The 71,665-nt window shown below is 37.3% G+C and overlaps 15 protein-coding genes across 15 annotated transcripts; 8 read left to right on the top strand and 7 right to left on the bottom strand.

The window, feature by feature from the left end:
• Positions 1–32,528: 32,528 nt before the first annotated feature.
• Positions 32,529–33,650, top strand: N7468_004925 (SWIRM domain-containing protein; the record flags this gene model as incomplete). The annotated part of the gene is made up of 1 exon (XM_058474222.1): positions 32,529–33,650. The coding sequence occupies one exon, from the start codon at positions 32,529–32,531 to the stop codon at positions 33,648–33,650; it is 1,122 nt and encodes a 373-aa protein (XP_058329962.1).
• Positions 33,651–34,949: 1,299 nt separating this feature from the next.
• On the top strand, positions 34,950–36,482 carry N7468_004924 (CDC50/LEM3 family protein; the record flags this gene model as incomplete). The annotated part of the gene is made up of 6 exons (XM_058474221.1): positions 34,950–35,046; positions 35,120–35,156; positions 35,221–35,317; positions 35,378–36,101; positions 36,169–36,331; positions 36,395–36,482. The coding sequence occupies 6 exons, from the start codon at positions 34,950–34,952 to the stop codon at positions 36,480–36,482; spliced, it is 1,206 nt and encodes a 401-aa protein (XP_058329961.1).
• A 586-nt stretch (positions 36,483–37,068) lies between these two features.
• N7468_004923 (zinc metalloprotease) lies at positions 37,069–38,109 on the top strand (the record flags this gene model as incomplete). The annotated part of the gene is made up of 3 exons (XM_058474220.1): positions 37,069–37,353; positions 37,451–37,756; positions 37,843–38,109. The coding sequence occupies 3 exons, from the start codon at positions 37,069–37,071 to the stop codon at positions 38,107–38,109; spliced, it is 858 nt and encodes a 285-aa protein (XP_058329960.1).
• A 783-nt stretch (positions 38,110–38,892) lies between these two features.
• Positions 38,893–42,364, bottom strand: spt16 (chromatin-remodeling protein SPT16; the record flags this gene model as incomplete). The annotated part of the gene is made up of 7 exons (XM_058474219.1): positions 38,893–39,390; positions 39,449–40,047; positions 40,118–41,543; positions 41,617–41,769; positions 41,837–41,958; positions 42,020–42,104; positions 42,182–42,364. The coding sequence occupies 7 exons, from the start codon at positions 42,362–42,364 to the stop codon at positions 38,893–38,895; spliced, it is 3,066 nt and encodes a 1,021-aa protein (XP_058329959.1).
• A 513-nt stretch (positions 42,365–42,877) lies between these two features.
• Positions 42,878–47,623, top strand: N7468_004921 (Mitochondrial substrate/solute carrier; the record flags this gene model as incomplete). The annotated part of the gene is made up of 11 exons (XM_058474218.1): positions 42,878–43,047; positions 43,111–43,117; positions 43,184–43,332; positions 43,403–44,254; positions 45,165–45,641; positions 45,705–45,782; positions 45,854–46,142; positions 46,200–46,228; positions 46,457–46,807; positions 47,043–47,170; positions 47,232–47,623. 11 exons carry the CDS (start codon positions 42,878–42,880, stop codon positions 47,621–47,623), a joined length of 2,922 nt encoding a protein of 973 aa, XP_058329958.1.
• A 1,049-nt stretch (positions 47,624–48,672) lies between these two features.
• Positions 48,673–51,135, top strand: pmt2 (uncharacterized protein; the record flags this gene model as incomplete). Its single annotated transcript, XM_058474217.1, has 6 exons — positions 48,673–48,804; positions 48,864–48,994; positions 49,052–49,604; positions 49,660–50,419; positions 50,491–50,700; positions 50,741–51,135. 6 exons carry the CDS (start codon positions 48,673–48,675, stop codon positions 51,133–51,135), a joined length of 2,181 nt encoding a protein of 726 aa, XP_058329957.1.
• A 352-nt stretch (positions 51,136–51,487) lies between these two features.
• Positions 51,488–52,386, bottom strand: N7468_004919 (Rab family GTPase; the record flags this gene model as incomplete). The annotated part of the gene is made up of 2 exons (XM_058474216.1): positions 51,488–52,228; positions 52,318–52,386. 2 exons carry the CDS (start codon positions 52,384–52,386, stop codon positions 51,488–51,490), a joined length of 810 nt encoding a protein of 269 aa, XP_058329956.1.
• Positions 52,387–52,728: 342 nt separating this feature from the next.
• Positions 52,729–55,072, top strand: N7468_004918 (uncharacterized protein; the record flags this gene model as incomplete). Its single annotated transcript, XM_058474215.1, has 4 exons — positions 52,729–52,741; positions 52,810–53,805; positions 53,888–54,436; positions 54,513–55,072. 4 exons carry the CDS (start codon positions 52,729–52,731, stop codon positions 55,070–55,072), a joined length of 2,118 nt encoding a protein of 705 aa, XP_058329955.1.
• A 593-nt stretch (positions 55,073–55,665) lies between these two features.
• Positions 55,666–58,375, bottom strand: N7468_004917 (uncharacterized protein; the record flags this gene model as incomplete). The annotated part of the gene is made up of 3 exons (XM_058474214.1): positions 55,666–56,421; positions 56,475–58,160; positions 58,304–58,375. The coding sequence occupies 3 exons, from the start codon at positions 58,373–58,375 to the stop codon at positions 55,666–55,668; spliced, it is 2,514 nt and encodes an 837-aa protein (XP_058329954.1).
• Positions 58,376–58,627: 252 nt separating this feature from the next.
• Positions 58,628–59,146, bottom strand: N7468_004916 (uncharacterized protein; the record flags this gene model as incomplete). The annotated part of the gene is made up of 1 exon (XM_058474213.1): positions 58,628–59,146. One exon carries the CDS (start codon positions 59,144–59,146, stop codon positions 58,628–58,630), a length of 519 nt encoding a protein of 172 aa, XP_058329953.1.
• Positions 59,147–60,072: 926 nt separating this feature from the next.
• On the top strand, positions 60,073–62,232 carry N7468_004915 (uncharacterized protein; the record flags this gene model as incomplete). The annotated part of the gene is made up of 5 exons (XM_058474212.1): positions 60,073–60,427; positions 60,499–60,508; positions 60,615–60,796; positions 60,856–61,961; positions 62,032–62,232. The coding sequence occupies 5 exons, from the start codon at positions 60,073–60,075 to the stop codon at positions 62,230–62,232; spliced, it is 1,854 nt and encodes a 617-aa protein (XP_058329952.1).
• Positions 62,233–62,615: 383 nt separating this feature from the next.
• On the bottom strand, positions 62,616–63,672 carry N7468_004914 (uncharacterized protein; the record flags this gene model as incomplete). Its single annotated transcript, XM_058474211.1, has 5 exons — positions 62,616–62,728; positions 62,804–63,100; positions 63,158–63,186; positions 63,247–63,281; positions 63,598–63,672. The coding sequence occupies 5 exons, from the start codon at positions 63,670–63,672 to the stop codon at positions 62,616–62,618; spliced, it is 549 nt and encodes a 182-aa protein (XP_058329951.1).
• A 1,491-nt stretch (positions 63,673–65,163) lies between these two features.
• Positions 65,164–66,450, bottom strand: N7468_004913 (WD domain protein; the record flags this gene model as incomplete). Its single annotated transcript, XM_058474210.1, has 2 exons — positions 65,164–66,223; positions 66,281–66,450. The coding sequence occupies 2 exons, from the start codon at positions 66,448–66,450 to the stop codon at positions 65,164–65,166; spliced, it is 1,230 nt and encodes a 409-aa protein (XP_058329950.1).
• A 260-nt stretch (positions 66,451–66,710) lies between these two features.
• Positions 66,711–70,055, top strand: N7468_004912 (uncharacterized protein; the record flags this gene model as incomplete). Its single annotated transcript, XM_058474209.1, has 4 exons — positions 66,711–68,650; positions 68,794–69,080; positions 69,160–69,195; positions 69,253–70,055. 4 exons carry the CDS (start codon positions 66,711–66,713, stop codon positions 70,053–70,055), a joined length of 3,066 nt encoding a protein of 1,021 aa, XP_058329949.1.
• Positions 70,056–70,501: 446 nt separating this feature from the next.
• On the bottom strand, positions 70,502–71,527 carry N7468_004911 (ribonuclease H2 catalytic subunit RNH201; the record flags this gene model as incomplete). Its single annotated transcript, XM_058474208.1, has 2 exons — positions 70,502–71,063; positions 71,232–71,527. 2 exons carry the CDS (start codon positions 71,525–71,527, stop codon positions 70,502–70,504), a joined length of 858 nt encoding a protein of 285 aa, XP_058329948.1.
• Positions 71,528–71,665: the final 138 nt, after the last annotated feature.

The following is a 71,665-nucleotide window of genomic DNA, read 5'->3' as shown; positions in this document are numbered from 1 at the left end:
TATCTAATTTAAATTTCTGTATAATAATAATATACTACTATTTAATAAAATAGATATTTTCTACTAAATAATATCTATATTAAATATATTTAAAGATTTAGATAAATCTCTAATCGATATTATACTCGGTCTTTTTCTAAATAATATTAGTTGCATCTTAAAAAAGTTTTAATAACATATAAATCTTATAATTATATTTATTATTCTTATGATAAATATTCAAATTCTTTATTAATTTAAATAGTATTATCACCACTTACTCAATTCTATCATCTATTACCGCTATAATGCTAAAAAAAGACCATCTAAACTAGACCTTATTATAGAAGTTCCACAAATAGGAAATTTAGTTCTAGTTCTATAAGACAGATAGACAAGTCCTATCTATTACCCATCTCTATCTACCCAGAATAGACTATAAGGTATTCGTATATTACCCACAAATTACCTAAAAATATATAATTATCTTTTTTTGTATATATCAAGCTATATAAAATCACTTATTCACTCAAGTAAATTATAGTTCCTAATGACTGTTCTAGTTAGTCTCCAATTTATAAAATAATACAACCATATTAACTATATAAATTAAGTATTAAAGTTGAAAAGTATTATTAGTAGCTCTAGTAATAATACTTTATATCTGTATTTAATAGATTAAATTTTATAATAGATAATTATAGATAATATTATAGATTATATATTATTAATTACTAAAAATATATATTTATACTAGAAAGAAATAAATACATCTTTTTAATAATATAATTATATCTTTTTTATATATTCTTATATTAGTAAATCTGATTAATTATTTAATAAATTAAAATATATATATTATTTTTATTTAAATATAAGTTTTGTTTTATAAAAATATATATATTAAATATAAAATAGCTCTAAATAATAATATCTATCTTAAGAATAATAATACTTAAATAAAAAAAAAAGATTAAAATAAGATGAATAACTTATAGATAATCTATAGATTACTTACAGATTATCTATAGGCTATCTATCTATTTATAAATAATCTATAAGTTTAATTAATTAGAATATATCTTATAGATATAATAGGTTGCTTATTTATAAATTATTAGAAAAAGAGGACTAGAGTCTTTATTTAACTAACAAATATTATAATTAATTACTAATTTAGAATTTATTTATCTATCCTTTATAGCTTTTATATCTCTCTTTCTTAGATATATCTATCTTAACTAAGTTTTAATATATCTTATTTATTTTAATATAATAAAAGATAACTTTACAAATTAGTAACTTTAGATAGATTTTAGATAAAAGAAATAGATATATTAAAATATTTAATAATAATCTAATATATAAAAGTATTTTAATTAAATAGTAAAAATAAATAGTAAAATATCTAAGATTATATTATATATATAAATAATATAAAAATAAGATTACTACAAGAATTCAATATTTAAAAGAATTAGATATTATAATATAAATAGATATAATATTAAATAATTTTTCTAGAAAATAATTTTATTTTATATTATAATATCTTTTTATTAATATCTTTTTAATATAGATTATACTAACTTATAATAATTAATATAGAACTATAATCTACTATTAAACTTTTTTTATAAATAAATAGATCATATTAAAAATAAGAAATTTAATTAAATAAAACTTTTTCATAAATTCTTTTTAATCTATTAATAAAATATTTCTAGTTTATCCTAGAATATCAGATATAATAATCTAAGTAAAGAAAGTTTCTCTTTTAATAACTAGAACTAGATATTATCATTACATAAATAGTATAAAGATAGATACTTAGTCTTTTTATATAAGAATATATTAACAAAATCCTTAAACTTATTAAAAAGATCTTCAATAAGATATTATTTTCTAAATTAGATTAAGAAATTTTTGTATATTCTATATATAATAAAACTAGCAGAAGAATTATAAATCTTAAATTATAGAAAATTAGAGATAATTAGATAATAGATAAGTTATATTATAAAAAAAGAAAATCTCATTATTTAATAATCACTAATTCTTAGGGTTATATATAAGTAGTAATTGGTCTATTTTTAGATTCTTATTTATTAAGAATTTCTAGTTAAATTAAATATGATGAAATATTGAGATTAAGTCTTTATTCTTAGTCTAGTTTTTATTTGATAAATCTCTTTTTTTCTACTTTTATATCTAATTATAGTTAAACAGATCTCTCTTTTTTTCAGATTAGACTAGTAAATAAGATTATTAGATCTAAATAATAAATTTTTTTTTAATTGATATTTTATAAATTGTGAAGGGCTAAAGCAAGACTTGATTCAATCTATACTAGGCCACGAACTGTGTTCGATAAACTTGAGGAAAGGAGTTTAATACGCCAGTCCTCCGCTATTAGTACGCCAAGGTCACGTGTCCTACGTGATCAACACCGGGCCCTGGCCCGTGACAATACCCCCCTTCTAGCTTTATTCGTGCGATGGGGATAGCAATGTGTGTTTCCGCCTCTAATTGCCGTCGAATTACCTGTTAAACGGGGCCGTATTGGGCCTCGAATTTGTCTAGTGCTGTACAGTCTTCTAAGTCACTCAATTTCTGCCAAGTTTACTCCGTCCAGCTGATCTATTTCACAAGAGCTTCGTCGTAATATCCCCTCCCAATTTTCTTACCTCGAACAGCCATAATCTATTCGACTTCATACTTCAATTTGTTATCCACCAATAACAGTAATAGCTACATATTATCTACAATCTAGAAAGAAAGTAGATCTATAGCTATAAATCATACTAATTCGATATAGAATATAGGATAGATATTAGTAAGAATATCTAATTAGATAGTATATAATAATAAGATATTAATTACTCGATATTATATATATAACTAGTCTAACTTCTTCGAAGGATATTAGATATATATATTCTATAGATTTAACTATATATAATCTTTTTTCTGATATACTAATATAGCTTATTATTATCAATTTATCTATTCTTTCTATATTACTTATATAATAGTTATTATTATTTAAACCTAATTAGTAACTTCTTATAGATAATTTATAAAAATTTTGTTTATTAATTTAGACTATATTAAGATATCTTTTAATTAGTTAATAGTATTAATTCTAATTAAATCGATATAATATCTATAAATAAAGAAGAATAGTAATATTCTAATAATAATAATATTATAATTATTAATTATAATAATAATAATCGATAATAGTTTCTCTTAATTATCTTATATATAGATAATAAATATATATAGAATATATTCAATCTCTTAATTAGTATACTCTATTATATTATTAATTTATAGATAAAATATTATTAATAAATACTATTATATTAATAATTTCTTATATATTCTCTTCTAGAACTTATTTATAAATTAAAAGTTATAATTATTTATTATTATTAATAAGACTCTATAATATATATAAAAATATATTAGAAATATATTTATTATATTTTTAGTTATTATATCTTTTATCTTTATTAAGATAATATTTTTTATTAACTAATCTATTATTATTATATAATTTATTATTTCTATTTTATTTAATAAAGATAGACTAGTAATAAAATCTATAGATATTTCTATCTATATTTACTATAAAATTAATAAAGATCTTAATAACCTATATTTTATATTATACTAGACTAAATTTTTCTTATAAACTATATAATTTTATAAGAAATAATATATATCTTTTACTACTCTTAGTTAGAAGAATTATTAAAATAATATTATATATATAATATCTTAATCTAGATATATTATTATATATTTTTTATATATTTTTTATATAATTTTTATATATAATATTTTATTATCTAAGATCTAGACTTATTAATAGAAATATAATAATCTTTAATAATCTAAATAATATTCTATTAAACTTGTTTTTATATTTAATTTAGTAATTAATTATTAGTCTTTATTATATAAAATATATAATATCTATTAATATATCTTATCTGATTTTCAGGCTTTTCTCTATTTAGATTATAATTCTAGTTTCTCGAATAAAAAGATATTATTCTCAAAATTTAGTTTTATTATTAATTAGTTATTTATTTATCTATTATCTATTAGTTATATATTAGTCTTTTCTATATAAATCCTAGTTATCTTAATTAAGATTCAAAACTAGTTTAATAGTTATTTATTAATAATATCTATAAAGATATCTTAATTTTATTATAAGAATATATCTAGTCTTATAACAAATTTCTCTAGTCGATATATAAGATCAAAGTCGAATTTTATTAGTACATCTATTTATTATATTTATTATTTATTTAAATATTTATCTTATTAAATTACTAGAGATTTTTATAATCTATTATAATTATAAACTATAATATTATCTTTAACTTTAATTTTTATTTTTATAATACTCGAATAATTGTTAATAACTCTTTATTATAGATTTTATAATTCGATTTTATAAAAGATAGTTTTTATAAGAGATAGATATAAGGTTATAGTTCTTTATCTATTCTGTATTAAGATAAGACTATTCTTATTATCTAATCTAATATATTAGTTTTAATTACTATTTTTTATTTTTTCTTGAAATATACTAGTATTAGTATATTAATAAATAGATCTTTTAGTTTTATAAAGATTTATTAATATTTATTATCTTACTTAAATATAATATCTTTTTTTATAAGTTTTATAGGAGATATTAATAAGTCTATAAATTAGGAGATAAATAGTTAGTAGAAATTTATAAATCTAATAAAGTTTTTGTTACGGACCCACTCCGACTGAAGGAAATAAGTCAACCACGACCAACCGATCTGTCAAGGTTGACACACACGTGACAAAAGGGCCAGATACGGCAGCTGACCAACCGGCATAAAGGATACCGCACTACTCAACGTAACGGCTAACGGAAGCTAGGGAAGCTACTAAGGCAACAAGGCAGCAACGGCTTATCAGCGATGAGCGCTGCACATCAGTGATACGCGGAACGCATCAGCAATGTGTCCCGGACACATCAGCGATGAGCGAGGACTGGATATATAAGGATATTTATTTGGCACTATATATTTAGTTCTCTATAATCAATCTTCTTGATTCTATATCATTGTTACTTAAGAACCTCAGATTGGAATACAACAAACAGTTCATTGCTTACTTGTTCGAAAACAAACCTTAACAACGCAGGGGAGATCCATAAGAACCTGACCTCGTCGGCGCCCTCAGCAGCTCCATGTTTACTAAGCAAGACCTCTAAGGACTTGAGCATCTAAGGCCTGTTGCCGTGTTCGATCGGTAGGCATTGCAATAAGAGTGACGAGACACCCTTGGCGTGCCGAGTGACCAAGAGAAGTATAACCTTTGAGGATCCACTCACCGAGACTCGCTAGGTAGTGCGTAACAAACTGGTTACCAACTGGAAATAAGAATTTTAGCTTAACTTATATAGGATTGTTATATTATCTTAGATTTATATTTCTTTATAATAAACTTTAAGAAACTTATAAAATTATATTTAAATATCTAGTTAAGATCTATAAAAGTCTAAATCTTGAATTTTTATAGATTTTCTTGATTGATAAAGAGAAAATACTTATAAATATTATTAAAGTAGTATTTCTTAAGACTTATAATATGATTTATATCTAGTATATTAATATAAATCTTATAAAATAAGTTTTATTAATCTTTTATATTTATATTAGAGAATATTATAAAAAAGACAAGATTCTAGATCTTGATAGATTATCTCTAAGTAAAGTTAAAAATCAGCTTATTAAACTTGTTAATAAAACATAGAATAAGATATTAAAATATTAGAACTGACTTTTTTATATTTAAATATAAGATAAATTTGATTAATATTAGAAGGAGTTTTAAGATAAATATAATAATCTTTTTTTTATTCTACTTTTTGAGTATTTAAAAGATAAATAGCTTAATAATTATAAGCTATATTTTCTTAAGTTCTATATCTCTAAATATCTCTATCTTAATAAAGTTATGATATTATATATAGAAGACTTTTATTAGTGATTAAAGTAAGATCTATATATCTTAATAAAGTCACTTCTTATTATCTTAGAGAACTGTTAGCTAGTTATTAATAGATAATATACAAAATACTAGTCTAATATTTCGGTTAAATAAGTTTGAACTTATATTAAATCTTAATTTCTTTATTAGTAGTTATATTATTATATCTTTTTAAAGACTATCTAGTTTATATAAAAGATATATAATAAATATCTATTATTAGAGATAAATAAGCTAGTTATACTAGATAGATTAAACCTAGAAAGATAATATAGTTATAACTTAATTTAAATAATAGACTATCTATATATATATATTATTATATCCTGTCTTAATAATAATCTCTAATTATTATTAACCTAGTTTTATTAATATTAATATTTATATCTTATTAGATATATATCTTTAATTGATCCTATCTTACTTGTTTAAGATCTCTTTTAAGTATAATATTATAGATATTTATCTAGACATCGAAATAATATTAAATTGTTAATATAATTAATAACTACTTTCGAAAGATGTATATAATGCAAATTATTAATGTTTAAATATATTTAAAGCTAAAATAACTAGAACATTAATATAATTAATAGCGAGATTAAGATAGTCGAGGTGGTTAGGGCGGTCGGAATAGTTAGGGCTGGATGGTGAAGGTGGTGCAGGCGGTAAAAAGAGTGGTATTGATAGCGGGAGAAATAAAGTATGGAAAAATATTATTCTGCTAGAAATATGTGACTTTTACTAGATTTATTGTTTATTATATGATATTTCAGGTATTATCAGACATCAATTCCACTAAATTAGCTTCATCCGAACTTAGGGGGTGTCGGATTAGGTAGAGGGGTGTCGGATTAGGTAGAGGGGTGTCGGATTAGGTAGAGGGGTGTCGGATTAGGCAGGGGGGGTATCAGATTAGATTGGGGGGGATGTCGGATTAGGTAGGAAGGTGTCGGATTAGGCAGGGGGATGTCGGATTAGGAGGGGGGTATTGTTTTAATATCACCCTATATTTAATTAATATTAATAAACTAGAATAATATTATTAATATTAAGAATATAAAAATTCTTAAGAATTATTTTAATAAAAACTTATAAAATCAAGAAATAATATATAAAAAATAGTATAAGTAATAATCTAGAGATAAAAAAGATCTAAAAATAAATATTAGATAATAATAGAATTTTTTTATTAGTTTCAGATCTAATAGAAGAGAGAAATAAATATATTATAATAAAATAGAAATTATAGTTAAATATAAATTATTTTCTAACAATTATTATTTAACATATAATATAAACTTTTATAATAAAAATATATTTTCTTAGATTAGGTCTTAAATAATATTAAGAATATATAATAAATATACTAACTTTAATAGTATATTTAACTATTTATAACTAATCTATTATAATTCTTATATATGAAAGACTTATTCATGTTATCTTCAAAAAATTAAAATAAAATTAAGAAATACCTTTTTAGACTTTAATAAAAATTTAATTAGACTAGTATAATTAAATAAAATATTCTAGAAGAATAATAATATTAAAAAAAATTTATGATTATTATCAAGGAATAATGGGAATTCGATAGTAAAATGTTATCGAATTAATAATAGAGGCACCTTTAAAGATATATCGAGAATTTTTAAGCCAAAATTATACCATTCGAGATCAGGAAAGCGGGAGTGTAGGATTTTCTTACATCTTATTGGTTAGATTGGGGTTAAAACCCGAGTTGGGGTCTAATCCTTGACAAAAGTCCTTATAAAAAGACATTTTTTAAGATAGAAAGAGTAAACTTTAGTCTTGGTTCAACCGGAACCTTATCGTAGGATCTATTATCTTGCCTGGTTAACTAGTACCACCCAAATCTGGTAGTTCTTTTTCAATTATCTTCTAATCTTAATATAGACTTATTTTCTTATAAGTTATAATAATCTATTAATATTTTATAAACAATTTCTAAAAGAAATACCATACATCCAAAAAAAATTATTTATTAATAATTAAATAATAGATCTAGATATTAATATCTTCTAAAAAATAATCAAAAGACTAAATTAAAGATAATCTAGTTTTTTTGTAACCTATATTCAATTTTCTTTGAATAAAATATTATAAATAAAATATTAAATAAATAATACTCTTTATAAATTCTTTTTTTTTCTTAAAAAAGAAAATCGATATTTAGAGAAGGATCTTTATTTATTCTATACTAAACTAGGATATATTTTATATAACTACTAAATTTATCTATGATAATGTATTATTATTATACCTATTAATACTTTTACTATTAAGGATAATAAAGATTAGTTTATAAAAGATTTATTTAAATTTAAAGATTTAATCTATTTAAGATAATTTTTTAATCTAAATAAAAATATATATATTTTTTTATTTGGTATAAGTTATTTTTTTTGTTTTTTTATTTGTTTTCTTTCTTCTAGATTAGCGCAGTTTTTTATAATACTATTCAATAGGCCTTTAAAACTTGATTAATTATAGTATTAAGTAGATTTAGTAGACTTTTTGAATGTTATTTTAATAGTCTTTTTAGTTAAAAAGATTTAATCTTGTAATTAGAAAAAATTCGATAGAGTTTTTAGTATTTATTCAATTTTTTTTATTTAAAAGAGATAATAGAGTTCGAAGTTGAATATTTAGTTTTAAAACTTGCTTAAGACTAAAGAATATTATACTATAAGATAAATTATTTTTAATAAAGGTTTCTTAGCTTTAAAGATATTATAATTAATAAAAAGGCTAGAACCAACTAATTTAGTTCTAATCCTATCTAAAACAGAGCTAGATCTGGAACCTTTTAGTTGTATACAAAAGTGTTATCAATATATAGTATATATAGAGTTAAAATATATAAATTGACTATATATCTTCATAAAACTCGAATTTAGTTTATTAAATTCAATAATATTATAATTAAGAATAAATATATTTTAATTATAAATTATAATCGAATATAATAAGTTTTTTATTTTGGAATACTAGATCTTTTTAATTTTTTACTTAACTAGACTATTTTATAATTATTTATTTAATCTAACTATAATCTAGAAATTAGTATATATTACGATTAAAGAATTAAATATAAAAATATCTTTATAATAAATTTTCTTTCTCTTTAAGATAATATATATATAATCTTAATTTATAATTTTAATAAATAAAATATAATAACTAACTTTATATTTTTATTATTAAATATATAATATCTATATAAAATAATTAGAAGAAAAACTAGAATATTTTCTAAATAGCTAGTTTAATTATCTTATTAGTACTAATTTTTTTTTTTTTAAATTTATAATAATACTAGTCTTTTTTAATTATATTTTATTTTCTATTTAAGTTTATTATATAATAGATATTTTTAGTAAAATAAGAATTTATATAATAAATAATAGAGATCTAATAAATTAAAAAAATTTATTTAAGTAATTCTTCTAGATCTATTTAATAAATAATATAAAAGTATTAGATAGAATATTTAATATATCTTATATAAGATCCTATAAAGATATTTGTATTAATATAATTAATTAATATTATAAATTCGAATAAAATTATTAATATTAAAGAATATAAAAATTATAAGTTATATTATTACTATTTCTATTTACTAATTATTATTTATCTATCTTTCTTGAGATTTATATTTTTAAGCTATTACTAGATATCCTAGATTCTATTATATCGAAGGATAATAATAAAATAATTAATTTTATATTAAAAGATAATAATAAGAGAATATATCTTTTAAAAAGATTATATTATATCTTTATAAGTTGTATTTTATAATCTTCTAGAATTTAGTTTAGATCTATAAGAAATATTAGAAAATAATCTAGATATAGAATAGATATATTAAATCTTCTAAAATCTTATATATGATTATATTTTTTGAGAGTCTTTTTTATAAAGTATAAATAATTATATATTATAATAAAATATAAACTATTATTTAGTTATAGATTATTATTGAATATTTATTTGTAATATAATATATATTATTTACTAATATAATAAAAATATATTCTTATATTAAATTTAAGATAATATTACGATTTTAGTAATATATTTGATTATTTAAAATTAATCTATTATAATTTTTATAAATAAATAATTATCTATATTATGTTTGAAAAATTTAAGATAAATATAAGAGATAATTTTAAATTTTTGATAGTTTGACTTGTTATAACTAGAATAAAGATTTTTAGAGCTAATAAAGTCTAATTTTATTAGTAGTCTAACTATTAGTACTTATTTTAAGGAGCTAGTTAGGTTTAAGATAATTAAACTAATCTTAAATAAAAACTTTCTTTTTTATAATAATATAAAATAGAAATGCCTATCTAGTAGTAGATATTATCTTAATTATAGTAATCTATTTATAATTTCTAGATTTTAAAACTTTCTTTTTTCTATAATATCTAACTCGAGTAATAACCTTACTAGTTATTATAATCCTAATTATAAAATCTATTTTATTAAAGTTATAGATATCTTAGTTAGTAATACTATAATTATAAATTATATAATTAACTAAGTTAAACTATTTTTTAATAATCTTAGGATCTTTGTTTTAAGTCTTTTGATAATTATATCGTCGAGATATAGTAACTCGGAGTTTAGGGTATTATTTAATAAATTTTGAAATCTAATTTATTCTAATTATTGGAATAGTAGTGGTTCTATAGTTTATGAGTAATAAATTTACTATCTTGTAAATTTGAGATTGTCGAGGAGAGATTTTATAGAGATCTAGATCGAAAATCTATTGTTTTAATAACTCTTCTTTTAGAGAAGTTAATTTAGAGTAATTTAGATATATTTTATTGTAAGGTTTGATTTTATAGAGTCGACTATAGATTGTAGTTTTTGAGATTTTATAAATATAAGCAGCTTTGTATTTAGAGATAATATTTTTGTTCTGAATAGTTTTAACGGCGAGAGCGAGTTTATCCTCTAAACTTGGTTGAATTTGAGTGTATTTTAGAGATATGATAGATGGTTGAACGTAGAAACAATGCGATACATCAGAGGTTCGGGTAGGGGGTGTGTAGCTTGGCGGTGTGTGTAGCTCGGTGGTGGATTATGTTATATAGTCTTATTATATAATGTACCAGTCTACTAATCCTATTCTATAAGCTTGTTTTATCTTTATTATTATATCTAGTCTATCCTGTTTTTGTTATACTTTTTTTGTTTTATATTTTTTATAAATAACATATAATATTATTTACAGTAAATTAAATCAAGTTTTAGTTTTTATATTATTCTAAAATTCGAAAAAAATTTTAATATCTATTTATCTTTTTTACCAAATAGTTAATAAGATCCTATTCTCTCATTTTATATATTATTGAAAAGATTTAGTATAAATTAGTAATTTAATAGATAATAAGTAAAGAAAAATATATTTTTAATAAATTACCTACTCGGTAGTAAATTATAATAGATTTTTTTAAAAAAAAATAATAAAAGATATAATAATCTATTTTCTTCCTAAATTAGTAATCGATATTTTTTGAATAGGACATTATAAATAATGTATTAAAGAAATAAGATTCTTTTTATATGATTTTGTTAAAAAATTGAATGTAACATTTTTAAAAATTAAATCTGATATATTATTTTACTAAATTATATTAAAAAATATAGATATCTAGTTATTCATTCTTAAATATTATCTATATTATGATATATTTTCTAAAAATTTGAAATTATCCTAGTTTATATTTAAAATAATATATAATAAGATTTATATTCTTAGATTAAGTCTTTTATATATATTTATATTAATAATCTAAAAATAAAATAATAATCTCTAATTTTATATATACTATTAAAAGCTAAAAGATTATTGGATAAAATCTATAGATAATTATCTATATATTATCTAGACTTAGACTTAAATCTTATAGCTATTATAAGATCTATTTTAATAAAATTAAATATATTAATATATATAATTATATTAAATAATTATTAAATTTATAAATAAATACAAATCTAGAAAGATAAAATCTCTAGTTTATTATAATTACTAGAAATTTTAAATAGATTTTGATTATAATAATATATTAGACTTGGTTTTTAACAAAATACTGATATAGTTATACTATTTTCTTTTTCTAGATCATATCTAATATATCTTTATTTATTTTATAATTAATTAATAAATAAAATTTTCGATCTTAAATTCAATTATAAAATAAAAATATTTTTAGTAATTAATAAATAAATTAGACAGACTTTATTTCTAAATCTTATTACTACTTATTCGACTCTATTGTTATTTACTGCCTTAAGATGGAAAAAGACTATTAGAATTATAATATAAGATTGGTAAAGATAGGACAGAGGTTTGTGAAGAAATAGATAGATCGTGATTATAGCTCCTTTCTCTTTTTCTCTTTTTTTCTTCTTCTTTAATCTTAATATTTCAAAACAGAGTATTTTTACTAGTTCTTCTACAGTACTTCTAATATAGACTATTTTTAATAATATAAAGGTTTCATTATCTTACTTTTTTAGTTATAATATATATTATTAATATATAATTTTATTATATTAGATATATATTATAGTTTAAACTATTAAATTTTTATTAAGATTTTTTATAATATAAGTTGTTTAAATAATTCTAGTTATATTATAACCAGCGAAGATATAAATATATTTTAATCTTTTATTCTAGAAGCTTATCTAGATTTATTTAACAAAAGAAATATAAGAAAAGTAAATAAAATCTATAATATATATTTATATATCTTATATAGGATTATAGTAAAAATACCTACTAGTATATAATTAATTAACATTATAAACTAGAATAATATTATTAAGATTAGATATATATAGATTTTTTAAATCCTCTTAGTAAAAAATTACAAAATTAATAGATAATAATAATAATTATTATTTATTTATTAAATAACTATCAATCTATTTTTCAGATCGAAATTTATAATATCTAGAAATAATATTAGAAGATAATAAATTAAATCTCATATATAAAAGGAATCTAAAGATATATATTAGATAATAATAAAATGTTTTATTAATCTTAAATCTAATATAAAAGAAAGATAAATATCTTTTTCTTTAATAATAAATATATTGAATCTCTAAAAGTACTTGATATATATCTATATTTTCTAAAAAAGATTCTAGAAAACTTGAATAATAATATATTATAATAAAACAGAAATTATAATTAAATATAGATTATTAGCCATTATAATAAGAATATATTTAAATTAGATCTTAAATAATATTACAATTATCTAATAAAAACATTATAATAATATATTTAATAATCTATAATCAATCTACTATAATCTCTATAAATAGAAGACTATTTATATTATTTTTAGAAAAACTAAGATAAAACTAAAAGATAGTTTCTTAGATTTTATTAAAGAATTTATTAGATTAGTATTATTAAATAAGATATTCTAGAATAATAATAATATAAAAAAAATATATAATTTGTAATCTAGATATGAAATTATTTTTTATAGATTATAGTAAGCTATTAATATTCTATAAATAATTTCTAAAAAATAATATTATATATTTAACTACGATATTTATTAATAGTTAGATAATAAATCTAGATATTAAGTTCTTTTAGAAAATAGTATAAAAATTAAGTCGAAGATAATTTAGTTTGTTTTCTAGTCTATATCTTATATCTTTAGAATAAAATATTGTAAATAAACTGTTGAATAAATAATAATCTTTATAATTCTTTTTTTTAAAAAACAAAAAGTTAATATCTAGAAAAAGATTTTATTTATTTTGTATTAAATTAGAATATATATTTTATATAATTATTAAACATATCGAATATAATATATAACTATTATATTAATTAATCATATAATTATTAAAAGAAGATAAAGATTTATTTAAACTCGAAGATTTAGAAAAAAAAGATTTGTCTAAAATTAAAGTCTCTAGTCTAGATAAATATATATTATTTTTATCCTATAAAACTAATTTTTAGATATCTTATGAATAATAATACTCTTATAATCTATATAGAAATAGTTTATAATAGATTTATTATTATTACCTAAATATTACTTGATATACAAACTAATACTTATCTTAAAATAATAATGCTAGTTTTAGATTAAATAATTTTTATATCTATTTTTTTTTTCTAGATATTTAATAACCAAGATATTTTATCTATTATATATATAATAAGATTGATAATTATTTCCAAAATATATTATCTTACTTCATTTCCTATAATAAGTATATTTTTAAATTTAAAATTTTTTTTTTAAATAAGAATTTTTAGATATTAAAGTATTAGAATATATTGAAATTAAAAAAAGTTAAGTAATTATAAGATTAGTCTAATAAGATAAAGATCTAATCTAATATTCTACTAGTTATTCTTAATTTTTTTTATAAGATATTCTCTATAGATCTAATATCTATAATAATTTAGATATTAAAAAGATCTAAATAAGTATAATTAAGAATAAAAGACTAAGATTTAAAAGAAATAGATAAGATAAAGAATTCTATATTAAAATTCTCTTATCTCACTGGACATAAAAAAAATTAAAATGTATATTAAAAAAGATTATACTTTTAATATATTAATCAAAATATTTTTATTAGAAAAATCGAATAAAGTTTATTTTAATTTATATCATAACTAAGAGAGATATTATAAAACTTAATATCTAATAAAGTTTTATTAAATATAGATATATCCCGCTTTTAATGATAAGATTATTTTCTGAAGTTATTATAAGTTATTTAGATATTAGATTTTTTTTGAGTCTTATAAGTGATCTAGTTATTTTATTAGATTATTTAAACAATTTTATGAACTATAATAATAGAATAAGATTATAGATATATTATTATAAAAACAATATAAAAAGTCTATTATAAAAATTGTTATCTAAAAATAGTTATAAAAATTTTTTAAATATAGTCTTCTAGTTATAATATATACCAATTTTTTAAAATCATAATTAAATAAGATAATCTAACTAAATATTAAGATAAAAAAGGTTTAATATCTAAAAATAGATAACTAACTATATTAATTATTAAATTATAAACTAAATTATTATATAAGATCTATATTATAATAGACTTTTCTAGTTTGCTATAAGATAAATATAGATATAATATTATAGTAATAATTATTAACTACTATCTATATATTATTAATAAACTAATAATTAGACTAAAATTGTAAGTTAATGTTTATAATAATATTTTCGATTATATATTAATTATTGTTAAGATAATTAGTTAGACTAGATAGAATTTATTAACTTTATTATAGTAATACTATCTTAGAATTTGATAGAAATATTTATTATTCTATTTTAAATATAAATATAAATTATATCTCTTATTTAACTAATAAATTTTTATATTAACTAATAACTAATTATTTATATAAAAAATAGAAGATATATAGATATATATCTAAACTGAGGTAAAATAAAATTAGAAAGTATAAAAATATTAAACTTATTATTATTAATAAGAATCTGATTTTATAGTTCAAAATAAGATCTATATTATAATTTAATATAAACTAATTAGATAACTAAGTTAAAAACTTGTTGATCTTATAATAAGACTTTATAAATTAATTAAATAGACAGATATTTTTTTAAACTAAAATTTTTAAGAATTCTTAATATCTGTAATATATTTCTACTAGATTAGTGATAAAAGATAGTCTAATTAAAGTTTTTATTAAACTAAACTAGAAATCTAATATTATTATTAATCATTAATAAAAAAAATAATAAAAAATCGAGTACATATTTAATTCTTAATATTATTACCGAAAACTCTAGTATCTAGCTATAAAATTTATAAAACGACTACTAATATTATAAAAATTCTATAAATAATATCTAGATAAACTAAGATTACTACCAAAATTAAATAAATAATTAAAAAATATTAATTAATATATTAGTTAACTCAAGAACAAGTCGAGACTTTAACAGAGAGATATTACTACTTATTCTATACTACCGCTGTTTATTATTTTAAGATAGAAGAGAATTATCCGAAATACAAGATTAGTAAAGATAAGATAGAGGTTTGCGAAATAGTAGATAGATTGTTGTTGTAGCTCCTCTCTCTCTTTCTTTCCCTCTCTAGACTTGAATTTCAATATATGGTGCTACTACCAGTCATTCTACTTCCAATATAGGCTATCTTTGCTAAACACCTTAATTTAGATAAATAGTTTAGTTTTATTTTTAATCTTAAGATTATAAACTTTTTAGTATATATTCTATTTTTTGATATTAAGTTATATTAAAGAAATTTAATACAAGATAAAAAATCTTATCTATTTTTTCTTAAATCTTTATATCTTATTTTTAGTTATAGTTTATCATAATCTTTTATTATATTATTTTTATTATTAACAATATTCTATTTTTAGATAATATTTTTCTAGATAAAATATTAGAAATTTAGTAGAATATTATATCAGATTTTTATTATAATTAAACTAGTCTTTTAATTATTCAAGAATCTTTAATTTATAAAATATTCTAATAGTATAATAATTGAAGAATTATTATTTAAATCTTAGAAATAATCCAAGATTTAATAATATAATTATTATAGAAAATTAGGATAATTATTATTTATTAAAGATTAATATCAATATTATTTTATACATAATAAATAAGATATTCTATCTACTAAACATATAGATATAAAATAATTAGATAAAAGAATTATTTAGTCTAGAACTAGAACTAGTATTCTAGTATAAGTATTAGTTCTTAATATATAAAGAGTTAAGATATGAATTTTTATATTAGCTAATATAATAATAAAAAATATAAATCTATTATATACTAATTTTATATAGACTATATTTACTAGATTTTATAATAATATAGTATATAATCTAGTTTAGTATAAAAAAAGTAAAGATTATTATTAAATTGATATTTCCTTTTCTCTAATAATAATATAATATAGTTTATAAGAAAAATATTAGTTATTATTATGTATAATAATCTTTATCATTCTAAAATAAAGGATTATTAAATTATCATCCTAAATATATTTTATCTTATCTAAATATTTAGTATTTTTATAAATATTTTATATTAAATCTTATTATTATTAGTTAATAATCCCTTTTAAAAAATAATATAACTTACTACCAAATAGCTATCCTACCTAAATATAATTAATTAAAACAAATTTATCTTAATCACAATATAATTAAATTTAACGAACTAAATTCAAGTTCTATTAAGATACACAGTCAATTTAAATCCTTTAACTTTATATATACTATATATCAACAGCGCTCTTATATACAGCTGAAAAGGTCCCAGATCTATTCCTAGTTTAGTTAGTATTAAAGCTAAATTAGCTAGTTCTAGCTTTTTTATTAAGATATCTTTAAAACTAAAAGACTTTTATTAGAGGTAATTTATTTCATAGAATAAGCTATTTTTTATTTCTTTTTCTTATTTTTATTATATAATTTATTTATTTATTTTTTGAAATGGAATAGACTCTTATATTATTATTTAATAGAACTTTAAAACTTAATTAATTATAGTATAAATTGATTTAGTAGAACTTTTAAATATTATATTAATAGTATTTTAATTGAAGAGACTTGATCTTATGATTAAATAAAATTCAGAAAAGTTTTTTATATTTATTCAATTTTTTTTTATTTAAAAAATATAATAAAATTTAAAATCGAATATTTATTTTGAAAAGAATTTAATTAGATTAAAAGATATTATATTAGTAGTAAAAAAGCTGTTTCAATAATATCTACTTTAAAAGCTTTATAAAAGTCTAACTTATTAATAAAGTTAGTTCTAATATATATTTTCTATTTAATTAGTTAACTATATATATATTTTAATATTATTTAATATTAAGAGATTAGATATATAAGTTATAATAATGATTTCTTTTTATAAATATGAAGAAATAGATAGAATAAAGAATTTTTTAAAATTAATAAACGTTCATTTATTAGTAATTTATCTATTTAGACTAATTCTAAGTTGTTAATTAGTTAAAAGATTATCGAATTATGATTTAATAAAAACTTTATATTTAAAAATAATTTATAAAAGAAATATCTAGTCTGTTATACTAATATACTTAATTACAATTATTTTTATATAATTACTAGATTATAAATATAATCTTTGACTATAATTTTCTTTTCTTATAATAATTTTAGTTATTATAATTAAACTTATTATAAAACTAGTTCTATTAAAATTATAAATATTATTAGAATCGACATTACATTAAAACATAATCTATTTAATAAAAGAAAACTAATTAGAAATAACTTTTAGATCTTTATAAGTTTTGTAACCCAATTTTTATTAAAAAGAAGATATAGATCTATATACTATAAATAATAAATATATTATTTCTCGAACATTAAAAGGTCTGGAGACTACTTTATATATATCTATAGAAAAAAACTATTTCTCGAGGGTATATTTTTCGATTTAAGTCAATTTATAATAATTAGTATATATTTTATGTACGATTTATCAGACTGGTAAGATAATAATAGAGTATTATACAAAGATATATTGAATCAGGCTATAATCTCGAAAATTAATCGAATTTCTTATTTTTTTTAATAACTTGAATAGCTAATAAGATCCTAGCCTCCTACTCTATATGTTATTAAAAAGATTTAGTACAAATTAATAGTATAGTAGATAGTTAGTAAAGGAAGATATGATTAAATAACACATTTTTTGATAAGATAGCTACTCGATAACAAATTACGTTAATATTTTTTATAAATATCTAATAATCAATCTTATTATTCTTATAATTCGAGAATACTAGAATTTATATATATAACAAAACTAGCTATAAATTCTTTTTCTTTTTATTATTCTTATTTATATAGATTTTATTTTAAAGTATTAGATATATAAATATTTTGTAAAATTTAGAAGTTATTTTTAAATTTCATTTTTAAGAATGTTTAAATATACTTCTTATAATCCTATATTTATAGAAATTATAATAAATTATTTTAAGATAGTTAAAATTATCTTAGAAATTAAAATATTTATCTTTTAAGCTAGAAATAAATTATAGACCAATCTCTTTAAGAATATTACTTTAATATTAATTAATTATATATATATTAATATTATAAATCTAATAAATAATAATCTATTATAACAGATTCTAATATGGTCCACAAGTAAGTTCCGCATACAAGTAAGTTCTGTATACAAGTGAGTTCTGCAGGCTCCTATCCGAATTAAGAGAAAAATTCAAATTTCATATTATTAATCACGCAAAATTTAATTCTACTGCCTATTAGGGCATCTATTATATGTATATCTAACTACTCTACATATTGAACAAGTCAGAGGTCTTTATTTAGTAGGCTGTAAAGGCAAATTTTGCTCCGGATTTGAGGCCTCTCCTTCCTCTTGTGATATCTTTAAATACGCTTCTAGCAACGCTAAGGCCTCTACACCAGTTATCTCTTTATTCTATAGTATTTGGATCTTTGATTTACCATATTTCATAGTTTGACGCTGGTTTTCAGAGATATAAATCTTGTAATTATATTGAATAATGGTAACTTGATTTATGTAAATCTCTCCGCTTTTAGCTATTTAATCAATTTAATATAATAATTCCTCTAGGGATCATAATCGGAAATATTGTCTTATTAACTGTTTAATAGATATAATTTAATATTATAATTACTATTTATTTATAGATATTTTAGGCGAAAATTTACTTGATAAACTTAAGCTTAAAAGAGATAGTATACAAAGTTAGATATCAAGTTTCGAGATAACTCAATCTAGATCAAAAGAAACTAAACTAGTAATAATAAACAAATTTATAATATTATCGAATTTAAAGATTATTATTTATACTTCTAGATAGATTTAGAGAAAATTAAGTTTATCGATATAACTAATTTAATATCAGATAAGATCTCAGATAAATACTCTATATATCTTTTTTAATATACTAAAACAACCTATATTAAGAGATTATAATAGATATAATAAATATAGAGATATACAAAATAGAATAATATTATTCTTTTTATAGATCTTGTTAAATTAAGGAATTAAATAACTATTATAACTATCAAGTATTAAAAGTCGATATTTCCTAATAATTCGACTTATTATAACTAGAATAAAGATTTTTTAAAGCTAACAAACTTTAATTTTATCGGTCGTCTAATTATTAGTACTTATTTCAAGAAGCTAGTCAATTTTAAGATAATTAAACTAATCTTAGATAAAAACTTTTCTCTTTATAATAATATAAGATAGAAGTATCTATCTAATAATAGATATTATCTTAATTATAGTAATCTATTCATAATTTCTATGTTATAAAATTTTCTTTTTTCTATAATATCTAGCTTGAGTAATAACTTTACTAGTTATTATAATTCCAATCGTAAAACCTGTTTTATTAAAGTTATAGATATCCTAATTAGTAATATTATACTCATAAATTATATAATTAACTAAATTAAATTATTCTTTAATAACTCTAGAATCCTTATTTTAAACCTTTTAATAATTATATTATCGAGTTTCTAACTATTAAATATATAATTTATATTTAATATATTAATATAAATCTTATCAAAGTTATATTATCTCTTATTCTTAAATTTATTAAATAAACTTATAGAAATAATATATTATTATAAATTAATCTTATATTATTAATAAAAAAGATTTAAGAGTAGTTTTTAAAATTATATAATAAGATATAGAATAAAATATTATAATATTAGAATTATTTTATCTATATTTTTATATAAATAAAATTTAATATTACTTGATAAGACTTCTAAACTTAATATAATAATCCGATTTTTATAATTATTACTTAAATATCTCAAATCTAAATAGTTAGAAGATAATCTAGAATATTTTCTAAGATTTTATATCTATAAATATCTTTATTTTAATAAGATAATAATATCTAGGATTAAAAAATTATATAAGTTTTTTAAGTAAGATCTTTATATTTTAATATAATATCTTCTTATTATTTTAAAAAACTTTAAATTCATTATTAAGTAGTAATGTAAAAAGTTTAAATTGAATATTATAACTAAAAAACTTAAATAACTGATAAAATCTTATTTCTTATATTAATATTTTTATAATTATATCTTTTTAAAAGTAATTAAGCTTATATAAGAGATCCATAATTAATATCTATTATTAAATATAAATAAATTATTAGTCTTAAATTAATATAATTATTAATCTTTAATAATATCTAGATATCTATATATATATATTATTACTTATTATCTAGATAAAAATTAATAATTTTTATTATTCTAGTTTTATCGATATTAACATCTATATATATACATAAAAAATATTAATTATCAATCTATTATTATTAATATAAGATCTATTTTATGTATACTATTATAGATATTCTTCTAGCTATTATAATAATATCATATAAGAGATAATCTAAGTATTAACTATATAGGAAAGTCTTATATTATTTAAGAGATTTATATAAAAAGAGTTATTATTTTTTTAAATATATATAAGAGAATATAGAAGAAGATTATAGAGGTTGTAGAGAATATTATTAATATATCTATTAATCTAAAAAGAATTATATTCTATTTATAAAATTCGAATAAGACTTAATTAAATATCTAGGATTTGTTATCTAAGCAGAGAAGAAGATCTATATAGATCTCAAGAAAACAAAAATAATTTAGGCCTAGAAATATCTTAAATCGATATATAATATATAGAACTTTATTAGATTTATAAATTTCTACTAATTATTTATCTTCTGATTTATAGACTTATTAATATCTCTTATGAAACTTATAAAAAAAAGATATTATATTTAAATAAGATAATAAATATTAATAAGCCTTTATAAAGCTAAAATATCTATTTATTAATATACTAATATTAGTATATTTCGAGGAAAGATAAAATATAGTTATCGAGATCGATATCTTAGATTAGATAATAAAAATAATTTTATTTTAATATCTTTTATAGAAACTATCTTTTATAAAGTCGAATTATAAAATCTATAATAAAAAGTTATTAGTAATTATTCGAGTATTATAGGAATAGAGACTAAAACTAAAGATAGTATTATAGTTTATAATTATAATAAATTATAAAAATCTCTAATATTTTAGTAAGATATAATATCTAAATAAATAATAAATATAATAGATAGATATATTAATAGAATTTGACTTCAATCTTATATATCGACTAGAGAAATTTATTATAAGACTAGATATACTTTTATAATAAAATCAAGATATCTTTATAGATATTATTAACAAATAATTATTAAATTAGTTCTGAATCTTATTTAAGATAGCTAGGATTTATATAAAAAAGACTAATATATAACTAATAGATAATAAATAAATAAATAAATAACTAATAATAAAACTAAATTTCGAGGATAATATCTCTCTATTCAAGAAATTAGAACTATAGTCTAAATAGAGAGAAGCCTAAAAATTAGATAAGATATACTAGTAGATATTATATATCTTATATAATAAAGATTAATAATTAGTTACTAAATTAGATATAAAGATAAGTCTAGTAGAATATTATTTAGATTATTAAAGACTATTATATTTTTATTAATAAATCTAGATTCTAGATAGTAAAATATTATATATAGAAATTATATAGAAAATATATAATTCTTATATAATAATATATCTAGATTAAGATATTATATATATAATATTATTTTAGTAATTCTTTTAGCTAGAAATAATAAAAGATATATATTATTTTTTATAAAATTATATAATTTATAAAAGAAGTTTAGTCTAGTATAATATAAAATATAAGTTATTAAGATCCTTATTAATTCTATAGTAAATATAGATAGAAATATCTATAGATTTTACTATTAGTCTATTCTTATTAAATAAAATAGAAATAATAAATTATATAATAATAATAGATTAGTTAATAAAAAGTATTATTCTAATAAAGATAAAAGATATAATAACTAAAGATATAATAAATATATTTTAGATCTCGCCACGACTCGCGGGTCTACCCAAACGGGGTACCCATTACCTATTTCTTGGCGGGTAATGGGTAGGGTTTGCCTACCCGCGTACAGGTAGTAGGAAGCTGGTTAATATCCATAGGTATTTTCTGGGTATCTGCGGGTAGTTAAACAATATAAACAGGTAGGGCCCTGTGACTTGTATATTTTATATATATTCGAGCTATAATTTTGAGTATTTTATATATAACTACTAGTCAAGATTTAAGAGATTTCTTAATATTAAAGAGATTAAAATAAGGTCAATTTGATTCTATAGCTAATACTTAATAAACTGATTATTATCCTATCTTTATTTCTGATTTCTACCTAAAATCTATTATTAAGTCTCTAGAAGAGGATTTATAGCTTTATTATTAGATAAAGCTTTATAAGAAAAGTCTTAGATAGTATTTAGCTCTTATATAATCTCTATATCCTTTTTTTTATTATTATTGATAAGATTAATATCTTATAATAACTAAGGACTTTTCTTTTTTTTTTTAATCTCTCTATTTATAAGATATTCTTTTTTAAAAATAAGATTATTATTTTTAAATTTAAATTTTATTATAAATCTATATATTATAAATTTCTAGATAGTTTTAGATTTTAAAAAATTTTAATAGTAATAATAGATATCTTAAATAGAGTTAAAAAGATATTTAATCTTTATATCTATAACGTAATTCACGGCTAACCCGTTAACACGGTTAACCCGTTAATCCACCACCCATCTAAATTTTCTATCAATAATAACTCCACAAAAATTATATTAAATTATCTCAAATTAACGCTCCGTACAACGAGTAATATTGTGCCCTAAACCTCCACATCCGCTACACCTTTGTGGAGCCCTCCTGCGTGGTAAATTGGCTTGATTTGCCACTTCGCTAGCCTCGTCAAATACAACTTCATCACCTTCAACAGGCTGGTTTAGCTGTTGAGCTAACTGTTGGCCTTCTGCAATAGTTAGGCCTCCATCGTGTTTCATTTGTTTATTCGGTCGTGTTTTTTTTTGCTCTTTTTTTCTTATTAGTGTGTCGTAAATCGGTATTCTCTTTAGCTAAAATTTTAGCTGTATGTATCGATAAAGTTGCACTTTTGATGATCAAATTTAGAGCTTTTTTTGAAGGTGATGGAGGACTTTTAGACCGTTTTGTAAGTAGATCTTTGACTAATTTTGTCTGTCTCTCGAGTTCGAGTATAGTTTTGGGTGTTTTAAGCGAAATTTCGCTTGAACTGTTAGTTGGTCGACTGGATGGTGGTGAAGGTATTCGAAGGGAGATATTAAGCTTAGAAAGCATTCTTTTAGCATCAATTGGAGTTAAACCAGCAGCTATAAAGCTGCTTTGAATAATATGAGGCTGGAACGCTTCTTTTCTTGTACAAGAATATTATGCTAGAAAGTTGAACTTATCGATATGGTTATAGCTGGTTCGGGCTAAATCGCTTATAAATCGACTATATATACGTTTCAAGACCGCAAAATATCTAATATCGAGTGGTTAGAGTAGATGTGATGAATGTGTAGGCATACAAAGTAGTATGATATTGTTTTTAGCACAAATTCGATCAAATTGAGGTATTAGATAGCTTCTATGACCATCAAGTATCAATAATCGATATCAATCTCGTACACGTGAATTTGTATATGGAATAAAATGTTTTTCTAACCAACAAAGGCCTATCTTATCTGTTATCCAACTATTGTTCGAGACTTCAATTCGCCAGTCTTGTGGTAGATTATCAAACCAACTAGTATTATAGACTTGGCCTTTGAATATGATACATAGTGGAAGCGATGAATTATCGACATAGATTATCTCAATTACAGTAATCTATTCACGATTTCCAGGCTGTAGAACCTTTCGTCGACTGTAGTATTCTGCTCGGGTAACCATTTTTTGTGTCGATATAAGGCTTATTACAAATCCAGTCTCATCAAAGTTATAGATATCTTCTGGTAAAATACTATTCTCCTCGATTATATGTTATACGGTTGTAAACCACTCTTTTATAGAGTTCGGATCCTTATTTTAAGCACGTTTATAATCATATCGTCTGGAAAAACGTGTTCGGAGTTCATTACGTCGTTTAATAAAATTTGAGACCCAATTAATTCCAACTGTTGGAGAAGGAGTTAAACCTCGCGTTTATAGAAGGATATTAGCCATTTCTCGCACAATAGAAGACCTAGGAGCTGCTCCACGCGTATCCATAGAAATAATCTATTTAGTAAGCGAATCCTCCTCTAATTAAGTCAATTTATGACGATGCCAGCGGTTATCGACGCGTGAAGTTATTCCATTAGCGCGATCGTGAAGGGTAGTGTAGGGTATCTCGAATAGCTTCGCAGCAGCGTGGAGGGACTTGATTTGGCCTTTTTTAACTGCTTCAAGAGCTAATAAGACCCTTCCCTCTTGTTTAGCAGATTTTTGCCACGATTCCGATCGAATTGGTGCCATATTGGAGGTTTGAAGATGGAAGGTAGGAGGAGACGCATGGTTTTCGGTGGGGTTAACGGGTTAACCGTGTTAACGGGTTAGCCGTGAATTACGTTAATAGGAATTATAAGAATATCTTATATAAGACTTGTAAAAATAGGAAATTTATATTAATAGTCTTTCTAGAATGTTTAAATAATTATTCTAATAATAATATCTAATATATATTAATAAAATATATAATAAATAAAGATAATACTAACTAGATTTAAGATATCTTAAAAGCTTATCTTATTTAGTTAAGTTTGTTTATTAAGATTCAGATTTTCTAAGTATCTATTTAAGATTAAATTCTAAGATCTATATTATAGATATATAAGATTCTAATAATATCTAGTTTTATAATAGATATTATTTATAAGATTTAAATTAATTTATAAAATTTTAATAATATTAATTATATTATTTATTATCTTAATCTTTTTCTAGAAAAAAACTAGAGCTTATTCTATAATATAAATATTATTCTAATAGTAAAGAGATCTTTAGGAATATTATCTATCTTGTTATAATATTAGGAAAGTTTTGTTTTTATTATATAAAGTATATTTAGTATTATTTTTTTCTAAGATATTTTTTATATCTAAGCTAGTTAATTAATTTTTTAAGATAATTAAAAAATTTATTATAGATATTAAAGATTAGATATATAATAATTTCTTTTATTTTCGAAAGTATATTTATGAATTAGAAGAAAGGTTAAGTGATATAAAAAAGATAATTAATCTAATATTATTACTCTTGATTAAGTTTTAAATATAAATATCTATATTTAATATAGAACTTGTTAAATATAGATTATAATTACTTAATATATTAGAATATAAAAAAGATCGAGTTCTAGTATATTTAAATATCTTAAATTAATATAAAAGATATTAAAATTATTTAAAATTTAGAAAATAGTTTAAGATATTAAAGACTAGTATTAATAAAAATAGCTAAATTTTATATTTATATATAATTAAATAAATTAATAGTTTTCATATCTAAAAAGATAAATTTATCTTATTTAATATATTAATAATCTCTTATTTTTATTATCTTAAATAGATTAATTAATTTTAGATTTTAGATTATTATATTTTAATTATATTATTCTTTAGATTTATCTTTATTTATCTAAGAAATTATTTTAGACTAAATTAAATAATATAGACTAGATAAGGAATCTTAATAATTATAGTATAATTACTAATCTTAAAAGACTAGATAAAATCCTAGATATTTGATATTATAATATTATTATTTAATATATTATTAGTAATAATTATAAATACTTTATCTATAATCTAGTATTTTTAAAGAAGTTCAAGAAAGATAATATTTAGATTAATATTTAAATATATTCTATAAAATAGTTTAAAGCTAAATAATATCTTCTGATAGTTCTAATCTTTATTAAGAAAATAACTAATTATTATTATAAATATTAATAAAATAGAGATATCTAGTAATCAAGAGTAATTAATAACTTATTATTTTTAAATAGTTTTTAAAGGATAGTATTCTAGTACTTAATAATTATATCTTAAAGTTAATATTGAATTATTTTTGTAGATAGGATTTATAGATATATTAAGATATAAGAGATTATATAAATTAATTAATAAAAGTTAGAATATTTGAGGATTTAGAATAATAGTAGAGAATTAATAATAAAACAAAATAAACTTGTTTTTTAAGTCTTTTAAATAAAATTAAGACTATCTAAAACTAGTATAATTTATATTAGAAAGATATTAGTAAAAAGATATTATAATATAAGATAAAATTATCTTATAAAAAAATTATTTAATATTATATTTATTTATATTATAATATCTAATCTTTTTTAAATATTTGATTATTATAATCCTATTCTTATATTATTATAGATGATTAAATATTTTCTTATATTATTTATATATAATCTTAGATATTCTATTACTTACTTTTACTATCTAATCAAAGTATTTTTATATATTAGATTATTATCGAGTATTTTATTATATTAACTTTTTTTATCTAAAATCTATCTAAAATTATTAATTTACAAAATTATCTTTTATTATATTAGAATAAATAAGATATATTAAAGTTTAATTAAGATAGATATATTTAAAAGAGAGAGATATAAAGATTATATAAGATAGATAAATAAAATCCAAATTAATAATTAATTATAATATTTATTAGTTAAATAAAAAGTTAGAGATAAGATTATTAGATTAAATAATCTAAAGATTATCTAGATTATTAATATTATATAAAGATAATATATATATATTAAAGAACTAGAAGAATTAAGATATTATAATAAAAGAAATAAGATTAGACTAGTTATCTCTAATTATATAATAAAATAAGTATTTATTATAATAAATTTTATGATTGATAGATTTAGAGATTTTAATCCTTTTTTTTCTAATAACTTATAAATAAATAATCTATTATATCTATAATATATATTTTAATTAGTTAAACTTATAAGTTATTTATAGATAGATAAATAGTCTATAAATAACTTGTAGATAACTTATAAGTTATCTATAGACTATCTATCTTATTTTAATCTCTTTTTTTATATTTAAGTATTATTATTTTTAAGATAGATATTATTATTTAAGGTTATTTTATATTTAATATATATAATTTTGTTAAAATAAAGCTTATATTTAAATAAAAATAATATATATAATTCGATTTATTAAATAGCTAATTAGATTTATTAATATAAAAGTATATAAAAAAGATATAATTATATTATTAAGAAGATATATTTACTTTTTTATAATATATATATATATTTTTAATAGTTAATAATATATAATCTATAATATTATCTATAATTATTTATTATAAAATTTAATCTATTAAATATAGATATAAACTACTATTACCAGAGCTACTAATAACACTTTTAAACTTTAATACTTAATTTATATAGTCAATATAGTTGTATCACTTTATAAACTAGAGGCTAACTAGAACAGCTATTAAAAACTGTAATTTACTTAGGTAAGTAAGCGATTTTATACAACTTGGTATGTCTAAAAAGGGGTAATTATGTATTTTTGGGTAATTCGTGGATAACCTGCGAATATCCCATAGTCTATACTAGGTAGATGGGGATGGATAATGGGTAGGACTTGCCTATCCATCCCACAGAACTGGAACCAAAATCCCTATCTGTGGAAGTTCTATGATGAGGTCTTATATATTTCTAATATATTTTTATATATATTATAAAGTCTTACTAGTCATAGTAAATAATTATAGCTCTTAATTTATAAATAGGTTTTAGAAGAGAGTATATAAGAAACTATTAATATAATAGTATTTATTAATAATATTTTATCTATAAATTAATAATATAATAGAGTATATTAACTAGGAGATCGAATATATTCTATATATATTTATTACTTATATATAAGATAACTAAGAGAAACTATTACTAATTATTACTATTATAATTAATAATCATAATACTATTATTACTAGAATATTACTATTTTTCTTTATTTATAAATATTATATTAATCTGATTAGAATTAATAATATTAACTAATTAAAAGATATCTTAATACAGCCCAAGTGAGTAAATAAAATCTTTATAAATTATCTATAAAAAATTACTAATTAGACCTAGATAATAATAGCTGTTATATAAATAATATAAAAAGAATAGACAAATCAATAATAATAAGCTATACTAGTATATTAGAAGAGAGACTATATATAATTAAACTTGTAGAATATATATATCTAATATCCTTTAAAAAAACTAGACTAGTTATATATATAATATTAAGTAATCGATATTTTATTATTATATACTATCTAATTAGATATTCCTACTAGTATTTATCTTGTATTCTATATCGAATTAATACAACCTACAACTACAGATCTACTGCTCTTCTAGATTGTAGATAATATATAGCTATCACCACTATTGATAGACAACGAGTTAGAGTACAAAGTTGAACAGATCATAGCTGTTCGATGCAAGAAAATTGGGAGAAGATATTACAACAAAGCCCTCGTGAAATAGATCGGCTAGACAAAGCAAACCTGGTAGAAATTGAGCGACTTAGAAGACTGTACAACACTAGATAAGTTCGAGGCTTAATATAGCCCCGTTCAACAGGTAATTCGACAGCAATTAGAGGCGGAAACATACATTGCTATACCCATTACACGAATAAAGCTAGGAGGGGGATATTATCACGGGCCAGAGCCCGGTGTTGATCACGTAGGACACATAACCTTGGCGTACTAATAGCGGAGGACCGGTATATTGAACTCCTTTCCTTAAGTTTATCGAACACAGTTCGTGGCCTAGTATAGATTGAATCAAGTCTTGCTTTAGCCCTTCACAGAAATTATCTATTTAAGGGTCGACGAGGGTTGATACAGATAATCCTCGAGGGACCCTCAGAGGGTCAGTATTAGGATCAGGATCGGCGAGGTTAGACCCTGATCCTCTAAGATATAGATAGAGGTTCCTGATCTTAGACCTGCGGTGTCAAGAAATAATGAGATTCAATGGTGAAATGCTATCGAATCAACGTTAGAAGCGTCTTTGAGGATATATCGAGATCCTTCGAGCTAAAGTTGTACCACTCAAGGCCCGGGCCAAACCCCTGGCGAATCCCCCTTATAAAAGGGTCTGTTCTTTCAGATGGGAAGAGTAAACTTTAGTCTTTGTTCAGACCGGAAACCTACAGTGGAATCCCATCGAATATCATTATCTCGCCTGGTCACCTGGTGCTACCTAAATCTGGTAGTTCCCTTACACGCAGGGCGGGTAAGTGCCAGGCCTACTTGGATCTTGGTTGACTGATCGAAATAATTCTATAACAAGAAGTATTATTTCTAAGGACCTTATCACCTAGATAGGACCAGCTAGGAGTCTATGATATCTGGCTAATCAATACCTAGATACTCGGAACAAAATAAAGCCGAATATATTCTAGTCATTCAAGTTCGATCTTCAGTTATACTTTCTTGGCACCCCTGTAACTATATAATATTCTACATCCTCGCTCGTCTACTATATATCAGTACAGTGATACTCCCAGTTTGGCTTTCTGTATGAATCAGGCTATTATATAGCAATAGAGCGGCTTGTAGCCTACCAAGAACTCTAACAAAGTGCTATCCTGCGCCTCAGCATAAGAGTAAGACATATGCACCATATATCACAAGTGGCCGAATACACCCAATAAAAGAGTCTAAGCAATACCTCCATATTAGAAGTATAAGAATATAATCACTCAATTATGGCTTCATATAAGCCGTAGTAGCCAAGTAGTTAACTAGTCTACAGGCTAGTCAATTACGCAGTAAGTCAACTAACTAGTCAACTCACTATACCTAGGTACATATAGCACTGATTGCTGCGATGAAATGATATGGGGATATAGATCGCTCTTTCGAATAACGCTATGTACCCTGGGGGCAATGCCCGAATACTCTGGTCGTGGTATGCGATAGAACTTTGGAGTCTGGCTGTCGGATAACAAGGCTCGTGGAAGAGATCGTAACGCCGTCTACTTATCTCGTGCTGTATGCATAGCCATCCTTGGAAAGCCTAGCGAGTGGCTGAGTCATCAATAAGCACTCAGCCTTTGGTCTGGAAGAGGAAAGAGCAGAAACCCCGAAGGAAAGATCTTATCTCCAGAATGCATCAGAGGCCATGAGGTACATTAGCATCACCCAGGCCGCTTCCAACCGGTGGGGATACCCCTCCCTCTAAGTATAACCCGCCAATTAGGGGTTCTCGATAAGAGGATCAAGGGGGGCCCTATCGTTCTGGCGCCTCCAGAATCAATTGCACGGCCCCAGACCTTGGGCCAAGATGGGCATCGTAGGCACCGTTTCATTCAATAGCTCAAGTTGCCTTCGATGTCCAATGGCTCAATTCCAGTATTCGGATATCTGCATCGTAGCCTCTGTCGACTCGTGGACTCGAGCAGGTCATCTGCTGGGAATCAAGGCAAATGAGATCAGCTTGCAGATCGGCACGATCACGCTACCCAGTAATGCACCATGGCGATCATTGGCTGCATAGGCTGTGATAGGAGGTGATTGGTGGGCGCGGACCCCCGTCACAAGGATCCATTGAGGATCCATTGAGGATCCATTGGCGTATCCGAGGCGCAGACCGTGTCAGGATTAGGTGATGGTCCGCATGGGATGTTGTCATGGGGCCCAATGGGGCGATCTGTGTGTCATGGGGCCCAGATGACTTGATGGAGAGCATGACTTGCCACCCCGCAACCCATTGACTCATCGTACTTTCCCTCTTTGGTGCTTTCCCCTCTCTGTCTTCACTCGCTATCTATCACAGCCTCAGAGTAAATCCATTCTGCCTTATCCGCCCTTTGACAGCCTAGAAAAGCGTCGGAGCCTTTTTATTTCGATCTTTTCCCTATTCTTTCCCCTCTTCCCTTCTCTCTCCTGCCCATTGACTCATACTTCGGGTATTGGCTCTTAACGCCGCTTATTGCCACTGTGAATACAACCTGACAAATCAGTTACAGAGACATTCAATTTCCATTGACTTCCGTCATTTGCCTGCCTCGTGTACATGAGCTTGCAATTAACCTGATCTCCCTTTCTTCTTTCCCTGAAAACCTTTTGCTTTTCCATCCTCAATCCCTCCTCTTCCCCTCTAGACAACCCCTCTCTTCCTGGGGAACCCAAGCAATACCCAGTACCCAATAATCAGTACCCAACAACCGATCGCTTTGTTGCATTCAAATACGAACTGACTTGTGTGTGATCCACGCTTTGGTTCCTTCTTACCCTGCCAACCTCAGTCTCCCCCGATCTCTCAACTACTCAGCTCAGGAAATGATATCGGGCATTGACCGACCTGGTCAAACTCCCACCATGAATCGTCTTCCAGTATCGAGCCTTATGTCGCCCCCCGACACGAAGCCACTGGATAGTTTCCAGTCATCTCCTTTCCCCAAGGACTCTTCTACTCTAGAGATGAAACTTCCTCCCATCTCAGCTGATCGCAAGCGCACTCAATCGGAAATGGATCTACCCTCGCCCCCCGTGACTCCATACACGGGCGCGAAGCAAGCACGCTCTCACTCTTCGGAGAATATTGAGCGTGATGTCGGATCCACACGCGATCCTGTCCTGTTTCCTCGCCATGAATCCTTGACTGGAACTACAGAAGAACCACTCTTTGGTCCGGTTCATCCACCCACAGCCGAGGCCCTTGTCGAGCAACATATGAACTCACACATGGCTCAGTTTGTAAACAAGCGCAGCAAACCAACGCGTGATGAGTATCTACTTGCCTTGTCCTGTGTACCCATTGTCTCGACTCAGTACAACCGCAACCCAGCGGCGTGGGCCCGAGAGGAGAGAGAGACGCTGGAGCGCCAGCTGATCTTGATGAATCGCCACCGACCAGGAGATCTGGAGGCCAAGCTGAAAAAGCTTGCCCCTGCTCCCGTAAAGAAGACTGGTGTGGCCCCTAGGGTGTCTCGCCCACGAGTCAAGCGTACCCCCAAATCTACCCCTAAATCGCAGACACTGGATACATTTGACTCTTCACCGACATCTAAACCACGCGCCTTGGGCACTAACAGAGATGACACGGACTACAATGCCCTCCCTGACTATTCCCCGCCTTTGGAAACTTTGGGTACCAACGCCAAGGCCTTGAAAGCCGACTGGAAAGGTCAGATGTTGGATTTGAGCAATGACGCGGACAGACATCTCCTGAGTCCAGCGGAGCTCAATCTGGCTTCCACCCTGAGATTGTCTTGCGCCACTTATCTCTGCAGCAAGCGCAGAATCTTCGAGGGTCGTGTGCGAGCATTGCAAGTGGGTAAAGAGTTCCGCAAGACAGATGCTCAACAGGCTTGCAAGATCGATGTCAACAAGGCCAGCAAACTCTGGACCGCCTATGAACGAGTTGGCTGGTTCAACCCAGAGTTTTTCCGCCATCTCTGAGACCACCACCCACCGCCTTGCTCGATGAATTGCAGCGTCAATATCCATATGACAGCGTGCGGCAGACAGTCTTCCTCTCCCTGATCCCCCTCTCTTATCTCCAAACCACCTTTTTTCAATCACATGATCAGTACGCCTCTCCCTATAACTGGCGGTTTCTCAGGAAGGCGATGCCCCAAACCACACTCCCCTGAAGTGATCGTCCTTACATGGGAGCATCAAGGGCGTCAAATGGCTTGGTTCTGTCTATGTGAATCGGTCGATGAACACTTCGTTTTCGAATTATTCCGATCTATTTTACCCTGCACATACTGCGTCAACTGGGGGCCATCGTACATGTGCCATCCGGGCTTCTCTCATCAGTGCTTCGCTCTCCATTCTCTCCGGGTTTCCGTCGGCGCTTTTAGCAACTCCCGTCGGCTGTTCATCGATTTTTGGTCGAAATTTCGTTTACTGTTTTTGCCCTTACTCCTTACTCCTCCACTTTCTCGGCCGTGACACTTGCCACTCTTTCCCAGCTCGCTTAATGCGGATCTTAATGACTCTTGAATGTTTTTTGCTCCTTTCGTCTCTTGATTCTAGCTGCATCAACGAACTCCGCACGACACAATGTTTCGTCTTTGACTTTTGGCGTTTGGGTGTTCTCATATTTGATCCCTAGAATGGCTGGCTTGGGACAGTTCCTAACATACCCCCCAACTTACACCTGGAGTTGTTGCAACTTTTCGTTCGATCTACAATGACCGTGATGTTCTTGCCATTTTGTTTTCACCACTTTGTGCTTTGGAAGGCTCTTGGAACAAGAGCTACCGGGCAATCTGATACCCTGACCAGATACAAATCTTTTCAATCATATCCTTAGTCTTCTTTTTCTTATAATGTAGTCGCTTGCTTGGCTGTAAAATCTACGGCAACCCACGGAGGTTAGACGATTGGTAAGCTTAGTGGCGTATCCCGAGGTCCGTACACGATAGGTACGGCCGTGGCCCGTTTCGTTGATCACAGCATGACCAAGGCATATCGAACCTCAACGCGATGGAAGGAAATCATGCAAGACTAGTTGCCGGTTAACAGTTGCACTAGATGTTGTCCTGTGTGTCTAAATATAGAGTGATCACCATTGTATTGTAAAAATGGGAACCAGATTGCCGGTCGCGGATGTGCGCCTGAATTGTGGGGCATAATGTATTCCGCCCGGCGCCACCTTTTTCTGACGTCTCCTGCATTTCGCCTCCCGCGTCAAACTCGCCTCTAACCTCGTCTTTCTCTGCCTTCTCACGTACATTTCTCATCGAAGCCATGTCGCAGGCTGAGGGGGCTCGTGCCGACTCTATTGACGATCAGGATCGTGCCCGGGCCGATGGCGACAAGAAGCCGAAGTCCCGGCGACCAGCGAGTGAGCATCCCCCCTGCCTAAGGGCCGAAGCACTCCTCTCCTTAACCACGTGCTAAAACATCTGGTATTCTAGACACTGCATTTCGCCAACAACGATTGAAAGCCTGGCAGTATGTCATGCCATCCAATGAAAAGCTTAAAGATACCTGGGAAGTACTGACGAAGCGACATCAGACCGATCTTGACCCCTAAAAGTGTTTTGCCTCTCTTCTTTGCTATTGGTATTATTTTCGCTCCCCTTGGAGGTGTCCTCTTGTGGGCAAGCTCCCTGGTACGTTGGAATCCCCTTTACCTGGTTTACTACTGGCTAATACAAGTGGTGTGATTTTAGGTTCAAGAGATCGTAATCGATTACTCTGATTGTTTGTCCCAAGCCCCCACGAGTAACCCGGCTACCATTCCCAGCGGGGTATCCTACACATTCAAAGCGACCCCCAGGAGCAAACCAACATGGCAGCAATATCACAATTCCACAACAGACGCTACCACATGCATCCTCACCTTTGACATTCCCGAGTCAATGGGGCCCCCTGTTTATCTTTACTACCGCCTTACAAACTTCTACCAAAACCACCGTCGCTACGTACAATCTCTGGATGTAGACCAGTTGAAAGGCACGGCTGTCCCATCCAAAACTATCAAAGGCGGCACCTGTGAGCCTCTTACAACCGATCCTGTCACCAAGAAGCCGTACTACCCCTGCGGGTTGATCGCGAACTCTAAATTCAATGACAGTATCGGCAGCCCACTGTTCATGTCCACCGATGGGGCCCCAACATACTATAACATGACCGACAAGGGGATAGCTTGGGAAAGTGACAAGGCGTTATTCAAAAAGTCAAAGTATAAGCCGTCGGATGTGATGCCCCCGCCCAACTGGGTTAAGACGTACGGCAACGGGACATACACAGACGAGAACTTCCCCAACTTGAATGAGATGGAGGACTTGATGGTCTGGATGAGGACGGCTGGGTTGCCAGCGTTTAGCAAACTTGCGCGCCGGAATGATGACACTGCCATGGCTCCTGGGATATACAAATTGAACATCACTGATCGTAAGTCAGGCAGCCCTGAGGCGTCCGTAAGGCGTCTTAAGCTATCTATTGCTGATTCACATTATAGACTTTCCTGTCACTGAGTACCATGGGACCAAGTCGATCTTGATATCTACCCGCACCGTCCTTGGTGGGAAGAATCCCTTCATGGGTATTGCGTACGTGGTTGTCGGGGGTATTTGCGTGCTCCTTGGAGCTCTGTTTACAATTGCCCACTTAGTGCGACCCAGGTATGTGTCCTATCCTAAAATTGGGGATTTATGAGCTCTGGGAAATCTAATATAATTTCTTAGAAAATTGGGTGACCACACCTACTTGACCTGGGATTCATCCAACCAACCGACTACCGCCATGGCGACTGGTCGAGCAAGTGCACCTTGAGAGGCCCGTCTTCTAGGCCCTTCTCCTAGGTGTTATATTCGAATTTTGTTGCCTGCCCTCAACCCGTTTACCTCACCTTCGTAGGTGTGTTACGGGTTTCTTCTAGCTTTCCTTTCCTGCCTTTGTTTTTTTTTCTTTAAAGGACGACTGCTTTCCATGGTTTGATTTTCTCTTTTGTGAAAATGGGTCTATTTGGGATATGGTGTTCAAACAAGGAGTTTCTATGTATCTACTATTTCCATTGGCCACAACAATGGGCATTCTTTCTTCCGTTTCCCCCTTGAGATGACCTCATCCTTTCCTCTGACTAGCTCAAGAATGATACGGATTGGCCTGTGATTCGTTATAATCTCTCCGCCGCGGCGACTTCATGCTTGCTGGTCTTGATGATGTCGCCGGCCCCTTGCGTGGGACATGCATTCCATCATGACGAAGCATTCTCCGGGGTCGTCCTATCAGAACAGGTTTAGCAATGCAAGCAATTCGTCCAGTCATATAGAGGACGGGCTGCATAGGGTTGCTCGCGATGTTTCTAGTCGCGGGGGGGTTTGTGTTCTTAGGGCTCTCTTCACCACACCATAGCAACATGGTCTGTCACTCCTTCAAGTTGTTTGTTGTCCTCATTACAGCCTTATTTTCTCTGCCTGTTCAGTCTTCCCCGGTGATATTCCAGAAACGTGGTGTATGTGCCACTGAGGAGCCTAATCCGTCTCTTCTGCGAGCTCTTCAGCAGGTTATAATTGATGAGACAAACCCCGACCCTAATGTACCCGAGGCTCGCGAGGGTCCCATCGAGATAGATACATGGTTCCATATCATTAGTAGCCGGTCTGAGGCGAACCAGGTTACAGATGCGATGATCAATGCACAGGTTCGTTTCCGCCATTTTCTAGCTGTCTCCTGCTCTCCATTTCTAGCGTTCACTGTCTCTTCATTGTCTCGGTTGTCGCTAATATGACATGTTCCAGTTTTCGATCTTGCAAGATGCATATAGGGATGCGTCCATTCAGTACCGACTCCATGGTGTCACTCGGCATGTGAATGACCACTGGGCACAGAATGGGGATGACCTGGCGATGAAGCAGGCACTGCGGAAAGGAAGCTATCGAACGTTGAATGTTTTCTTCCAGACCGATCTCCAGGCGACAGCTGGACAGGCTGGTCGTTCTCAGCACCGTGCAAATACCATCAGTGATGATATGTCTTCAAGCATCCTGGGTTTCTGTACATTGCCGGACCCGAGTATCAATGCGACAAGCCCCCGGGAGGACTATGTGAAGGATGGGTGCAACATATTAGCCAAGACAATGCCAGGGGGGTCTCTGGATCTATATAACCGTGGGGAACTGCCATCCACGAGATTGGACACTGGAACGGTCTTCTACACACCTTCCAAGGAGAGTCCTGTTCTGCCGACAATCCTGGAGATTATATCGCGGATACACCGCAGCAATCTACTCCCACTGATGGCTGCCCCTCCCGTAAGGACTCATGCCCAGATTCTCCTGGACTTGATGCGGTCCATGATTTCATGGATTATTCTTCGGACGTCTGCTATGAAATGTTCACGAACGGCCAGATGCAACGGATGCGGAATATGTGGTCCACAATGCGTGTCGGAAAATAAGGCCTTTATGAGTATTCGCTTTCTATGTAGCAGCCAATCCAAGAGCCTTGTACATTTCGATCATTGTGAGGTGCATCTAGGCGTACCGGTGTCAGGTATGACTGCTGTATGCTGATGCGGTGGGGGTATAGCTGACGCGACATATGGCTCGTCGAGCACAACTGGCCAGTCTCAGTTGCCGCGTACTATATATAAGACATCGCTGCGCACATTTGCTTCAGTGCTACCCGTAGATCGACACAAGCTCGATCTCTGGTCTTGCACTTGTTGGCACATAGCTTCGGGTCATCACCTGGGTACATTCATCTCATTCCGGTCATACTAGGACCGATGTGTTCGAATGGACTGTTGGAAAATTAGTCCACCGTTTACCTCCCTGGTCTTCAATATAGTATTATACGCAGTATATTATGTGTATGGTCAAGAAAATACAGCGCAAGATTTCGGAAGCCTCGATAGAAACCGAGTGTCCAGCGAGAAAAGCCATTATGCAATCGCCACCTCAAATTGCAATCCTGCGCAGGTCGTTTATCGCCCATTCGCGTCCGGACATTATTTGAACGATGGGCCAATACACCCGGATGAGCGCCTGGAACGAGAGACACTAGTAATGAATGATATTTGAGTCTTGATCCCTACTGCCAGTCTTAAGCCCTGGACACCCTCCCCAAATCAAGGGGACGGGAAAGGAACACATGAGAAATATCATAACAGGTAATTGAATAGTACAGCGCGATGAAATGACATCGAGTAATGAAATAAAGCTGATTAAAACGGACCCCCTTAGCGCTTGCGCTTGGTTCCTCGGTCATCATCTTCCGCCTTTGTCTCCTTGTCATGGCGCTTAGCCTTCTTCTCCAGTTCATCCCAATCTTCTCCGCTCTCCTCATCGCCGCTGAAGTCTTCGTCTTCGCTTGCATCAGCGCTCGCGTCATCATCGAAGTCACTATCCTCCTCGGAGCTTTCGTCTGCAGCGGCCAGCTCAGAGTCAGACAATTCGAAAGCCGACTCCTCCTCCTCATCAGACCCACCCTCGGAGTCGGATTCAGCAGCTAAGAAGGACCAGCCACCGTCAGCGAAGAAACCATATGGATCACTGACAACAGTTTTCATGATCGTGCCCCAATTGAGGTTCAAGGGACCTTCACTAAAGGGAATGTCAACAGAGTCAAGCCAGTCTTTGACACCCTCCAGTGACTCCACAGGGATCGTGTTGACGTGCACCGGAGGCCGGTGGAAGTCCTTGAAGACAAACACCAAGTCGAAGTTTTTGAGCCCAAACTATAATCATGTTAGTGAAGACATTCGAGCACAAAGGGACCAAGCAAGGGCGTCTCACCTGCACTCTTTCGAGGTGGGCAATCTCAATCTCATTCAGAGTGATCACCATGAAAGGGGGCTCGGTTAATTGTACGAGAGCATCTGTCGTTGGTTGGATCAAGACATTAGACCGGTTTGGCACGCCAGTGAACCCGATCTCCCGGAAAGGAATGTCTACATCAACATTTTCGTCCTTTCCAGCGTCGGCGATCTTTTCGGCGAATGCTTTGAATTCGCGGTCAAGGGCAGCTCTGCGGCGGCGCTCCTCCTGTTCAGCTTCGAATTCCTCCTCGTCGCCGAATCGATGCTTGCGTCGTCGGTTACCGGTTTCGTCAAATTGCATTTCAGTCGCCTCGCGGTAGAACTGGATATCTCGAGTCTTCCTCTTCCCAATCATGATCGGGGTTTTCAGGTGAACATGGATGAGGACAATCAGCTCATGTGCACAGGGTTGGAAGAACAGATGCTTGACGTTGCTAAAAAGCACATCTACATGCTCGGAACGAAGAGGCGAGTGGTAACGTAGACCGTTCTGATGAATCTCTACCTCGCCAGGGACTCGCTTCCCATCCAGAGGAGGCCGAAGGTATACGTCCGGGAGCTTGACCGGACGGCGGTCTGGTAATGAATTAGAATGCCAGTGATAAAATACCGATAAAGATAGGAAGTAAAGTAATAGGGGACTTACTGCGAATCTCGGTGAGTTTGTCTTGCTCCACGACATCCTCCATCTCCTTTTTCTCCTGTTCCCGCTTCAAAGCAGTTCTGCGGAGCTCCGTGATATCCTGAGCAACCTGTGCGAGTCGGCTGTTGTCCTTTGACCGTAAGGTCAGGTTGCGCACAAAGTGGGCATTCGGGTCTTCAAATGGCTGGTCATCCTTTCTACCAACACCCTGCCCAGGCGACAAGAAATTTAGACGTAGATATGCGTATTCGCCCTCATCGCTCTTGCTAGCATTCTTGATAGTGTTGATATGAAACGGTACTGGTCTTCCCATGATAGGGACGATGACAGTTGAGGCTTTGTGGTCGACATAAACGGTGAGATCCTTAACCTTGGCAGGTAACTGATTGTCGCGTTTGTAAGATTCAAATCGCTTGAACTTTTTCTGGGCTACACTGTTGTCATCTCCAGTGGTACCAGTAAACCGATCCAGACCTTCCTTGGTCTTTTTGGCAGCCAATTCCTTCTGATGCTCCCGGCGTCGAGCTTCGGCACCATCGTTGATTTGGGACGGTCGATCAGCGCGAAGTTTGGTGCGAGTCACATTCCTGCTGTTCACAGTGCTGGACTTGGAGTCTTTTCTCTCCTTCACAGGCTTCTCGGGCTCCTTATCATCGCTGAAATAAAAGGAGACCGAATCCATATCAATACCGGCATCCTTGGTAAAGATATGCGGACCAGTGTCCCCAACGCGAACCGTGTCAGTGATGACCATAGAATAGACTCCATTGCCCTTGGCATCGGCATCCTTAACATCGGTCAACCCGATGGTGATTGACAGAGTCATGCCATTCTTCAAGACTCGGTTATTTTTTGCGTTCAAGATCATGTTAGCATCTCGTAACTCAATACCGATGCCGGCGCCAATGCTGTTCACCAGGTGGCTCTCCAGCTCCGGTTTTTTTGATTTAACGAGACCCAAAGCTTTATTGTAAAGCTCCTTGGCAACAACTCCATCGCGAATCTCCTTCATGACTGTCTCATGAAGACTGAGCAAGAATGCGTAATTGGCTTCTTGTGACTTAGTTGGGTCCACCAAGTAAGTACGCCCAATCAGCGAATTGTATGTCTTATAGCGAATTCCAAAGCTGCAAAGAATGATGCCAGGCTGCAGATTCTTGCCATCGGGAATGGCCGTTAGTTTAAGGTCATACGCTCCTCCGCTCTGAATGACTGGTCCATAAGCCCAGTCAATCTGGTTGGCATCGAACTCAGCCGGGAGACGTTCAAGTTTGTTAAAGAACTTGGCATCATCAATTTTCGCTTCAACCTTTCCGGCGAGAGCTTTGTGTGTCATCTGCTTCTCCTCATCAAGAAGTCGAGACATTTCGTCCACATAGTATCCGGACATCAGTCCACTGCAGGCCCTGGAAGCATTTCGGATTGACACCTGGAATTATAACAAATGTGAGCTTCGCCCTTATCCTCAACCATGAAGTGGCCTGAGACTCGGATAGACTCACCAGTTCCTCGGGATCCTTGATGGCAAGTGCAGCTGAAAGTGCAGGTGTAATGTCCACCTCTTCGACGTCTTTCGAGATGTCGGCAAATGCACGTTTCCACTCGTCTGCAAAAGGACCGGATGTTGTATCTTTCGGGAGGGTACCGACCTTCTTCTAAAAGGTAGTATAGTTAGCGAAGCTGTTCACAAACAATTCGCTCTCCTGAGACAATGTGACTCACCCCGCCAGCCTTGATAATATCTAAGCACTTATGAAAGGCATTCGTCTTGGATTGTGGATCCTTTGTTGTCACTAGGATCTCGACTGGGATCTTACCGCCCTTTAGAGGCTCCAAGTGCTCGGCTGTTCGAAAATTGTTTTAGCGAAAAAAGGCCGCGAAGTATTGAGCGCAGAAAAACCATACCTTTTTTTGCAGTTGTGACAACGTAGACAGCCTCTGTGGTCAGGACAAGGAGTGTGGCAGGGAATTCATACCCGAGAAGCCAGAACTAGTACCAAAGTAGATCAGCCATGCGAACAGGGTTGGAAAGCCTTGAAGGGGTTTCATGAGGATGGAAGCACATACATGCAGGGCATTGTTCTTTTGGAAGGTATCTTCTTCGGATTTGCTCTTGCCCATGAGGATGACGATAGAGCCAGCACCTCCGAAGAGGGTGTTTCCCGCGCGTTTATCAGCCTTCCATGATGTGTATAGGGTGGAAAGGTGGTTGAAGAAATTGGTTTTGTCAATAGTAATTTTCTCGGCCATATTGAATAGTCCGCTGCGAGCAGTAACCGCAGCGAGTTACTGAGATGCACCGGGGGAGCTGCGATCAAAGTCGCATTTGAAGGCTCCTAGGGCCGAGCAGAAGAAGGGGAAGGGGAGATGAAGAGCGTGGTGAGAATGGGGATTTGGAAACTGAGAGCCAGTCCAAGGTGAGAATCCCTTAGAAGAGGAAGATGAAAAAGAAGGAGGAACGCGAAAAGCGCGTTTTGGGTGCAGCGGGCCCCCGTGCTCAGTTTTACCTGTTTGGGCATAGCGTCATTTGTCCAGCTGCATCCCGGATCTCTCTGATCTCTCGGGGCTTGCAGACCTTTTGAATATTCCGATAATCGATTCTCGTTTTCCTTCTGTCCTTTAGGTCATTATGCTTGACCTCGTTTACTGAAAGACCTATTTTGCGCCTGGCCACCTGCGACGAAGGGCTTATTGCCGCGCTCTTCATATTGACTCGCCACAAAACCATGGACCCCCGATCTCACTAGACCTACGGTATCAACAATGAACCCGATTCTCGTGGAGCCTCACATTCAGGACCCAGACCAACGGAGGAAACCTCGCAACGATGCTGCTACTGGAGCATCTGCTGCAGGAGTCCGTGCTCTTAGTGCACAAATGGTCGCTTTCTACTTTCGAGCTCCAGTCAAAGCTTTCTTTCGCACTCGTGTTGAGTAGGTTCCTATGCGACCAGCGCCACAGGCTTTAGGTTTGTGATGAATGCTAACCTTCTTTAGCTATATGGTACGCTCATTTCATTTTCAAGCGCAGGGTTAGACTAATCGGTGCCAATGCTCACTTCCTAAGTAGGCCTTTGCAAGAGCTGTGAATCCTCGGGTTGCAGAAGGAAAATGGTCCCTCCATACTACGACACCCGGCTTGCTACTTCATGCTGTCCGCACTTATGGCTGGAAATTCATTCCAAATCAAGTATTGCCGCCTTTGCTGGCAAATGCGGGGTGAGGATTAGACCAAGATCTTCTGTCAAGTTTGATTTACTAACCTTGATTTTGGTTTATTGATCTATAGTGTTGGGGCTGTGCTGTATACTTCCTACCTCCAAGTCTTGGGAGCTCTCCATGAACCGGTGTCCCAGGGTGCGAAGCGCGTGTGGCCCCCTGCGCCTCCTTCCATCACCTTCATGGCTGGATTCGCAGCTGGTACTATTCAGTCAATCGTAGCGGCGCCTTTAGATGCACTGCAAGTTCGTCTCCAAACCAGCGAGATGCTCAAGGGTCATTATCGGAGCATGTGGCACTACGGCCATCACAAACTGAAGCAGATCGGTCTTCGCGGAGTCTTTGCTGGGTGGAGCTTGTCTTTCCTCCGAGACTCGTTTGGGTATGCAGTATTCTTCTCTTCCTTTGAATACGTGAAGTCTCAGGCGTATTATTCTTTCATTACTTGGTACTATGGTTCACTCCGTGCAGACCACATCCCCCTTCTTCCGGCCGAGTCTAGCGGTCGGGGGGTACCTTCGATCAAACCGCATTATGCACTAGAACCGTGCTTCCTGATGATGGCTGGTGTGGTGGCCTCGGTTGCCCAACAGGCAATTCAGCACCCTCTAAGCAGGCTGCAGGATCTTCACTTGGGCCGACTCGAGTACCTCGATCATCAGGCCAGTCTAGATCCGTCGCGTCGACAAATGTTTCGACTATACTACCATGCCTATCAAGAGACATTCAAACGATGTGAACGTAAGGCCATGCGGGCCGGTGGATGGCGGCCCTGGCTTTTTCGTGGGTTCGTGAGTAGCTCTCTTCGACAAGTGCCTAGCACTAGCGCGGGGCTTGTGATATTCGAGCTGGTGCGTCGACGATACGCCAGCTTGGCGGATGCTGTGCATATCCAAAAGGACGGATACGATATCCTTTTGGCGTGAACAATCTCTACTCTTTCTCTCGATGCGGCACCATGTATAGAGAACCTACCTGTCTATGTACAACATTCATATGCAGTGATACCCGATAGAAATAGACTCATCGAAGCTAAATCTTCTTTGCTCAGACCACTAAATATGTAAACGTTGGAGGCTTTGTACAATGGCATCACATGATCATCTTCTAACCTATGGCCACTCACTAAGTACAAGTCCCCTGCGATCACTCGGAATAGTCCTAGTTGAAAGCAATGAACGTCCTAGTAGGGACTCGTGGTTACTCCATCCTATATTGACCAAAGAGATCGAATTTCACTGAAGATAGAACACACAGCCGTCCACGGGAGTGAATCTCCACTGTGGATCCACCGATCTGACAGCGTTTACGTAGTTGCGCGGCCCCGTATTGGGGGCCCCTGCCTTGTTCCTTCACCCTGAACACCAACGTTTGCTACCTTTTATTATTGAGACACCCGGCAACAAAACAGATATCCCATAGCGCAGTCACTCCGTCTAAACAAGGCCACTTCGAGAGATCACCTAGAGAGAGCTGGGAAAGGAGCCCTCTTTTTCTTTTCTTTTTTTTTTTGACTGGTCCACGTCCCAAGCCTCTCATTGCTTTAAAATAGATACATGCATGCATGCCTTAGAAGGTGTATATCTAACGATTTAGCACCTCGCCAAACTTTTCCCCGCCATATCCCCCAAGTCACGGCCACGCTTGCCCCCCCGCGACCTCCACACCTGACTCGCTCACCTGTGCAACTTGGGGAACCTGCCTAGGTAACCCCTTAGCAGAGGAAGAGAGACCCTGGCTTCTCAGCCATAGGCCCTGTGTGTACAGTACTACCTCTCTTATTCTAGGTGTCGGGCTCTTGTTTAGTTTCGCTGGGTCTAGAAAGGTTAAAGGGCCCTCCAAGCCCCTTCCACCGCCATCATTCTTTCGCCAACCTCCCCACGCGCCATTCCCCTCCGATCGCTCTCCCGCTCACCCTCGCAAACCATCACCGCCTTCGAATCCGCCAGTGAGAAAGGGAGTCGCCGGTCATCACATTCGTCAACTCTCTCCGGGCCCGACTTTTCTATTTTGTCAGACACCGGTGATCTTGCCGAACAGCTCGAGGATCCGCTTCGATCTCGCCTGTACCCGTCCTTTGAGAGCGGAAACCGTGAGGTTCCGATAAAAGGACGGCGGGGGCTTCCCAAGCGGGTCCATTATCAGCAAGCTTCGGAGACGAGCGACCCTGGCCTCACTGGAGAGAAAATTGAACCCCCTACTCCCCCACCGCGACATATTTCCCGAATCGAGCGAGGATTAGCCAGCATCATGTCTCCGAATAACCGACAGAAAGCCCAGATGCATGGCTTGGTCGGCAAACCATTGCTGTAAGAGAGCATCTTAAGACCCGTTGCTGCTTTTCTGGACGTTGCTGACGAACAGGTGCGTAGCTACTTCACCAGCGTATTTGTATCATTAGGAGTCTTTCTCTTCGGATATGACCAAGGCGTAATGTCGGGAATTATCACGTCCGTATCTGCATACCTCCCTCTGCCAGCTGATGTACGAGGTTTTATAGGGTCGTACTAACCAAAAGCAGTGGATTCTACTTTGGCGAGTACTTCAATCAGCCTTCCCGAGCAACAATTGGCACGGTCGTGGCGATCTTAGAAGTTGGTGCATTCGTCTCTTCTCTCATGGTCGGCCGGATTGGTGACCTTATCGGTCGTCGCCGGACGATCTTCTATGGCTCAATTGTGTTCTTCATTGGGGGGTTACTCCAGGCTCTCGCGGCTAACATGGTCATGATGATGGTGGGTCGCGTGATTGCAGGCCTCGGCGTCGGTGCTCTCTCAACCATTGTCCCAGTCTACCAGTCGGAAATTTCGGTATCGTGACATTCATTGAACCCTCCCTCCGAGGCATTGTGCTAATGACATTGACAGCCCCCCCCACAATCGTGGGAAACTGGCCTGTATTGAATTTACAGGGAATATTGCGGGATATGCAACGAGTGTCTGGGTAGATTATTTTTGCAGCTTTATTGCATCGGATTATTCGTGGCGTCTGCCCCTCCTATGTCAATGCATTATGGGTCTTGCACTCGGACTGGGGAGCTTGATAATCTGCGAATCCCCTAGGTGAGGCTTGACACAAACAAACAAATTGTGTTTGTCATTGGGCCATGCTGACATTTCTTTAGGTGGCTGTTGGACAACGATCACGACGAAGAGGGCATGGTAGTCATTGCTAACCTGTATGGCGAAGGCGATATTCACAATGAGAATGCGCGCCAGGAGTACCGAGAAATCAAGATGGGAGTTATTCTTCAACGACAAGAGGGCGAACGATCTTACTCTGACATGTTCCGCCGCTACTACAAGCGAGTCCTCATTGCGATGTCAGCGCAGGCTTTAGCCCAGCTAAACGGCATCAACGTCATTTCGTACTATGCGCCGCTTGTTTTTGAATCAGCTGGCTGGAAAGGCCGAGACGCCATTTTAATGACGGGTATCAACGGGATTTCATATCTCCTCTCCTCCGTTCCTCCGTGGTACCTGGTGGATGGCTGGGGCCGTCGGCCAATCTTACTGTCAGGAGCCGTGGCCATGATTATCTCACTGTCTCTCATTTCTTATTTCATTTATATTGAGATTGCAGCAACGCCGACATTGACGGTGATTTTCGTCATGATTTACAATGCAGCATTCGGCGCATCTTGGGGGCCCAATTCCATGGCTGTATCCACCTGAGATTTTGCCCCTGAGCATTCGTGCTAAGGGAGCAAGTCTCAGCACAGCGGCTAATTGGGCCTTTAACTGGCTTGTCGGCGAGGTTACCCCCGTGCTACAGAGTGCCATCAAGTGGCGTCTATACTTGGTACACGCCTTCTTTTGTGCTTGTAGTTTTGTCGTCGGTAGGGATATTCTCCACTTGAATGTTTAAGGTCTAAAGGTCCAAAACTAACAACTTCACAGTGTACTTTCTATATCCCGAGACTAGTGGCGTCAGGTTGGAAGATATGAATCTTCTATTTGGTGATGCAACAACCGCGATGCCCACTCCAGCCACTGAGGGCGAACGTGGTTCTCTCATGGGAGCTGGCTCGCCCGTTCCTTCCTTTGATATTCGTCGTCCGTATGGTCCAGTGGGCGCGGAAAGTGCAATCCCTGGACTTGACATTGATCCGCCTTTTCTCAGTCACAGCCATGATGGACCTAGCAAACCAGGCCTTTCAAGCTCTCACCATGGCAGTGCTCGTGGGGAGGGCATTGGAGGCTGGATATCTAAAATGGTCAAGCGACAGCGCAGTCCAAGTGGTCAGAGGTATAGGCGCCTAGAGCAGGGCGATGATGGCGAGGAAATCTAGAGGATCAGCTTGACAATGAATTATAGCAAGTCGTCCTTGATGTTATTGCAAATCGGCGGCTGGCGTCCATTTCTCCTTCGCTTAGTTGCTACCCCGAAGCTCATTCTCTTCACCGTTCTTATTTCAGTTTAACAAATTCCCGGATCCCTCAGATTCTAAGCTGATTATGCTTTTTCTTCATGTGTACATATCTTGACTGTTTCCCTTGGCCATTTCCATCCATTTCAGCGGGTTATTGGTACAGAGAAACAGTGGGTATCAATGATATCGAATGAGCCCTCGTCCGTGATTCATTATCAGCAGGCTCCCCCGATTTTCACACTTAGGATTGATGTATTCTAGTATATCCCTGATGATGTATTGATTGAGTTGCCTAGGATGGATTACTATCTTCTTGCTCTGGGCCCTATAGAAGCGTCGATTTTAACCGAAGCTTTTTACCTTTTGTGATTATAATGAATCCATGTTGGACCAACCAAGTGGAGGAGACAGTATAAATGAACTTGTAGAATAGAAGTGCCTTGACGCAGCGTAGCAAGTTCTCACCTTGAGGAGTCTTCCCCAGGCGTTGTTCTGATAGCTTAGGACCAGCTCAGATCCATAATTTGACCAGAGACGTATCTGTGAGCCTGGATTTGTCATTGTGGACGCTGGATTCTGGCCTCTGGACGGAGTTGTACATGCAAATGCGGAAGACCACGTTCCACCCGAAACCGGCCCCTCAAGAAGCCTGTGGGGCGTTTATCCTTCGGGCCAGCTCGTCTTTTCCCATCTCATCCCCATATCTATTTTCTTTCTCTCTGTCCCTCTTCATCCCAATTCTTGGGCTTTCTTTTCTCCTCTTTTTGCTCTCTCTTTCGCCCGCGGCCGAAACCATCACGATCAGTCTCACCGTGGCCGCTGGTCACTATGATCCCTTGAGTTTCTAGCTGCTGTTTCTCTCCTTATCCAACTGGCCCACGTCCTTTTCAATATCGAACCCCCTCCAGCTCTACTTGCATTGTCATCTCCCCCACCAAACCTCTCCATCTTATCCATTTTTCGATACCATGGCAGATTCTGCCATCACCACCGGTGCTCAGCATGATTCCGATCTGCGTCGGAGAAATGTCCCAAATGCTGCCAAGCCTCAGCCGCCCACGCCGCATGCGGCCGACGATTTGAAGAAAACAAAGCCTCAGGTAGGAATTGTTGCTCAATATCTGCCGACCGTTCACTGAGTCAAAGTCCTTTCTTACAGTCGTCATCCTTTCTGCAAGTCCTGACAACATGGGAGCCAATCATTGCTCCGATCCTCTTTACGGCTCTCGCTCTGTTCACTCGTCTATACCGCATTGGTCGCTCTAACATTGTGACTTGGGATGAAGCCCAGTAAGCTTGAGAACTTCCTGATTGAGCGTTGAAGGACTATCATTCTGACCTTTCTAGCTTTGGAAAATTCGGTTCCCACTATTTGAAGCGCGAATTCTACTTTGATGTTCATCCTCCTCTCGGGAAGATGCTTGTTGGCCTTTCGGGCTACTTGGCCGGGTACAATGGGTCCTTTGAGTTCAAGTCAGGCGAAAAGTATCCCGAGGATGTAGACTACACTTTCATGCGTGCGTTTAACGCTATGTTTGGTGTAGTTTGTATTCCTCTGGCTTACTACACTGCCCGAGAGCTGAATTTCCGGCGAGCTGCTGTGTGGCTGGTAACATTGATGGTTCTTTGTGAGAATTCATACGCGACCATCTCTCGTTTCATTCTTCTAGACTCGATGCTGCTTTGCTTTACTTTCACGACAACCCTCTGTTGGGCCCGGTTCCACCGCCTTCAGCGTGCTAGTTTCTCGTTGCAATGGTGGCTATGGCTATCTCTGACCGGTCTGAGCATTGGATGTGTCTGTAGCGTGAAGTGGGTTGGTTTTTGTGTGACTGCACTCGTTGGCCTGTACACAATCGAAGATCTGTGGAATAAGTTTGGTGACCTGAAAATGCCCCCGGTAAGTTTGGAAACTGATTACTCTCAAGAGATAGATGGCCTAACATCATTTCCAGGCCACCTTGGCGACACACCTCTTTGCTCGCATTGGAGGTCTGATCGTTATCCCACTTCTCGTCTACTTGTGCTCTTTCTATTTGCACTTTCTCATCCTCTCGAATAGTGGCCCTGGAGACGCCCAGATGAGTTCTCTTTTCCAAGCCAATTTGCGTGGCACTGAAGTTGGAAAGGATAGCCCCCTTGAAGTTGCTATTGGCTCACGGGTCACCCTGAAGAACATGGGCTATGGGGGTGGTCTATTGCATTCTCACGTCCAGACTTACCCTGAAGGGTCGCAGCAGCAGCAGGTCACTTGCTATCACCACAAAGATGCGAATAATGATTGGTTCATCTATCCCAACCGCCAAGAGCCAGATTACGATGCTGAAGCCGATATTCGATTCATAGGCGATGGAGATACCATCCGTCTGATACACGGACAGACTGGCCGAAACTTACACTCCCACGCTATCCCTGCACCTGTCTCAAAATCACACTATGAGGTATCGAGCTACGGAAACATCACTATTGGCGACGACAAAGACCATTGGAAGATCGAAGTTGTTGATGATGCTGCCTCGCGGGATCGTTCTCGGGTACGGACATTGACGACTTCATTCCGGCTCCGCCATCCAGTGCTAGGGTGTTACCTGCGAGCTGGCAATGTCAACCTTCCGCAATGGGGCTTCAAGCAGATAGAGACCACTTGCGTTAAGGAGAACAAACCGCGGGACGTGTACACTCATTGGAATATTGAGTCACATTCTAATGACCGCTGTAAGTTTATCAGCTGAGGATTGGACAGAACATCCCTTTTCGAACGTAACCAGCTAACAAAGTACATCCAGTGCCTCCTAGTGACCCTGGATCTTACAAGTCGCCTTTCTTGAAAGATTTTATCCACTTGAACGTGGCAATGATGACCTCAAACAATGCGCTGGTTCCCGACCCTGATAAGCAAGATGACCTCGCCTCGAAGTTCTGGCAGTGGCCTATCTTAGATGTGGGGCTGCGCATGTGCTCTTGGGACGATAGCGTTGTCAAGTATTTCCTTCTTGGTAACCCATTTGTCTACTGGGGGGAGTACGGCATCTCTAGGTGTCTTTGGACTTTTGTTCCTATGGTATCTTCTGCGCTGGCAGCGAGGCTATCAGGATCTCAGCCAAGCAGACATGGATCACATTCACTACTCTGGTTTGTATGTCTTCATTGGCTGGGTCTTGCATTATTTGCCCTTCATTATCATGGGCCGCGTGACATATGTCCATCACTACTACCCAGCTCTCTACTATGCAATTCTGACCTTTAGTTTCTGCGTCGACTGGATCACTCGCAGACTTAACACGAAGGTTAGTGCGGTGGTTTATGCCATCCTGTACACCATTGTCGTTGGTCTCTTTGTTCACTTCCGCGACATTGTGTTTGGGATGGAAGGCCCTAATCAGCAGTGGGCATACTTGCGGTGGTTTTCCAAGTGGAGGATCTCGAACTGATGATATGGCCCAACGGGTACTACGAAAGCCGTGATACCCATTTGTTTCTGGCTGCTCCGATAACTCCGTGTGGGCCTTAGGGGGGCTCTTTGGCGTTCTGACTTCACTGGATCGAATCAAGAATGAGTTCAAGCTGGGTCATAAATTGATCGAGGTGTATCAAAGGCAAAAGCGCACACGTGTATTGTAGATCCCAATCATTATGCAGCCCTGGGCTGATTTTCACTGACTAATAAGGCGGAGAGGAATCCTGCTATGTGCGCTGGAATGGAGATAATGCTTGTAGCCAATTAATTCTTTCGATATCTACCAATATTTCAAGGGGTCCGCGGTCAAGCTCGGGCTTGTCGTCCTAACAGCAATTCCCGGTCCACCCATTGCCATTGCGCATCGCATCATCCATGCCTAATGTGACTGTCCGAGGCACCCCTGCGTTGGCACCTCCCGAAGCTCCGAAGCCTTTCACGCCACTCCGTCGGTCGTTGAGGTCATATTTACCAGCCTCGATGTTGCGATAAATCCGTTCGGCGACCTCCAAGAACGCCCGTTCCACACCGTTGCCCGATTTGGCGCTGGTTTCGACGTAGCGCACAATATCGTTCGACCGACACCACTCTTCTGCTTCTTGCTGCGTCACCTGTCTTTGATTGGAGCCTGATGGTTGCTCTGCCAAGTCAGTTTTGTTTCCTACTAAAATCACAACAATGCCTTCTTCTGCGATCTGGCGAAGGTCTTGAAGCCATTGGGTACATGATGTGAAAGTGGAACGCCGCGATATGTCGAAGACTAGAAGAGCTCCGGAGGCGCCACGGAAATAAGAGCGAGTGATTGACTTGTAGGTTTCTTGGCCCGCTGTATCCCAAAGAGACAGTTTCATTTTTTTTTGTTGCGAGCCCTGTGGTTTTCGGGGCGGACTGGGGAGGCCGGAGGATTCCTCGAGGGTCTCGCCGGCGACAGCAGAGCCAAGAGGTGCATCGAGCTCGAGCTCTAGAGAGGCAGGGGGGCCAACGGGGACGATCCTCGACCCAAATTCAACCCCGATGGTGACATCGTGGGATGGCGAAAAGCGACCTTCACATAGCCGAATGGTGAGCTGCGGATAGCTTAGCACATAGAGCTGGGAAAGGAAAGCTGGGGGAATATCTGCGGATAGCAAGAACATATAGACAGTTACCCACTTACACTGGACTTGCCGGTCCCAGAATCACCGATGCAAACAAGTTTAGCAATATAATCCCATGGCTGTGACATGGAGAACTATCTTGACGATGACGTTTCGGAGATTATTCAGGAGTGGAAGGTTGTTATCAAAGTAGTCAATCCACTCATCGCGCGCAGTGGCGGATGAGTCAGCTATCGCAGCCTGACCTCCCTCGGGACCTGCCCAGATGACGCTTGCATTGCCGGAATGACCAGTGCCTCTTGCACCTCTTGTATCTCAGAGAGACAGACCCTACTCTAGTGACCCGTATGAGGCTGGGTACCTCTCTGACTCCCCCTTTAAATTCAAAATTCTACCGCGTTTGATACTATCCTCCCGCTCTTCTTTCCTTTGACGATTCCCTCTACATCAATCTTGCCGATAAGCAGGCCATGTTCTCAGAATGTACGTAATAGTGGATAATTTACCGCCGACAAGAAGATAGTACCCATCCCGACTAATCATGGTGGTAGATGCCTCACACTTTCTCGCCCAGTCACAGTCGCGAGTAGTGTCTCGCCCGGACGAGCTCCAGAGGACTGGCCGTGCTCGACCTTACAAGAACCAAGGTGCCCCCCGAAACCCTTCGTCCCGGTCATTTCTTAGATCTGGGGACCCTTACAGGCCAGGTGCTTCTCAAATATCCAATTTCCCATTTGCCTCCCGAGCTTCGGAACAGGCTCCTTTGTTCCAGAGCGCCGATGAGTTCCGGGAAGAAGACGACGAGACTGAACGTGAGCGCGAAATAGCCGATTTCTATGCTTTGCAAAGATCGCGGAGGCATTTTGGAGATAGCAACCTCAAAGAATCGTCGGAGTTAGATGATGATGAGTCGCAAAACTCCGGACAGCTTGGCGAGGGACAATCACCATATGATAACCGCCCCGGCAATGGGAAGGGCATCAAGAGTTCATGGCGTGGGGAGAAGGCCGCAGCTCCTTCCATCTCCCCCTCGCGAATAGAAACGGTAAACGAAACGGCTGAGCCGGGCCAAGGCCGTGTTGCCAGTCCTGGCAGTGCGAGGGCGAGAGCCGCCCATCTAGTGGATGTTGGTCTGGAGGACTCGCTTCGAGGCAACTTGGATGACTATGATCCAACACCATCCGAGGTCCTTGGGGATGATCCTCCCATTCAAAGATTCAGAGAGAGAGCTTTGCTTAAAGAAGACAATTTCGGGTTTCACACTCGTGAAGCCCCTACCGACCGGTCAAATCTGCTTGCAGATGAACCTCGCCCTGCCAGCTCTACTGGATCTCGTCCACCTTCTCTTTCACCTCTAGCGGCGGAAACTTCGGTCCATGATGCATTTTGGGCTCATCTGTTTCTCATTTCTCTTGCTGGTCTATTCGCTACGTCTTTCCTCGTCTACCTACACACCTCAACACCATCTGGAGATCGTACAAAATGGGGTGACACAATTTACTTCACTGTTCACAACTCATTTTTCTCTCCTGGGGATCTATACCGTGGTGGCTGTTTTCATCTCCCTCATCTGGATCGCCCTTCTACGCTCTTACGTGCGGCTTCTTGTTTACTTGATAATAGTTGCAGTCCCTGCAATCCTATACTCATTTTCACTTTATCCATTCATCTCAAGCTTTAAGGGTACATGGAATGGGTCGAGTTTCCAAGACAAGGCGATGCGCTGGGGCTCAATTGTCCCGTTTCTAACTGCCAGCCTGTGGATCTATAACGTCGTGCGTGGCCGCCGGGCCATTGGAAAAGCAACTGGTGTGCTCGAATTCTCGTGTCGGATCCTCGCCGCGAACCCAGAATTACTCGCGTTAGGGCTGGCTGTGCTCGCCTGTGTGGTGTCTTGGACGTGGATCTGGATGCTTATGTTCACCCGGGTCTTTTTAGGCGGCCACTTGGCTGGACCACGGTCGTTCATCATCGACTTGAGTAGCTGGTGGCTTGGCGTCTATTTTGTCATCATCTACCTCTGGTCGATCGGGGTCATTGCGGGCATTCAGCGAGCTGTGACGGCTGCGACTGTAAGCCAGTGGTACTTCCATCGGTCGGCAAGCCCTGCGCCCACCTCAAGACAGGTCGTTCAGGCGGCTATTGCACATGCAACAACGACCCTATTCGGAACCATCTGTCTGTCGCGCCTCCTGGGACTGCTTATTCGACTCCCCTTGATCTTGCTCCCGAGACGCCTATCATCGCTATTCAGCCTGTTTGCTTATTCCCTTGTCCCGACACCCATTGCCTATCTCACAAACCCCCCTCTCGCTTACCTACGGAGCCATCCACTCTCAACCGCTTTCTGCTTCCGCGCGTGGGTTGAGCCATATGACGATCCTTGGGTCATCTGCTACTTCTACATCCCTGCACCCTAATGGGTATCCTCGTTCCCAGGGCGCATCTGTGTCCTTGCTCTCTTATCGACTCTCCAAGCTGATTCTTCATGCTGCTCGCTTCATGATGTCGCTTGCTCTTGGATTTGGTGGCTGGGTCACAACCGCTCGCAGCCTTACTATCGCTGGCACTGGAGGCACCATTCGAGGCAGCCTTTACGCGTATGTCGTGGGCCTGATAGCTGGAACTATCGGGTGGAGCATCTTGGGTGCCATGGAAAGTGTCATTGCAGACATTGTGGATGCATCAGTCATCTGCTGGGCGAGCGAAGTGGGTACGCATGGTCGAGATGCCCAATATCAGTTCTGCCGAGAAGCTCATTGGCTTTTCGGTGATTCGTATTCGAGCTCTCGCCCAGAGTACCAAGGGGTGTAGGACGGGTCAGGCGGAGCGCACGGCATAGCCCTTCAGAAATCCACCTTTTGCCTTGTTTTATTCCCTTGATGGTTTTGTTCCATCGGATCTTCGATCATGCCCAAGGTTTAGGCATGTTTCCCTTTCTTGTGTTTCTTTTCTGATTTGAAGCGGGTTTGGCATTGTAAATGGCAACTTAGCGACAACTGATGGAGGGCGTTTCCGTGTGACATTGATTCTATTCCGCATCCCTCCTTCCCTTTCATATTCCCCTTTCATTATCCAGATCTTATAACGTTCAAATGAAATCTCTTAGACATGCATCTATCCTTGCTTGTAGAACGTGTGGTATATTTAACAATGACGCTTATAAAGGGTTTCTATGAAAGATAGGACAGGGCGATCAAAAACAAGAGATGAGCGCAAGCGAATCACACATCCAGGGCTCATGGTATCATGGGTAATCAAATCAGCTCGAATATGCAAAAAACCCCCTCGGACGCCTTATTAACCATTGATCCCGTGTGAACGTGAGCAAATAATATAGAGACCCAGAAGAGAAATGAGAACAGCGAAAACGAAAGAAAGCACAGGCGGTTCTCGATGGTTGAAGCCTACAAGCCCAGGCGACTCTTCCAGTCTACTTTCTCTTGCGTACACCACTCTTGGAGAAGAGACCAGCCAAAGCGCACCACTTCAATAGGCGGAGTAATTCCCCCAAGAGGTAGAAAATAGTCCCCAACATATTCGCCGGGTTTTAACACGGTTCGGCCTCGTTCTGCGTGATTATGAGATCGCGAAGACCAGGTACTTGGAAACTCTCTTCTTAATGTGTCCTCCGATAGGCCTCGAGTTCCCTCTATCCACAGTTTTTGAGACTCCTTGAAGCTTTCAGGAAGCCGGTTTTTCAGCTCTAAGAATTCCCTTCGGCTTTTTTTGTTCTCATCCGACGGCATAGTACTGCCATCGCTACCGGGCGTAGGGACTGGCGTGTGTTCACCAGGTAGAGGGCTCGCTGCAAGACGATCCAAATCAAGCGAATGAATGGCTCCGTATGATACAGCACCCAAGAGCAGACAAAGGCTATGTAGGATTGGGTATGAGGTACTGTTCTTCATAACCACCCGCCAATATGCAATGATAGACTGCCACGAGGAAGAGTCTCCCACCTGCCTTGCGATTGTTTTGGATTGATCATCGGCCACAAATGCAAGAATGAAGCCCATGATGGCCTCGATCGCTGTGACAGCTGCTAGCTTTTCGTCAGTGGTAGACGATCGCACGGCGGCGTGTTTCAATTCACGACCAATATTGCTGAACTTCTGGAACTCATCACGCCACGCTCGACGATCGAAATTACGCGACCGCCCCTCTGACTGGGATGGTGATGTTCTTGCACCTGAGTCCGTTGATGTTCGCTTACTCGCCGGGTTGATGGGAGTGCTGCCTCGCCTTCCCCAAGACCGTTTCGTCGAGCCATTGAGGCCTTGACGGGCGTAAGACTAGTCGAGGATTTCGATTTGTCGTTGACGTTTGGGATTGAGCGAGGAGGATGACTTGCTCCAGTCTGAGGCTTCTCCCCAGGTCCCTTCGGATCCTTGGCTCTTGCTGCAGAGTCGCCTTCATCCAATTCACGTTTAGACCTGGCCCGGGATCGGTCAGAAGAAACGATTTCGCGCCCGAAGGTCGTTTCATCGCGCCTCTTTTCAACTCTGCTCGGTTCCTCCGTGTCAGTGTCTTGGCCGGTTGGCGAGCTGGGCCGTGGCACCTTCTTTTTGCCACCAGTGAACTTCAACAAGCCCTCGACCCATCGCCGGTTAGCTTTGCCATATCTTAGCCTGACAATTAACCTCGACTGGGACTCTTTGGCAAAAGGAGCCGGGGACCGCAGCGGTATCGATTCATCTCGCTTAGATTTGAATGTAGTCGTGTCGTGTTTGGGAGAGGTGCGGATCGGTGACTGGTCGCCAAGTCTGGCTAGCTCTTTTTCGATGTCGGGGGGTAGGGTGGGAGAGAGCAATCTTGGGAGCCTAGGTGTCGAGGTCGGGGGAAGCGTTGGAGACAATAGAGCAGGCAACTTCGGGGTATTAGATTTAGACGGAGTAACCTCCCTTCGCGGTTCTTTCTCTGGGGACAGGCGTGGTTTCTTGGACGAGTGCATATCGGGGTCTTGAGACCCTAGCACACCGAGGTGTTTGATATCCGACGTGGATGGTCGTTTCTTGGGACCCTTGCCCGGCGACAGGTGCGGGTGCGACTTGGAGGGGTTATCAGGCGGCTGGTTCTTATCGCTCTTCTTGACAGGGTCCGGCCTGGAAACGCGCCGTGGTTCCTCGCGCATGGGTAACTTCGTTGGGTCTCGGGGGGTTGCCTCATGGGACGCGTGCGAGGTTGCGGGACTCGTGATTTTCTGATTCTTGTAGTCGTTCAAACTAATCTTTTTCCTGGCCACAGTTTCTCTTGGGATTTCTGTGCTGGGCGCGGTTGAGTGGTCGGCCATCATGCGCCCTGTTTCGTCCGACCAATCCCCAACCGCCAACAACAAAGAGTCAGTGTTGTGGTGAGTGAGAAATGTCACGTATTGAAGTTCCTGTTCCTCGAGGCCGAATGGCCGATCATATCCTACGGCCCAATTGTTGGCGGAGCGAGGCCCAAGGTGATAAGGCGCATTCGTAGGAAGGGTCAGGAGATAGGGATGCTGAGGGAGGACGTCGTCAGAAAGACGCTTCAATTGTTGATCCAGATGGTCCAGTGCCGCGGGATCGGCGGTCGACAGACTCGCGCGTGGGGAGATGATTGTTTCCGCGGAAGGAGGTGGAGTGTTCACCGACATCGCAGTCCGCGGGAGGGCGCGATTGATCTGGCCACCATGGACCGACGCGTACTCCCAGGATTTGTAAAGAGCGAGCTTTCGGAACCGAGATGCGAGGGAGGGGGAGGAGGGAGACGGAGGTGAGTACCAAGCTAGTGATGCGCCGTCTTGGAAAGACGAGCCGTAAGGGTGGATAGAAGGGCCTGGATGAACTCGGGGAGTCTTTTGCACCAGGACATTCTTCCCAGGTGCGAGATGAAGCCCCGGGATGAAAGGGAAATTGGACGAGGGCGGACGCTTAGACAAGGGTTGGAGAAAGAAGTGTATGGGAGATGATTCCGGGGTTGTTCCTGTTCGGGATAACCCCCCCTCGCCGCTTTACAGTGTCGACATCCATGGGCCACCAACATATTTCCATACCCAAGGCCGTTCATCCCTACCCCGCCTATAATCATCTCCCATATCTTGCGATTCGTGGTGCTAAATAGATCTGAGACGCCCCGGTGCTGCATCCGTTCGATCGCTGTCAGAGCACATATGAGAAGACTCGTACGTATATGAAGGAGTGGTTACTTGCATACATAGACGTACGGTGTAATTAAGGATATTGAGCTTCTATGATTCCCCAAGAGTATAAACACATAACCAATGATATAAGCAGAAGATATAAAACGTGTTGTACCATTATTGGATTTTTTGTGTCCCGGCAGGTAGAGCGTAGTCTTGAATAAGGACTAATCTATTCTCATCTACTCTACATGGGCTCAGGACCGATCGTCAGGATCAAATTTTGGGAGCCAGAATGCACGATAGTGCTTTTGCTGACCCAGCCGGGAGATCTCCTCCACCTCATGAGGAGTCAACTTGAAGGCAAACACACGCAGATAACCAGCTAAGCGCGATTCTTTGCTGCTGGTAGTGATAACGACGACACCTCGATCGATCGCCCAACGCTGCAGGATCTCCGACTCGCTGACTCCATACTTGGCGGCAAGCGTTGACAACAAGGGGTCTAAGGGACCCCCCGAAGCTTGAGTGATGGGCACCAGTCCGCCATAACTGGCGGTACGAATTCCTTTCGCCTCGTGGAAGGCCAGTAGATCTCCATGCTGGAGATATGGGTGATATTCGATCTGGTTCACGGCTGGAATTACTTTAGCAGTCTTGAGAATGGTTTCCAGGTGACTCTGGAGAAAGTTGGAGACGCCAATGGATCGGGCTTTGCCGGAAGCTTGCACTTTCTCCATTTCCGCCCAGGCCTCCTGGAGTTGGCTCTCGCTCATTGAGAAGGGCGAGTGAATCAAGTAGCTAGAACCTCGTGAGTACAATGCCGGAATTGACGTGATAATTGTAAATGTCAGGATAATAGGGGGGAAGCTTACAGATCAACATAGTCGAGTCCAAGTTTCTTCAGGCTCGAATCGATGGAGCCTGGGATGTCATGCTTGGTCCGCTCCACTTTCGTGGTTACAAAGAGCTTATCCCGAGAGACTCCACTCGCTTTGATTGCGGCACCTAGCTCTGCTTCAGTGTTATAGACCTCGGCTCCATCAAGGTGATGAAACCCTAGCTTGGTCGCGTTCTTGATCGATTCAACAAGGTCATTGTTGAAGTCGGAGTCTCCCTGCTTGAACCAGGCAGTACCTGTGCCGTATCCCAGCTGGACAATTATTAGGGGAAAGCTACGATGCTGCCTCTGCGGGTATAGAAACTCACAATTGGGACAGACTTGCCATCATTGAGCTGCACGGTTGGAATTGCGGGAGTGTTGGGCATGATGAGAGAGGGTCGACCAAGGATTGATTGGGAAAGGAGAAACCCAGAGCGGGGCCAAGGGGGGAGTTTGAAGTAGCGATTGTAGTCGAATGCGAACTTGATGCGTATCGTAATGCTCCGAATTAACCGGCGCTCGCCTTATTCTTCGCCCTCCGGTTGACCCGCGGAAGGTTTTCTGACTAATGCTGGAACCTGATCAACTGCCCCCTCTTCGCCAATCTGCAGTTGCTACTGCGTCCGATCTAGGCGCACGGCGATTAATAATGGCCATGATGTCATTCTCGCCCGCTTTCACGACTTTTATCAGATTCGAGGATCCACTACTTCGCATCTTATATTATTCTTCATGCCTCCGGCTCGTATCTTTCGAATCTTATCTTGTCGATATATGCGCCATTCCTCGCATTCGCTGACCCGAAGCCGATTGGGGCAAATGGCATCACATCTCTCCACTGGGCGGGGCATGTCCCTGGCAGAGCTACCCAAATCTCACGTATTCACATCACGTCTACCGCCGGACCCGGCCTTTGAGACCCCCGAGGCCTCCCATAAAGCACCACGGGAAACACTGGGCCCTCGCATGGTGAAGGGCGCTTTATATACCTTCGTCCGCCCGGAACCAAGCGAGGACCCAGAGCTACTCGGGGTGAGCCCTCGAGCATTGGAAGACCTGGGATTACAGCCCGGGGAAGCAGAGACGCCGAAATTCAAGGCTCTGGTGTCTGGCAACGAAATATTCTGGAACGAGGAAGAAGGGGGAATCTATCCCTGGGCTCAATGCTACGGCGGTAAGTCCGACCCCCTTGACCTCTTATAAAGGACCCCGAAAGTTGACCTGCAACCGGTGGTTTGTCATCAGGCTGGCAATTGTAAGTAACATTCTCCGATGGTTTATTGCAAGCCTCTACCCGAGGAGACTGGTATACATAATGGTGATTTTGACGGGTAACTAACACGGGACTGCGCTGGATATAGTGGCTCATGGGCAGGACAACTGGGCGATGGACGCGCAATCAGTCTCTTCGAGTGCACAAATCCGCAAACCAACAAGAGATATGAATTGCAATTGAAGGGAGCCGGCAAAACTCCGTATTCGCGATTTGCAGACGGCAAAGCTGTCCTTCGATCAAGCATCCGTGAATACGTTGTTTCCGAAGGTATGTCTTGATGACCGTACGTTTTCATCTTGTCAATTTGCATACTCACCGACGGATAGCTCTCAATGCACTTGGAATCCCGACCACCCGAGCATTATCCCTTTCGTTACTTCCGAAGGAAAAGGTCTTGCGAGAACGTATTGAGCCTGGTGCGATTGTTGCCCGCTTTGCAGAGAGTTGGCTTCGGATCGGCACGTTCGATATCCTGCGGGCAAGAGGTGACCGCGACCTGATTCGAAAGCTCGCTACCTATGTCGCAGAGGACGTTTTCGGCGGATGGGAAAACCTCCCTGCAGCTGTCTCCGTGCGTGAGGGTCAGTCAGACCGTGAGATTGACCACCCTCAGCGTGGCGTCGCCCGCGATGAGATCCAGCAACACCAAGGGGTGGATGAAAATCGATTTGCCAGGCTTTACCGTGAGATTGCGCGACGTAACGCGAAGACAGTTGCCGCCTGGCAAGCTTATGGTTTCATGAACGGTGTGCTGAATACCGATAATACTTCGATCTACGGGTTGTCCTTGGACTACGGTCCATTTGCCTTCATGGATACTTTCGACCCTCAGTATACCCCAAACCATGACGACCATATGCTACGGTATGCATATCGTAATCAGCCTAGTGTAATATGGTGGAACCTCGTGAGACTAGGTGAATCTTTCGGAGAACTGCTCGGTGCTGGCAAAAAGGTCGACGATGAAAGCTTCATCAAGGACGGCGTGACAGAGGAGATGGAGCCGGAACTGGTCAAACTGGCCGAGACGGTAATTGATCGAACCGGTGAAGAGTTCAAGGTGGTCTTTCTCAACGAATACAAGCGTTTGATGTCTCAACGGCTAGGGCTCACAACTCAGCAAGACTCCGATTTTCAGACTCTGTTTTCAGAATTGCTTGATACCATGGAAGCCTTGGAATTGGACTTCAACCACTTTTTCCGGCGCCTGTCAGGACTCAACATATCTGATTTGGAGACTGATGCACAGAGGACACAAGCCGCCGGCATTTTTTTCCATGGGGAGGGATTTGGTGGCGTCGGAGAAACCGATGCGTCTGCCAGAGATCGCATTGCTAAATGGTTGAACAGATGGCAAGATCGGGTGCAACAAGACTGGGGACCTGATAAAGATGGAGAAAGGCAGAACGCTATGAAGGCTGTCAATCCAAAGGTAAGAAATCCCTTGCTCTTTCCCCAGGGCTGTCCTGATTTGTTTGTTCAACTATATTGACCTGGCATAGTTCATCCCTCGAGGCTGGATTCTGGATGAGGTGATTGAGCGTGTAGAGCGCAAGGGAGATCGAGATATACTAGGGCGAATAATGGACATGAGCCTCAATCCATTCAATGAGCAATGGGGACATTCGGAGGAAGAAGAGGAACGTTTCTGTGGCAACGTTCCCAAGTACAAAAAGGCAATGATGTGCAGCTGTAGCTCGTGAAGCTCAGATTTCATAGTGTTTAGGGAGAATGAATTCGCATTTCTCCATGCGCCTAAGTATCTCCGGTAACGCGCCAAACATAGGAATTCAATGCACACCGACCCCGTATTTTTAGTTTAAGAGAAGAGTTGCCAGCAAAATCACCTATCGCACTTCGCTTTCCACGCGCGAACCTAGAAGACATGGAAAGAAGCATGGCAAAAGGAAGTAAAGCAATATGCAAAGGCCCATAACCGTGACTCAAGCCGTGATTGATAATACAAATTCAAAAAACCCCGGGGAAATAGACGTTTCAAATCGTGGCGCATGTAAAGGAGATTCGTTTGATAGAAAAAATCCCTCGGGGGGGCAGATAATAGAGGGAAAGACGTTATCGCCCAAGCTTAGTTGGGGCAGGCAGCCTGGACGTGGCCAGGCTGCTTGCACTTGTAACACACACGTTCGCCACGGACTTCGGTGGAGGTGCAGTCACGGGAAACATGGCCAACCTCACCACCTATCGCTCTTCGTTAAAATTTGGATCATATGACCGCACCGGCACAGTCACGGCGACCAAGAGATAAGGACTCACAGTTGTAGCACTTCTGGCCTTGGGTGCAGTCACGAGCCATGTGGCCGAATCCACCGCAGGAATAGCAAGTCTGGGGGCGTCCACCGTAGCCACCGCCGTAGCCACCGCCACCATAGCTGCCGCCCTGGGAGCAGTTGCGAGCGATGTGGCCAACCTGGCCACACTTGTAGCACTCCTGAGAGCCACCACCAGGGAAACCACCGCTGTTACCAGCCTGGGGGCATTCTCGGGACAGGTGGCCAGTCAGACCGCAACGGTAGCAAGTACGCTCCTTAGGGGGGTTGGGGCATTCACGGTCTAATGGGCGTTAGTCTCCGAGAAGGCAGAGGGGCCTGCAAGGTTATATCCACTTACTGACATGGCCCTCACCGCCGCAGTTGTAGCTATTCGAGATTGTCAATCAACTGATCTGAGCCTTGAGCGGCGCTCGATATGTCACTCACCAAGTAGGAGTTCCCTTCTTTGGGCAGTCCTTAGCCTAAAAGACAAGAAATTAGCCTTCAGTTCTGCGCACAAGCCCAGAAACTCAGATATGGTCCTGCCCTCCTCCCCCAGATCGTATAATGTCTCCAGTAGGGGAAAAAAAGGTTCGATTTACCTGGTGAGATGCGTCACCGCCTGCCGAGAAGGAAAAAAAAGTCAGTCAAAACCACCCGTTTGCCGATCGGCACTTGCCCAGTGGCAGATCAGAAAGAGAAATGAGTCTGTGTGGAGGATACAGAGAGCTGGTATCAGATGATCTGACAGCCTCCATTGAAGAGGAATTTTCCGTCTTCAGCACAGGGAGCGCACACTGAAGTTGCAGGCGAAGAGCGGGCCTCGGGGAAAGATAACGCACAATTGTAGCAAGCTCGGGAACGAGGGTCCATTTTGAGGATGGTGGACTGAAAGAGTGAGGAGAATGTAAGGTTTCAAGGTAAAATTCCTTGAAAGGCGAATGTAAAAAGAGTAGGTGGGATGCAGGTGGGAAGAAAGGTGAATGAGAAGAGGAAATTTTGTAGTGCGGGGGCCCTGGAGAAATCTTCCCGCGAAGAGATTGCGGGTTCTGATTTCTCGGAAATACCAAAGCGAGAGCCCAAAGAGGCCAGCAATCGTTCCAAGAAATCCTCGGTTTCAGGCTCTGACTGGGAGCTTGACGAATCTCGCCATCGGGAATGTGAAGCGAAAAGAAATAATAGCTCCAGGACTGAAGTACACGTCTTTAGAACACCCCACCATTTTCAACTCCTCGTCCAGATCTCCTCGTTTCTCTCGAATTCCATGACTTTTGTTGTTCCTTGCACAAAAAAAAGAAAAAAAATTAAGGAGGGGTTCTTTGTGTTCAGAATTTCCGAATGGCACAAGCCAGGCAAAAAGAAGAGGCCATCTAGGGATGGCTACTGTGCGAATCATTACCCACTCTATAGCTGAGCAGTGCTGAGTTGACATGGCTTCGGCATCAACTCTGGCCATGTTTCATACCTATGAGACTAGTTTAGAAAACAGTCCATGTCAGAATGGCAGAGGTTGAGACAACGACCATCGTTGCCAGGTGAGGCAAATGCAGCTTTCAGAAAGACACTACCAGGTTTCGGTAAGGAAAGTTGATGGAGGACAGAATTGTCACAGTGGAAGTTGAGGTAAGGAGAAGTAGAAACCTGGGGTATGGCGACATTTATACAATCCTTGCAACACATCGTTCTGCTAGGGTCCCCGGTTCATCACGGGCGTGAGTACCTTGTGCTACAGGGTTTGCGTGACCAGTTTCCTTGGACCTGCGTTAGCGCCCGATCTAATACTGGGGCGACTCCCAATTGGTGAGAACCGTCAAATAATCCATTTGGGATTGATTGACTTTCAATAACTCGAAAGGAAGAGTTCGAAAGGCAGAGAGAAGAAAAAGATTTCTTCCCACTGAGCCTAACAGTAGCCAGCTTGGGAGTGTTATGTAAAGTCATAACATTCCAGCAAGTGTGTTCCAATGTCCTTCTCCCGGAGCAGATAGACCCGCTCATCATCGAATCCTACACATTCATGGATCTGCGAAAAATTTTGCGATGTGTTTGTGAAGAGCTCCAACCCGAATTTGGGTGGCTTTTGACCGGCCAGATTGGGGCTGGTCCCTGATTGATCTCGTTTATCGGGACTGACCTCAATGCTGCTATCGTCTTTTCAATGGACGGCGGGAGCCTAGTGAGGAGATGGTGGTCTCAAGCTCCCAAATCCGCACCTCATTTCCATGCGAGCTTACAGAGACAGCCTTCCCTCGATTGGTGACTTGCACCGCTGACACAGAGGAAGTGTGGCCCCAAAGTCGCTGGCCACCTCGGACAAAAAGGCAGCTGGAATCCGAGACAACCAAGTACATGGTCAATGTATTATCAGCATGTGCTGTCAGTAAATAGGGGATGGGAGTATGACATCGATGTCGGGGGTTGTTGATGCAAAATTGACGGGGCCGTGGGAGCGGTCACAGTATGGTTCGTAAGCCCCGTGGTAGTTGACGGTTGTCCAGAATTCGCTGTTGGATCTTTTTGGAGAGGATTAATTCCATATTGCGAATCCACGGTACTAGCCAGCCGGGATCCAAGTTGTTGGCCTTGTTGGTCGAAACGCAATTCTTGGATACCCAGGGACCATCCACAGCCAATATGAAAGAAACTATAGACGATGGTGACAATTATTTCCAACGCGGAAACGCGGAGAGAGAGAGTCATCGGAGCAACTATATTATCCGCTCGCAAGGAGACAAGCTCACGTGGTTCCGGATTATCACTTCCCTCAGAATGATTCGCGGGCGGTTCTAGGCGGTGCAAGGAGAGTATTTTCCATTGGGAGAGAACCAAGAGGTATGGTGAGGATAAAGCCATGGCCGTGATGGCGCCATCGCTGAATGCAACGCGAACGGAGCGTAGGATGAAACAGCTTTTATGAACATCCAGCCCATAACGGCTGAATCGACCATCATTGAACCCGACGACAATTTCAATCTCTTTATTTTCCTCACTGACAGCCAAAGCCGTGGGTTGAGCAACAGAATCTTCAAATGAAGCTGTAGCTAGACAGCGCGTAGGGTCTTTTGCTGCCCAAGCTCGAAGTCCATGTGCCGTATCTGTTGTGAAGACAACCCCAGCACAGAGCTTCACCAAAACAGGAGGACAGGATGGCTGAGGCAATTCGACTTCAGTCACTCGGCATAGCCCTTTAGACCAATTATGTCGTAGACGATATTGTCGTTTCCAATTGGTAACTTGACCCTCTTGGGCTAAGTGACCATGATCAAGCCACGTGGAAACCTTGGGCGAATATTCCGAGCCACTTGGTTTAGATGACCGCTTTATGTTAGCAAGGCGACGGGCACGCGGGCGCACCCAGTGGGAGTAGTACTGTCTTTTCCATAGTTCCGAATCTCCGCCCAAAGCATGGAACCGGCGAGATAACCTGTGAAATCCGTTGTCAGTGTTATTTGTGACAAAATTATTTTAATAGACTAGTGACCTTTGGCAGACGTTCAATGATTCGATGGGGAGGAACGACAAGATATGTAGTAAGAGCTCGTTGCTCAGTGAAGATAGCCGATCAATAGGCGGCGCTCGGACATCCCGAAGCCGTTTCGGTGCGGGAATATCGGGATACGAAGTTGAGTCCCGGCGAGTACGCTTAGCCATAGTGGATATTTGTCATATGGCCCATTCAACAAAGCATCGTGTGGGTTTGCAATGCGGAGGGGAGAATACAAGAGGTTTCTCGGGGCACTAATACGTCAAAGGTCCCCTTATCGCGTAACCCGATAAACAAATCACCTGATCGATCTTATCACTAGGCGGTCGGTGATACTGCCAGTGGCACGCGTGAACATTGAACGCGTCGAGTCTACTTGGAGATCCTGCGCAACCCAGGTATGGGGGTTTCTGGATAACGTTCTCAAATGGAGGCTTTCAAGGAACTCCGCGCTTCAATTGTCAAGGCGTGTGAAGCCTCTTTGGATGGTGCCTACCATAGATTGGAGTCTGAACTGTCTGATCATGAGGCAAGATTGCAGGAAGCGCAGCGTCATGCTTTTATAGCAGACAAGGCTCGCAAAGAAGCCGAATGCAAGGTTGAAGAACTACGTCGCGAGGTTTCGGCATTGAAGGGTGAGCTGGAGTCCAACAAGGTTGATGACAAAAGCCTCGAGCTTCCCGAGCAGTATGTCAGACTCGAGGCTGACTTTGCCCCCGACCGGATCTGGTCTGGCGATCTCGATGATGTTGATCATCTACGGGACATTCTCGAGACAAAGTACAGATCTCTTTACTCAGGCCTCTACGCCTTTACTCAAAGCTGGTGTAGTTTGAAGGCCAAGGTTTTACAACACAAAAAGAAATTGCAACATTGGGATAAGCAACTCCATCGAGATCAGTTCACGCTCATGGTCGAGGGCTCTTCTGTTACATTCCGAAGAGTCCCAAAGTCCGATATTGTTCATTCTAGCAGCCTTTCAGAGCTGCCTGATAGTTTGAAAACCCGAAGCAGCCCGGCAGACAACTATTGCTTAATCAAAAAAGAGCACGAAGCTGCCGAGACCATTTCCACCGTCCAACATACTTTATGTGATACTTTGCCTCGCATGCAAAACAACCTTAACTCCGATGCATCTCTAGAAGTCTCTGAGCCCTTGCCAACTGTACGGACCCGCAAGAGGAAGAGAATTGTGGGACCCGTCCAGTCTAAAGTAGCAGAGGACAATCCTGAGAAGCAAGTCCGAGTCAAGGACGAAACACTGTCGTCGAGCCCTTTGAATGAACTTACAGCCTCCTCTGGCCCCCAGATCCCAAGCACGCAGGATCTTGATGAAATCGGTGACACTATACAAACACCGACAAAGCCCCACAATCCACGGAATATTGATTGGGACACTGTGTCTTTGAGAACAGATTCAAACGGAACAGTCAACAAACCCCGCGCCTTAAAACCAATAGATGGAAATGCACGCAGGACGCGGTTGCGTGATCGACTTTCCGATACTGCGAAACAGAAACACGTTGATCAGAGCCGCTATCTGTCAATGACAGAAGACGGAGACAACGGTGGCTCCGACCATGCACACTGGCAAGAGAATCCTCATTCTTACGGCTTGGCACACGCTGCAACGAAACCTAGGGTGGCCCAAGGCCGGTTATACAGCCTTCTTGAAAGGCCGGGGCCGTCTATATCTCCTCTTGGTCACCAGCTGGACAAAACGCCTGTGGCTAACTCTCACGCGACCCCTGTAGATGCAGAATCAAGCGAAGGGTCAAGGACTGGGAATTTCACGACGAAAGAGGCAGGCTCCGGCACCCAAGAACACGTAGATGTTCATCCAGACGACGAGCCTTTCAGGTCTCGGCCTTTACACCGGCTCACACTTGACCACTTCAAATTAAACCCCGCACGTAACCAGGGCCTTGACTATGCGTACGATGCTGTTGTGCGTAAGAAAGATGACCGCAAGTGCCTTCCTGGCTGTACCCAGCCAGAGTGCTGTGGAGATCGATTCCGAGCCATGGCACGTCTTGGTGGCCTCCCTGCAAGAATTCCAGCGGAACAGCATGAAGAAGACCAGAAAGTTCTTCAAGAATACATGGGGGATGAATACCCTCTACTGGAAAACATGAGTGCTCCTGATCGCGAACGCCTCCTCGTCGAAGCCCGGGCAAGGGCCCTCGCCAACCAATACGGGAGACACCGGCACAATCACCAGCGAGCTCGAACGCCGCCTGGATTTTGGAGAACAGACATGCCATCTACACAAGAGATTGAGGCTGATCGAGAAGCTGCGCAAAAGATGGACCGAGACAGAGTCGAGCAGCGATATCGTGAAGCAATGCGACCGGGCGGATTATGGACGTGGGCTGATGAATGATAGAAATTTGATTGGATGCCTAGGTGCTCTTACCATGGAATGAGCAAATAGAATGTATTTATCGGAATTATGAAATGCTATGCTCGTCCTTACCAATGCGCGCGTGCAGTTAACTAACTACTCCAAGTAATCTCATAGTTCGACCCATCAAACCGGAAATATCAACCTCGGCTCGACTGGCTTGGCAGCCCGTGACTTCTCGACCCTCTGTACGCCTTCCCGCCTTCCACGCGATCACGGCATTACCGAGTCACGGAATCATGGAGGCCATGCGCAAACTTCAGAATCCCATTCCACCGGAAATGCGACAACCGTCCAAGTGGTTACCGCTTTACGAGGAGTTCGTTACCAAGAATGCCAGCTCTGTCGGCCAAGTTGAGTCGGCCTTGAGGTCGTTGACCTACATCATCCCAGGTATGCAGGATGAATCCTTGCTTTCTTTTCTGAGTTGGATTGGCCCCGTCACTCGTGCTCAGGGACTCACATATAATAGGCCGATATCGCGAGTCCGAAGTTGCTTCTGAATGTGGTGAGTGTTCATCTCCTGCAAGTATTCCGGAATGATCCCCCCTGATCGTTCCATTAGTCCATTCAGGTGTGCAGCTATTATCGCTCTACCATGACTCCCTGGTCTCCAAGGTAGTCTCTCAACTCCCAGCGAATATTCCGCGTCCACCTCCGACACCCCACGCCCGTTACACGAAATACTGGTCCTCGCGCTCGTCCCTGTACCGCAGGGTAGCCCTGGCCCTCCAGATGCTTCAGTACACTGAGCTGTTATGGGAAATGTCGGCTCGTAAACGAGGCGAGAAGACTCGCTGGCGTGTTGTTGTCTTTATTGAGTTTGCTAAAGCCATTTGCCGTTTGCTCCTTCGGTTGACGAATTCGCGCCCACTGGTGAGCCCTCCTCTGCCGGAGCGAGAAGTGGATCCGAGGACCACTCAAGAGGATGAGCCAAGCGACTGGAATGGAATGGATACTCCTGTTAGTGATAAGTCGTGGGATCTGAGCTGGACTATGCCTCGGACTGGTCTTTCTTTACCTTCTTTACCGGACGCAAATGATATCTCGAACTTCCTCATTTCCAAGGTTCTCACGGCGGATGACATCAAACCACCCAAGACTCTGCTGCACCGAGTGACCGGTCAAGGCCAATTGGCGGAGGTGCTGTACATTCTGCGGCCTGTTGTTCATGCCCTTGCCATGCAAAGGTGGAGCGGCGATAAGCGGAGTTGGCGTCCCTGGTTGATTGGTTTTGGCATGGAATATGGCTGCCGTCAACTAGCTAAGCGTGATTTCAAGGAACGAGTCGCCGGTGGTCTTCGGGCCTTACAGGACTTGAACGAGAAGAGCTCAAGAAGCGTGGGTGGTCGATGGGCTGGTGGCTGATGCGAGGCGCATTTTATGAGAACATTACTAAGTACGCATCCAAAGGGTCCCAATCACTCATAATCTTTATCCAGTCGCGCCTAACTTCGTTTATAGATCCTGGCTACACAGCATTACAAACAAGCTGAAGAACAAGCCGCTGCTGGACTTGGTAGGCAGCGTGGTAGAGGATTACGAATACTTGTGGGACAACTACTACTTCTCAACGACCACGCTGTGATTGACAGAGTTGTTCCATTTCCTTCGTCTATGATACCCAATTTTTATTATTAACACGTGTTTTCAACCCCTGTTATATGTACCTACCTCGTGATTGCCATAGAGCTATCTTGAGCGTATGTATTTCTTTTGTTCTCTTTTGTTCTCTCATCAACCTTGCCTCCAGGTGGGGCATCACGCATGTCATATTAGCTTCATTATGCCTGGTTTCGTATCTATATGCCGCATCAAATGATCTCCGATGGTCTACTTCCATACCAGTCTCGTAAACCAGTACGGCCCGAGGCTTTGGCAGGCCCTGCAGCTAAAAGGAATTCATTTAGCTGACTGACACCCTCTTCCTCGTCAGGCCAATCCACCCGCGTCCCCCCTTCGCTTCTAGCATTTCCTTGACTGTCCCCAGCTAAAACGGCACCATTATTGCCCCATCCAAATATTGGGTCCATGTTCCGTCTTAGCCAATTAACACACTTGGAGTCCGAGGGATAGCCACTACCCCACCCTTCAAGACCTTCTGATGCGTTGTCGGCTTGTTCGGCCTCAATGAATGCCTTGTACAGGACCTCAAGCGCAACATCACGCGTCACCTTGGCTGCCACGCTGGCAGCACTAACGCACGGATAGAGGGAATCCGCTTTCTTAGCAACAGTGATCTTCAAGGATGGGAAGATCCTCTCCAACTTCTGTTGGTAGGTTGTGGGATTTCCAATTGTATCGATGTACACTTCCTGTACATTCACCTTGCGCTCCTCGACTACCCCCGGATGATCTCGATGGTAGCATCCATTGCTTGAGCATTCAGGTTATAGACAGCGGTGCCGGGCTTCATCATGCCTGTCGAAATGTCACGGGCCGAGAGACTCTTTATTGCGTAGCCACAAGACTCGTAGAGCTTCTGTCCCGGTGTATTGAGAAGTCGCATTAAATTTGCCCGCACGCCAGGAGTCAATACTTTACTATCGTCGAAACTGTGATCCTGGGCAAGCAGAGGATGGTGAAGATTGATGGGCAAGTAGAAGGCCGTATACCATCGGGCCAATGACTGGGCCGCGACCAGCTTCATCCACACCAAGCACACATGGCGTACTCTCTCCAGCATCACCAGCTGCCCCACGAGGGGTGATGGCCACTGGACAAGGCGTGTAGTATGTGTAAGACTCGCCCGCGACTAACTGGGCCGTATCCACGCTGGGAGGAATAAAGGCCAAATCATCATTGACGGTTTCCATCGGGGCGTTTTTGTTTGCCTTCATGTTCGATTGAGGATCGGACGAAGCAAAACAGGAATGTTCAAAAGAAAGGTGTTGGACAACGCGAGTGGTTCAGGAAGGCCATGTTAATTGCGGTATGTGAAAACGCGTTCGACTGTTCGGGTTTAGCGGCGGCGCGCG

Source organism: Penicillium chermesinum, assembly GCF_028974085.1.
Source record: "Penicillium chermesinum strain IBT 19713 chromosome Unknown utg000004l:1.0-3345178.0:1.0-3348027.0, whole genome shotgun sequence".
In the NCBI taxonomy this organism is placed as follows: Eukaryota; Fungi; Ascomycota; class Eurotiomycetes; order Eurotiales; family Aspergillaceae; genus Penicillium; species Penicillium chermesinum.
This window is presented reverse-complemented; position numbering and strand designations above follow the sequence as displayed.